The 72,089-nt window shown below is 41.5% G+C and overlaps 1 long non-coding RNA gene across 1 annotated transcript; it reads right to left on the reverse strand.

Moving 5' to 3' along the window:
* Nucleotides 1–48,518: 48,518 nt before the first annotated feature.
* Nucleotides 48,519–56,703, reverse strand: LOC147995480 (uncharacterized). The gene is made up of 4 exons (XR_015683521.1): nucleotides 56,573–56,703; nucleotides 55,066–55,312; nucleotides 50,307–50,400; nucleotides 48,519–49,265 (listed from the first exon to the last, which is right to left on the reverse strand). It is a non-coding gene; the product is annotated as an uncharacterized LOC147995480 (long non-coding RNA).
* Nucleotides 56,704–72,089: the final 15,386 nt, after the last annotated feature.

Here is a 72,089-nt window from a genome sequence, read left to right on the forward strand (position 1 = left end):
TTTCTCCTGATTCCCGGGCACCAGGCCCCTGTCACTAGCCTCAACCCTCCATAGATTTGTGACCATCAGTCACATAAGGGCAATGCCCCAAGGCCCTCCACAGGTAGAGACATGACCACAGGCCACGTAGACTCAAGACAGATCTCCATTATAATGAGGTACCTTAAGGCCTGGAGGCTTAGCCAATAAACTTTCTTTCCCAGACACTCATACCTGCAAAAGGGTATTTAATCTCAGGCCCACGCTGAGAAGTGGGGTATGGTTCTATACATACACTTTCTGCCATGACAATAAATGCCTTAAAGCCGTGGACTGCCTCTTTTCATCGGGATCCGCCATGGGAGCCATGGAGAAGGCCTTCCCCTACAGAGCCGCCATTTAATCTCCTGTAGAAAGCCTCTCTGTGCTCCCAGCCACGGTCACCACCACTACCAAGCCAAGCCTACTACCGCCATCAAGCCAAAGACTCTCCCCCGGGGAACCAGCCGGAGATTTCCTCTCCTTTCCCCGTCAGTCCCCAGCTAGATCCAGGCTGCGGCCCCATTCCATTCTCAGCTTTCCCACAGCATTTGGAGGCACTTGGTGTCTGAGAGCCTGAGAACCAGATGACCCTGACCTCCTTGAAGGCCTGGGGACTGCCAAGCCAGCTCCAGCTGTCCTGTGTCTCAGGTTGTGCTTCCCCACCCTGGGAGTGGTGTCCACACCTGCCCGGTGACAGCGTGGGGTAAGCGCAGTTAACTTCTCCGGTCCCTATGGCTGACCGGATGCAGGAGTTAACTTCCCGTCCCTATGGCTGACCGGATGCAGGATTCACAACCCTACATTGGAATATGTATGTCACTATGGGAGTGGGCTTTAAGACTCTCATCCTAGCTGCCTGAAAGTCAGTATTCTGCTAGCAGCCTCCAAATGAAGATGTAGAACTCTCAGCTCCTCCTGTGCCATGCTGGTCTGGATGCTGCCCTGCTCCCACCTTGATAATAATGGACCGAATCTCAGAACCTGTAAGCCAGCCCCAAATTAAATGTTGTCCTTTGTAAGAGTTGCCTTGGTCATGATGTCTGTTCACAGCAGTAAAACCCTAAACCAAAGACCGTGAGTAGTATGAGAGGGCAGAGGTGACAACGATCTCATATGAGCATTCCCAATCCATAAGGGAATGTTAACAACATGATGACCATTACTGTAGACCTAGCTGCCAGCTCTATTGCCCCGGTTTGTTGCTGTAACTGTGGGATGAGGTCTTCTGCAGATCATCATAGAACCCTGCTCATTATGTAGATTATCCTATAATGCTTCTCCCTTGGGATCTTATATCCTATCTAGACCAGATTTCCTTGATGTTCTCTGAGCCTTAAGGGAGTAATGTGAGTATATAATTATTTTCTTCCATTTATGATTAAGGATTGGACCATAATGCCACAGGAAGTGTAGACATGGCAACTGGCACACTTTCAACCATTTAACTGGCTCTTTGGCTAGTAGTAAACACTACCCACTGTACAAAGAGACTTCCCTTGACCAGGACAAAGAGCAACAGTAACCCTTGGGATAATACAAATGTTCCAAAGTCAGTTCTACAAGCATATCCCTTCCATGTAACAGAACAATATCTGTGGCCTCCCCATCACCTCTCCACCCACAGGCTTTTGTCCTTGGTTATAGTGCTTAAAACGAGTCTCTTCTGTAGAATGGGCCTTAAATAAAATCAGAAGGTTGTTGGCTGCGCACATAGCAATTATGCCACTTATTGCACCAGGGAACTCACCTTGCATGCAAGTAACGTCACGCGTAAAGTGCACAGGACCACTTACAGAAGTTCTCCACGAGCCTTAAGAACTTCAAATGCCAGCTAATGTGGAAGAAGCTTCCAGCTTGGTCCCAGACTGATTTCTTCAGTCTTACATCCAGAGGAAATGGTACCTTCAGCAAAAGCAGGACTCAGGTGGTTCCCTTCCAGGGAGAGTTCTTTCCTCGATGGCACACAATCATACGATGAGGATCACTTGAGGGACCTTGTTAATCAGCTCCTCGGTGAACTGGAGTTTAGGCTGTAATGTTTCAGAACTGAGTCAAGACTTTTGTCTCCCTCCCCACTTCCTATGGAACCCCAGCTTGGCACAAACCTTGGTTTATGAGTTACAGGACCGTATCCCTTTTCCTGCTTTCTCTTATCGTGCCCCTCCCTGCCAGCTAGTGTTTCCATCTCATTGTCTATCTTATTTAATTTTTCTTCCTAATTACGGGCAATATGGAGGCTGCTTCTCCCATGCCCTTTTCATAATGTAATTTCTCTCCTACACGGGTAAGTATCATTTTCGAGCAGTCATCACACAAAGCTGAGCTCACGCACTGCTTCCACAGCAAGGAGTCATTCCACCACATGGTGTGTGGAGAAAGGCCATCTCCCGTGCGGACGATCTACCCAAACAGCTCACACGCGGGTGCACATCTTACCCCCTCATAGCCAGGATCAAACAATTGCTCCATTCACGTTCATCTTGAATTCTGCAGGTTCTTGCTCAACCATTAAGTGTTACACTACTTTTCCACAGGAGGCATATACACATGCACATGCCTATTCAAAATAGGTACCAAGAGATGATCCAAAGAACTCTGTCCAACTCTAACTTGATGAACCAATGAGTTTGTTGGAGTCATTTCCATGGACAAAGGTGACTTAAAGGCACCACTGGGAAATCCCACCTCAGTGCAGCTGACTTACAAAGACCTGTGCCACCAGAGTTCCAAGTGGGATTAATTGCCCATTTCCTATACTCTAGCATTCCACAGGACCATGCATCCGGGACAGGATTAAATGCAGTTCGGGCCTGAGCATGGGATGATGGGAATCCCAGGCCCGTGATAACTCTCCTTTTTCCTTCATAGACTTTGCCTCTCAGCTCTGTTGTTTTGCTTATTTCATTGATCTCGGGCCAAGGTCTCCTGCAGGTTGTTACAGCAGCTATGATTCATTGTGGTGACAGGATGGTCCAGCACAGAGCAACTAACTACTCCGTATATGTCACTTGAGAAGAGAAGGATTTTGAGCTGGAGGCAGTGAACGACATTTAAACTACACTCGTTTTCTGCCTAAAGATTTGATATGAATTTCCCTTTATGAGAGTAGTTTTCTCTCTCTCCATGCAGTAAGAGGAAATGACTCATTGCTACAGATGGCACCTACTCGAGTCTGTGTAAACAAACATTACTGAAATAACTCATGCTCGACCAGGTTCTCTCCTCACACTCACCTTGCCACTGTTCCCTAACTGTAGAAGCCCCAGGCAAACCTGTTGCAACTGTCTTTTTGCCTCTCCACAAACCATTGCTCTTTGGTAAAATGGTATAGTTTCTCTGGCCTAATGGCTTCTTTGGGCTTTTACTTCCTTTCCTGTGAGACCACAGGAGGTATAAAATATTAATACTAACTAAAGCCTGCATGCTTTTTCACCTATTAGTCTGTCTTTAGCCGGTTCAATTTCTGCAGCCCAGTGGCTAAATTTAAAATAATGGAGGAAGAAAAAAAAAGTCTCACCTCTACCACCTGGCAGCATTTTTGATCGTTTCCCTCTAGTTTATTTTGCTTTCTGTTTCTACCTTCCTTCTCAGTTCTTGATATGCATCCAAATTCGTTTACCTTACATGTTTTCAAACGTGGTTGAAAAGTGGATGGATGACTAATTTGGTCCTTTGAGAGGTTCTCATAATATCTGTTCTAAGTCAATGTGATTTCGCCCTCCAATAAAGCCAAATACACTTCTAAGTGTCCTCCAAGCTCCTCACTGGTCCTTCATGCTATGAAATGTTTTGAACTTGCTTTGAAAAGTGTAATGGCTCTACATTCTGTTTTGTCATGTTTCATCTGTTATTTGGGGCTTATGTTCTTTTTAAAAAATGAATTAATACAGAAAGAGATCCTGAGGTAGGCCATTATGCTGTTGAACTTTTTAATTTGAAAAGATTATAGATTCAGGGTTAAGGGCGCTCTGCATTTTCCCGAATACTTTTTACTACCAACAAAAGTTTAAACTGACTAATAATTTTTCCTCTAGTAATCTCCTGCACACATCATACTATGCAACTTGCTTCTTCAGAAACCTGAATTAAGATTTAATATCATCCAACAGTGTCACAGCACAAAGTTCCATAAAGGGAACTAATAGACAGCAGTTATAATTGTATAATAATATGAATTTAGTTTATTACAATATATGTGTATCTTTTGCCATAGCAAATCTGCTTTATGACACTAAAAAAATCAAGAATAAAACGGGAATAAAGAACATCTAATAATCTGGCAAAATGTTTGAATAAAGAATTCTGAAACCTAGTTTTTAAAAAAGTACAATATTAAGACAAGGCTGAAGAATGCAACTGTGGTCACACAAAAGTGTTTTGGATAATTTTTTCAGGATACCTTATTCCTATGACCATCAGTGGCCATGAAGACAGCATTTGTTCCTGTGTCCCAGGGAAGCTTGGTAGTGAGAGAGGAGTAGCGTGGATATCTGCCATTGTGGAAGAATCTTGCCTGTCCATGTCCTGCCTTCCACTGCTTGCTGGAGGTAAAAGGGTTTGCTTCCTTTGCTTGACCCATGGCATTTCCAAGGCCTGGAAATCTTCCTGTATCAGCATTTGCCATACAGTATTTAAAGCAAAGCAGTAGCCATCAGACTAGCAAGAAGTCAAGGTAAGTTATAGACCAGCTAACAAGCCTGGGGAAAAGTAGAGATGCGCTGGGAGAAAAACAGTAGCCCACCAAAGTGGTCTTAAAATTCAAACTAATGCTCACCTAACCCTCAGCAGCCTTTTCCGTGGACATGAAAAGCCAGTGCTAGAATTCACATGGAGTTCCAATAGCCAGGATAATTTTGAATTAGAAAAAAAATGGTGACTCACAGTTCCCAATTTGAAAACCACAGGGTTCAGTATGGGTGTGGTACTGACATGAAAGTGGGCATCCCTGTCAACTGCACAGAATTAAGAAGGGAAAATGAATGCACACATGGGTTTCCAAATACCTTTTGGTAGGAGTGGCAGGGCCATTCACTGGGGATGGCCTGTCTCTTTAGTTTGTGATGTTGGATCTCCATAGGCAAAACCAGTAAGCTTTGACCCCTACTTCCTTCATATGCAAACATCAACTCAAATGGATAAAAGGAACTAATGTCAGAAATGAACCTATGAGATTGTGAGAGGAAAAAAATGGAATAAAAATTTTCATAAAGAACTCCAAAGATTATACCTGAATAGATATTCAATACATTCTTTATAAAGCAAAAAAGAAAACATAGCATTGGATATTAGAGCTTGGGATTGAGAACGGATTTTGAATATAACAGTGAAAGCACAACCAACCTAGAAATATATAAATTATATATTCTCAATGTCAAAAATATTGTAGACAACACAGAAAAGAATTCTCAGAATGGGATAAAATAATTGTACACTCGATAAGAATCTAGGATGCAGAGTTTATAGAGTTTCTACAATTCAGCAACAAAAATACAATCAGATTTAAGATTCAGTAATGGGCTTGAATAGATCCTAGTCCAGAAAAGACATATAAACATCTAATAAAGACATTGGCAATCATTTGGGGAGAGCAAATTAAATGACAACGAGTCTGGTATACAATACATATTTAATCAGCACTCAGCAGGCAGAGGCAGGTGGACCTCTGTGTACTCAAGCTTGGAATACAGCATCTTCCAGGCCTGCCAGGGCTACACAGGGAAACCTTGTTTCAAAACAAAACAAAATAAAAACCAAACCAAACCAAACAAAACCAACAACAAAAAATGTCATAGCCTCTCAGAATAAATGGAGAGTAAATGTCAGCAAGACTGAAGATAGAATAAAACACATATCACTGATATAAGTGCAAACTAATCCTGCTATTTGTGGAAAATAATAAGATATTGCCTTTGAAGGTTAGACACTGGCCCAGTGGAGGCATATGCCTTTAATCCTGGCTCTGGGGATTTGTGGATTTCTGTGAGTTCAAGGCCATCCTGGTCTACACAGTGAGTTCCAGGACATCCAGGGCTACACAGAGAAACCCTGTCTTAAAAAACAAAACAAGACAAAATGACCAAAAATGAAAGAAAGAAAAAGCTAAACACCTAATTACCATATAATCAAGCAATTCTGCTCCTGTTATTTATCCAGAGAATTGGAAGCAGATATTCAATCAAAATCATGTACATAAATCTTCATAACAACACTACTTGAGTTAGCCAAATGGTAGAAACAACCCAAACATCCACAGACTTCTGTCGTATATCCACACAATAGAATATTACTCAGCCGTGAGTAGCAGTAAAGCACTGAAGCACACTACAACAGATATATAGTCACATGTCGTATTCTAATTATCTGACATATCCTGGGAGCAAGAAGACGGATTTGCACCTGCTAGCAGTTAAAAGGAGAGCGAGGGGTGACTGTTTTCCCTTCAGGTGCTGAAACAGTTGGAGAACTGGACCAAAGTAATGTTTGCACATTATGCATATGTAAAATAGCCCTGTATTATGTGTACATTTTAGGTTCATTTTACAAGATGTCATTTTATTTTTATGGATTTTCACTTTATTATTAATGTTTTGGTTAACCTATAAAATAGTGGGGTTATTTTGGCCTCTTGGTACATTGCCAACCTCCTCATAACGACCTTCCTGCTCACACGGCAGAAACCATATTTGCCTTTCTTTTCCTCTATTACCCATCTCTCCGTAAGTTTCTGTCTCAGACCCTTTGGTGGATAAACCCAGGCCTAGTATAATAAGGCCATATGATAGACATTTTGGGTCTGTTCAAAAGGCGCCATGTTGGTTTCTTTATAGGCTGTGACCAGAAGTGCGCATTTCCTGTTTACACACAAACCCACCAGTCATTTGTTTCCTTGATGATAACCTGACTGGGGTGAGCTAGAATCCCCCGTGTAGTTTTAATATGCTTTTCCTTGATGGCTAAGGAAGTTAATCATTTTTTAAATGTATTTATTGACTCATTTTGACTCCATTTAAGAACTGTTCAATTCATTTACTGTCGAGGTAATTAATTTTTGAGGTTTTAAGGTTTGTAGATTTTAGGAATTTATCTGAATCAGATTCACAGTCGGCAAAAGTTTGCTCCTATGCTCCTACTCTTTTGGGCGTTTGTGTCACTAATGCAGAAGCCCTTTCGCTCCATGCTGCCTCTTTCGCCAGTTCTTGCCGTTACTTCCAGAGCTACTTGAGGTCCTTTCGAAAACTCCCGGCTTAATCTTGTATCTTTAAGTGTTTCCCTTGCATTTTCCTCTAACAGTTTCAAAGTTTGAGGCCTTATATTAGGGTCATTGATTCTTTTAGAATTGATCTTTGTACGGAGAAAGAGATGAGGATCCAGGTATATTCTGCATGTGTACCGCCATTACCCCAGCGCTGTCATTACCCCGGCGACATGACCTGAAGAAGCTGCATTTTCTGTAATGTATGGTATGTGCACCTTTATAAAAACGGAACCGAGCGGCTGCAGCTACAAGGTTTATGTCTGGGTCCTTGGTTCTGTTCTGTTGGCATTTGTGTCTGTTTCTGTGCCAGTGCAGTGCTGGTTTTGTTACTCTCGGTCTCCGGTGCAATTTGTAGTCAAGCATTGTGCTATCTCCAATGATTCTGTGCTCAGAAGAGCCTTGGATAGGCTCTATAAATTTTAGGATTGCTTTTCTACCACTATGTAAATTTTCATTGCATTATTAGTGGAAAATATATCACATCACTAGGTTAATTTTGGTAGGATGGACATTTCTACAGTTATCGACCTTGCCAGACCATTAGCGTAGGGAACTTTCTGTCCTCCAGATTCTTTCTTTGGTACGCTAAAGTTTTTATCGTACAGGTCTTTCATTGTTTAATTGTGTATGCTTACTCCTGGGCAATATTTTATTTACAGTAGTCCAAGTCTATTCGTTATCTTAATTTCTTTCTCAGAATGTTTGTTAGTTCTATATAATAAAGCTATTAGTTTTTTTCTATGTTGATTTTATAGCCTGCTACTTTGATGAAAGTGTCTCTCAGTCTGAGGTTTTTTTTTTTTTCTCGTAAATTCTTAGGTTCTTTCAATCAGACGATCATGTCATCTATAAAAAGGGACAGTTTGATCTCTGCCTTTTCTATTTATGTAGGTTGATGTCATTATGCAGGTGAAGGCAGATAGAGGATAGAACCAGGCCTGTCATTGGACGAGAAGGAAGGATGGGCGGGAGGGGCAGAGGAGACTGGAGCGAGGAGAGGGAGCAGCCTAAAGAACACGGCAGACGTTAAGATTTTATCTGCACATTTACAGGTTGTTATGACTATTCTTTTTTTTTTTTTTTGGTTCTTTTTTTCGGAGCTGGGAACCGAACCCAGGGCCTTGCGCTTCCTAGGCAAGCACTCTACCACTGAGCTAAATCCCCAGCCCCTATGACTATTCTTAAGGGATGGATGTGGACAGGATTTTTTGTGTCTAGCTGAGCCAAGTATATCTTATCTAAATGGGCAGTTTATATCCTTATCAATTGGTTGTAAGTTAATTGTGTGGATGTATTGTACATCGAGTAATTAACATATAAATCTGGTTGTTGGGTTACAGTTTGTTGAATCTTGATATTACCCAGTAGCTGGGACCAGAGTTCCCGGCTGCCCAGGGCTGGCCAGGCTGACTAGCAATGGGAGCGGAGAGACCGCTGGGGCCAGAAGATAGTTAGGTTAACCTGCCCCACTGAAGCCAGCCGCTGCTAAGATAAATTAAGCTTAGTTCTATATGGCCCTATGGTGCCAGAAATAACGCCAGGGAGTGACCGACCAGTCTGAGAGTACCAGGGGCCCAGCATGGAGCGGTGACGCTCTTTTCTAATAATACCACAACATATTTATATCTCTTTAATTTCCTTCTCTTGATATTTTGCTCTGAGACATCAAGCACTGTATTGAAGAAGAAAGAAACGCTTGACACTCTTTTCTTCTCCCTTATTTTAAAAGAAACAGTTTCAGGTTTACCCCCATTCAGTTTGTTGAATCTAGTCTTTATTATATTGAAGCCTGCACCTTTTATTTCTACTTTCTTCAGGGTCTCTACCAGGAAAGAATGTTGAACGTTGGCAAAGGCCTTTTCTGCAAATGTTGAAAGGGCCGTGAGATTATTTATTTATTTATTTATTTATTTATTTATTTATTTATTTATTTATTTATTTATTGGTTCTTTTTTTTCCGGAGCTGGGGACCGAACCCAGGGCCTTGCGCTTCCTAGGTAAGCGCTCTATCACTGAGCTAAATCCCCAGCCCCAGGCCGTGAGATTTTTATACCTAAGTCTGACTTTCACTGGCATGTTAAGTCGTCTTACCATCCTTGGAATAAAACCAACTTGGTTTTGATGTTTGATCCTTCTAATATATTGTTGAATTCAATGTGTAAGTTTTTGTTGTTTGGTTGGTTTGGTTTTTGTTGTTTGGTTTTGTTCTGTTTTGGGCTCTTTCAAGACAGGGTTTCTCTGTGTAGCCCTGTCTATTGTGGAACTCACTCTGTACGCCAGGCTGGCCTCAAACTCATGTAGTTTGTTTACCGTTTTCTGCTGCTTTCTCTTTTCTGGAGGTAATACTGCTTTTCTAGAATCAGTTTGCTTGGACTCCTTCCTTTTCTGTTTTATGGAACAACTTGGGGAGAAGTGATGTTATTTCTTTTTTAAAGACCTAATAGAATTTGACAGTACACCCGTCTGGCCAATAATTTCCTTTTTGGAAATTATTCTTTCAATATCGTTGCTATTTATGAGAGCTATTTGTATCTTCTTGACTTACTTTCGGTCATACATGTCTAGGAGTTATCCGTTGTCTTCAGTTATGATCTTTTTGGGATACAGATTTTCAAAGTTTTCCCTGTTGATGAAGCTCTGAATTCTACTGGTCTTGGTGACACGGTTCCCCATTCCCCATATCCACTTTTACTAATTAGTTCATTTCGCTCTTCTCTGGAGAGTTTGGTTTTGGTGAGTTTGGCTATGTATTTGTCTTCTTTTCAAAAGAATCAATGACATGTCTCATTAGTTTCTTGTACTGTTCTCCATCTCATTAATTTCTATCACAATCCTTACTCCTTTTTATCTTTTGGGATTGACTTTGGGATTGTCTTGCTCTTAGTTATTTAAGATATTACATTTTATTTGAAATATGTCTACATTTCTAATCCAAACATTCATAGATGTAAACTTTCTTTTTAGAACTCTCTTTGCTGTGTCCCCAAGAAAAGTTATTCTTTTGCTTTCATTTGATTTTTGGAAGTTTTTAATTTTCTCTGTGATTTCTTTGGTGACCCATTTATTGTTTGAAAATGTTTTGTCTATTTTTTCCTTTCTATTTACTTTTAGTTTTATTCTGCTCTAATCAGAATATGAGCAAGTGTTTCTGCTGCTTCTTCTTCTTCTTCTTCTTCTTCTTCTTCTTCTTCTTCTTCTTCTTCTTCTTCTTCTTCTTCTTCTTCTTCCTTCTTCTCCTCCTCTTCCTCCTCCTCCTCTTTTTTAAATCTTGCTTTCTGGCCTCTAATGTAACCTATTTTAAAGAGATTTCCATGAGCCTCTAAGAACAGTGTATACATAGCAAGTGTTAAGCAGATAATTCTGTGGATGCCTTTAAGTTTATTTGTTCTGTAATAAACTTTAACTCTAAAGTATATTTATTGATTGATACAGAATTAGATGATTTATTTACTTATAAAAGTAAGATTTTGAAGTCAACCACTATTATATCTATTCATGGGCCCATCTGTCCAATTATATGCAATAGTGATTGTTTTATGACATTAACTGCAGCATTTGGTAAATATGTTTATAATTGTTTCATGTTTTTTAAAAAAATATTTTTAGTACTTCCTTGAGAATTTTATACACTGCACTTTGGCCAAATTCATGCCTCCCCCAGTTCCTCCCAGATTCACACCCACTTCTTATCTACCCAAGTTTATGTCCCCCCCACTTTTCTTTTTCATTTTTTTATTGGATTTTTTTATTTACATTTCAAACATTATCCCCTTTCCTGGTTTCCCCTCCAGAAACCTGGAATCCCATCTCCCCTTCCCGCTACTTCTAAAAGGGTGCTCCCCCACCAACACACCCACTCCATCCCACCTCCCTGCCCTGACATTCCCCTTCACTGGGGCATCAGCCTTGACAAGACCAAGGGCCTTTCTTCCCACTGATGCTTAGCAAGGTCATCCTCTGCTACATATGTGACTGGAACCATAGATCCATACCAGTGTACTCTTGAGATTGTGGTTTAGTCCCTGGGAGGCCCCCCGCCAAGGGCTGTCTGGTTGGTTGATATTGTTGTTCTTATGGGGTGCAAACACCTTCAGCCCTTCAGTCCTTTCTTTAACTCCTCCATTAAGAGCCCCATTCTCAGTTCAATGGTTGGCTGCAGGCATCTGACTCTGTATTTGTCAGTCTCTGGCAGAGTCTCTCAGGAGACATTGATATCAAACTCCTGTCAGCAAGCACTTCTTGGCATCAGCAATAGTGACTGGGATTGGTGGCTGCATATGGAATGGATCCCAGGTGGGGCAGTTTCTGGATGACCTTTCCTTCAGTCCCTGCTCTATTTTTGTCCCTGTATTTCCTCCCTTAGTATTTTGTTCTCCCTTCTAAGGACTGAAGCATCCACATTTTGGTCTTCCTTGTTCTTGAGCTTCATATGGTCTGTGAATTGTTTCTTGGGTATTCCCAGGTTTTTGAGCTAATATCCACTTATCAGTGAGGGCAGACCATGTGTGTTCTTTTGTGACTGGTTTACCCACTCAGGATATTTTCTAGTTCCATCCATTTGCCTAACAATTTAATGTAGTCATTGTTTTTAATACCTGAGTAGTACTCAATTGTGTAAATATACCATATTTCTGTATCTATTCCTCTATTGAGGGACATCTGGGCTATTTCCAGTTTTGGCTATTATAAATAAGGCCGGCTGCCGCTGCAGAGAGCCCGTGGGCAGCACCCCACGAGCGAACTTGAGCCCCGGGACCACAGGTAAGACCAACTTTTCTGCTGCAAGAAAGCTGCCTGGTGAGCTTGGGACACACGGAAGCAGAATTCCTCTAGGACCGGGCACGTTCTGTGTTTACCGGAAGTCCCACACCCGCGGATCCCGGCCCGCAGCAGCTCTCTGCCCCCAGACCCTGTGAGAGAGAGACCCAACCCCCTGGTCAGGTGGGCACTCCAGAGGCTGCAGAGCGGAAGAGACCACCAACACTGCTCACCCCTGCCCACATCCCTGGCCCAAGAGGAAACTGTATAAGGCCTCTGGGCTCCCGTGGGGGAGGGCCCAGGAGCGGCAGGACCCCTGCCTGAGACACCACCTGAACGAGAGGGAAACAGACCGGATAAACAGTTCTCTGCACCCAAATCCCGTGGGAGGGAGAGCTAAACCTTCAGAGAGGCAGACAAGCCTGGGAAACCAGAAGAGACTGCTCTCTGCACACACATCTCGGACACCAGAGGAAAAAGCCAAAGACCATCTGGAACCCTGGTGCACTGAAGCTCCCAGAAATGGCGGCACAGGTCTTCCTGGTTGCTGCCGCTGCAGAGAACCCGTGGGCAGCACCCCACGAGCAAACTTGAGCCCCGGGACCACGGGTAAGACCAACTTTTCTGCTGCAAGAAAGCTGCCTGGTGAGCTTGGGACACAGGGAAGCAGAATTCCTCTAGGACCGGGCACGTTCTGTGTTTACCGGAAGTCCCACACCCGCGGATCCCGGCCCGCAGCAGCTCTCTGCCCCCAGACCCTGTGAGAGAGAGACCCAACCGCCTGGTCAGGTGGGCACTCCTGAGGCTGCAGAGCGGAAGAGACCACCAACACTGCTCACCCCTGCCCACATCCCTGGCCCAAGAGGAAACTGTATAAGGCCTCTGGGCTCCCGTGGGGGAGGGCCCAGGAGCGGCAGGACCCCTGCCTGAAACACCACATGAACGTGAGGGAAACAGACCGGATAAACAGTTCTCTGCACCCAAATCCCGGGGGAGGGAGAGCTGAACCTTCAGAGAGGCAGACAAGCCTGGGAAACCAGAAGAGACTGCTCTCTGCACACACATCTCGGACACCAGAGGAAAAAGCCAAAGACCATCTGGAACCCTGGTGCACTGAAGCTCCGGAAACGGCGGCACAAGTCTTCCTGGTTGCTGCCGCTGCAGAGAGCCCGTGAGCAGCACCCCACGAGCGAACTTGAGCCTCGGGACCACAGGTAAGACCAACTTTTCTGCTGCAAGAAAGCTGCCTGGTGAACTCAAGACACAGGCCCACAGGAACAGCTGAAGACCTGTAGAGAGGAAAAACTACACGCCCGAAAGCAGAACACTCTGTCCCCATAACTGACTGAAAGAGAGGAACACAGGTCTACAGCACTCCTGACACACAGGCTTATAGGACAGTCTAGCCACTGTCAGAAAGAGCAGAACAAAGTAACACTAGAGATAATCTGATGGCTTGAGGCAAGCGCAGGAACCCAAGCAACAGAAACCAAGACTACATGGCACCATCGGAGCCCAATTCTCCCATCAAAACAAACATGGAATATCCAAACACACCAGAAAAGCAAGATCTAGTTTCAAAATCATTTTTGATCATGATGCTGGAGGACTTCAAGAAAGACGTGAAGAACTCCCTTAGAGAACAAGTAGAAGCCTACAGAGAGGAATCGCAAAAATGTCTGAAAGAATTTCAGGAAAACATAAATAAACAAGTAGAAGCCCATAGAGAGGAGACACAAAAATCCCTGAAAGAATTCCAGGAAAACATAAATAAACAAGTAGAAGCCCACAGAGAGGAGACACAAAAATCCCTGAAAGAATTCCAGGAAAACACAATCAAACAGTTGAAGGAATTAAAAATGGAAATAGAAGCAATCAAGAAAGAACACATGGAAACAACCCTGGATATAGAAAACCAAAAGAAGAGACAAGGAGCTGTAGATACAAGCTTCACCAACAGAATACAAGAGATGGAAGAGAGAATCTCGGGAGCAGAAGATTCCATAGAAATCATTGACTCAACTGTCAAAGATAATGTAAAGCAGAAAAAGCTACTGGTCCAAAACATACAGGAAATTCAGGACTCAATGAGAAGATCAAACCTAAGGATAATAGGTATAGAAGAGAGTGAAGACTCCCAGCTCAAAGGACCAGTAAATATCTTCAACAAAATCATAGAAGAAAACTTCCCTAACCTAAAAAAAGACATACCCATAGACATACAGGAAGCCTACAGAACTCCAAATAGATTGGACCAGAAAAGAAACACCTCCCGTCACATAATTGTCAAAACACCAAACGCACAAAATAAAGAAAGAATATTAAAAGCAGTAAGGGAAAAAGGTCAAGTAACATATAAAGGCAGACCTATCAGAATCACACCAGACTTCTCGCCAGAAACTATGAAGGCCAGAAGATCCTGGACTGATGTCATACAGACCCTAAGAGAACACAAATGCCAGCCCAGGTTACTGTATCCAGCAAAACTCTCACTTAACATTGATGGAGAAACCAAGATATTCCATGACAAAACCAAATTTACACAATATCTTTCTACAAATCCATCACTACAAAGGATAATAAATGGTAAAGCCCAACATAAGGAGGCAAGCTATATCCTAGAAGAAGCAAGAAACTAATCGTCTTGGCAACAAAACAAAGAGAATGAAAGCACAGAAACATAACCTCACATCCAAATATGAATATAACGGGAAGCAATAATCACTATTCCTTAATATCTCTCAATATCAATGGCCTCAACTCCCCAATAAAAAGACATAGATTAACAAACTGGATATGCAACGAGGACCCTGCATTCAGCTGCCTACAGGAAACACACCTCAGAGACAAAGACAGACACTACCTCAGAGTGAAAGACTGGAAAACAATTTTCCAAGCAAATCGTCAGAAGAAGCAAGCTGGAGTAGCCATTCTAATATCAAATAAAATCAATTTCCAACTAAAAGTCATCAAAAAAGATAAGGAAGGACACTTCATATTCATCAAAGGAAAAATCCACCAAGATGAACTCTCAATCCTAAATATCTATGCCCCAAATACAAGGGCACCTACATACGTAAAAGAAACCTTACTAAAGCTCAAAACACACATTGCACCTCACACAATAATAGTGGGAGACTTCAACACCCCACTCTCATCAATGGACAGATCATGGAAACAGAAATTAAACAGTGATGTAGACAGACTAAGAGAAGTCATGAGCCAAATGGACTTAACGGATATTTATAGAACATTCTATCCTAAAGCAAAAGGATATACCTTCTTCTCAGCTCCTCATGGTACTTTCTCCAAAATTGACCATATAATTGGTCAAAAAACGGGCCTCAACAGGTACAGAAAGATAGAAATAATCCCATGGGTGCTATCAGTCCACCACGGCCTAAAACTGGTCTTCAATAACAATAAGGGAAGAATGCCCACATATACTTGGAAATTGAACAATGCTCTACTCAATGATAACCTGGTCAAGGAAGAAATAAAGAAAGAAATTAAAAACTTTTTAGAATTTAATGAAAATGAAGATACAACATACCCAAACTTATGGGACACAATGAAAGCTGTGCTAAGAGGAAAACTCATAGCGCTGAGTGCCTGCAGAAAGAAACAGGAAAGAGCATATGTCAGCAGCTTGACAGCACACCTAAAAGCTCTAGAACAAAAAGAAGCAAATACACCCAGGAGGAGTAGAAGGCAGGAAATAATCAAACTCAGAGCTGAAATCAACCAAGTAGAAACAAAAAGGACCATAGAAAGAATCAACAGAACCAAAAGTTGGTTCTTTGAGAAAATCAACAAGATAGATAAATCCTTAGCCAGACTAACGAGAGGACACAGAGAGTGCGTCCAAATTAACAAAATCAGAAATGAAAAGGGAGACATAACTACAGATTCAGAGGAAATTCAAAAAATCATCAGATCTTACTATAAAAACCTATATTCAACAAAACTTGAAAATCTTCAGGAAATGGACAATTTCCTAGACAGATACCAGGTATCGAAGTTAAATCAGGAACAGATAAACCAGTTAAACAACCCCAAAACTCCTAAGGAAATAGAAGCAGTCATTAAAGGTCTCCCAACCAAAAAGAGCCCAGGTCCAGACGGGTTTAGTGCAGAATTCTATCAAACCTTCATAGAAGAACTCATACCAATATTATCCAAACTATTCCACAAAATTGAAACAGATGGATCACTACCGAATTCCTTCTATGAAGCCACAATTACTCTTATACCTAAACCACACAAAGACACAACAAAGAAAGAGAACTTCAGACCAATTTCCCTTATGAATATCGACGCAAAAATACTCAATAAAATTCTGGCAAACCGAATCCAAGAGCACATCAAAACAATCATCCACCATGATCAAGTAGGCTTCATCCCAGGCATGCAGGGATGGTTTAATATAAGGAAAACCATCAACGTGATCCATTATATAAACAAACTGAAAGAACAGAACCACATGATCATTTCATTAGATGCTGAGAAAGCATTTGACAAAATTCAACACCCCTTCATGATAAAAGTCCTGGAAAGAATAGGAATTCAAGGCCCATACCTAAACATAGTAAAAGCCATATACAGCAAACCAGTTGCTAACATTAAACTAAATGGAGAGAAACTTGAAGCAATCCCACTAAAATCAGGGACTAGACAAGGCTGCCCACTCTCTCCCTACTTATTCAATATAGTTCTTGAAGTTCTAGCCAGAGCAATCAGACAACAAAAGGAGATCAAGGGGATACAGATCGGAAAAGAAGAAGTCAAAATATCACTATTTGCAGATGACATGATAGTATATTTAAGTGATCCCAAAAGTTCCACCAGAGAACTACTAAAGCTGATAAACAACTTCAGCAAAGGGGCTGGGTATAAAATTAACTCAAATAAATCAGTTGCCTTCCTCTATACAAAAGAGAAACAAGCCGAGAAAGAAATTAGAGAAACGACACCCTTCATAATAGACCCAAATAATATAAAGTACCTCGGTGTGACTTTAACCAAGCAAGTAAAGGATCTGTACAATAAGAACTACAAGACACTGAGGAAAGAAATTGAAGAAGACCTCAGAAGATGGAAAGATCTCCCATGCTCATGGATTGGCAGGATTAATATAGTAAAAATGGCCATTTTACCAAAAGCAATCTACAGATTCAATGCAATCCCCATCAAAATACCAATCCAATTCTTCAAAGAGTTAGACAGAACAATTTGCAAATTCATCTGGAATAACAAAAAACCCAGGATAGCTAAAGCTATCCTCAACAATAAAAGGACTTCAGGGGGAATCACTATCCCTGAACTCAAGCAGTATTACAGAGCAATAGTGATAAAAAACTGCATGGTATTGGTACAGAGACAGACAGATAGACCAATGGAATAGAATTGAAGACCCAGAAATGAACCCACACACCTATGGTCACTTGATTTTTGACAAAGGAGCCAAAACCATCCAATGGAAAAAAGATAGCATTTTCAGCAAATGGTGCTGGTTCAACTGGAGGGCAACATGTAGAAGAATGCAGATCGATCCATCCTTATCACCCTGTACAAAGCTTAAGTCCAAGTGGATCAAGGACCTCCACATCAAACCAGACACACTCAAACTAATAGAAGAAAAACTAGGGAAGCATCTGGAACACATGGGCACTGGAAAAAATTTCCTGAACAAAACACCAATGGCTTATGCTCTAAGATCAAGAATCGACAAATGGGATCTCATAAAACTGCAAAGCTTCTGTAAGGCAAAGGACATGGTGGTTAGGACAAAACGGCAACCAACAGATTGGGAAAAGATCTTTACCAATCCTACAACAGATAGAGGCCTTATATCCAACATATACAAAGAACTCAAGAAGTTAGACCGCAGGGAAACAAATAACCCTATTAAAAAATGGGGTTCAGAGCTAAACAAAGAATTCACAGCTGAGGAATGCCGAATGGCTGAGAAACACCTAAAGAAATGTTCAACATCTTTAGTCATAAGGGAAATGCAAATCAAAACAACCCTGAGATTTCACCTCACACCAGTGAGAATGGCTAAGATCAAAAACTCAGGGGACAACAGATGCTGGCGAGGATGTGGAGGAAGAGGAACACTCCTCCATTGTTGGTGGGATTGCAAACTGGTACAACCATTCTGGAAATCAGTCTGGAGAATCCTCAGAAAATTGGACATTGAACTGCCTGAGGATCCAGCTATACCTCTCTTGGGCATATACCCAAAAGATGCCCCAACATATAAAAAAGACACGTGCTCCACTATGTTCATTGCAGCCTTATTTATAATAGCCAGAAGCTGGAAAGAACCCAGATGCCCTTCAACAGAGGAATGGATACAGAAAATGTGGTACATCTACACAATGGAATATTACTCAGCTATCAAAAACAACGACTTTATGAAATTCGTAGGCAAATGGTTGGAACTGGAAAACATCATCCTGAGTGAGCTAACCCAATCACAGAAAGACATACATGGTATGCACTCATTGATAAGTGGCTATTAGCCCAAATGCTTGAATTACCCTAGATGCCTAGAGCAAATGAAACTCAAGACGGATGATCAAAATGTGAATGCTTCACTCCTTCTTTAAAAGGGGAACATGAATACCCTTGGCAGCGAAGAGAGAGGCAAAGATTAAAACAGAGACTGAAGGAACACCCATTCAGAGTCTGCCCCACATGTGGCCCATACATATATAGCCACCCAATTAGACAAGATGGATGAAGCAAAGAAGTGCAGACCGACAGGAGCCGGATGTAGATCACTCCTAAGAGACACAGCCAGAATACAGCAAATACAGAGGCGAATGCCAGCAGCAAACCACTGAACTGAGAATAGGACCCCCATTGAAGGAATCAGAGAAAGAACTGGAAGAGCTTGAAGGGGCTCGAGACTCCATATGTACAACAATGCCAAGCAACCAGAGCTTCCAGGGACGAAGCCCCTACCCAAAGACTATACATGGACTGACCCTGGACTCTGACCTCATAGGTAGCAATGCATATCCTAGTAAGAGCACCAGTGGAAGGGGAAGCCCTGGGTCCTGCTAAGACTGAACCCCCAGTGAACTAGACTGGTGGGGGGAGGGCGGCAATGGGGGGAGGGTTGGGAGGGGAACACCCATAAGGAAGGGGAGGGGGGAGGGGGATGTTTGCCCGGATACCGGGAAAGGGAATAACACTTGAAATGTATATAAGAAATACTCAAGTTAATAAAAAAAATATAGAAATAAACAAAAAAAAAATCTAATATCAGGGTTCTTGTCCAAAAAAGTGGGACCTATAGAGAAAAGAAAATATACTTGTGCTCCTTGATATCATAATAAGAGTTACCATGCTTTTGTGCCTTTGAATTAATAAATATTGAAGCCCTATGATACATTTTCCATCAACATAAAATATTTTGAGATAAAAAGTATTTTAGATGCTGAGGTTAAGAACACTTTTGAGATTCAATCAATTTTTATTATTCAACATATGTATGGGGGAATATTTCAATGAAGCTCAGTTTTTTTGAGGAATACATGATAGTACAGAAAGTCAGTATAAATGTATTCTTCTATTGTTGAAAATCGAGTTTTATTTAAATACTAAGTCAAACTATTTTTAATTTATTTATTTTTATTCTCTAATCTATTTTAGAGTCCAGACTTCATTCCTCTCCGTTTGCACCCTGACTGCTCCCTATTCCATAACTCCTTCCCCACCCCATCTCCAAGAGGGTGTTCCCACTTCCCACCCCACCCCCACCCCACCAGGCCTTCTCATTCCCTTTGGCCTCAAGTCTCTCAAGGGTTAGGTGTTTCTTTTCTCACTGAGGCCAGACCAGGCAGCCCTCTGCTGTACTGAGGTCCTCATATCAGCTGGTGTATGTTGCCTGGTTGGTGGCTCAGTGTCTGAAAGATATTGGGGGTCCAGGTCAGTTGAGGCTGCTGGTCTTCCCATGGGGCCACTCTCCTCCTCAACTTCTTTCAACTTTTCCTCAATATAACCACAGGTGTCCCAAGTTTCTGTCCATTGGTTGGGTATTAGTATCTGCATCTGTGTCAGTCAGTTGCTTGTTGGTCCTCTCAGAGGACAGTCATGCTAGGCTCCTGTCTGCACGTCCACCACAGCATCAGTAACAGTGTCAGGACTCTAGGCCTCCCCTTGATCTGTATCTCAATTTGGGCATGTCACTGGACTTTCTTTCTCTCATGCTTTTCTCCATTTTTGTCTGTGCAGTTCCTTCAGACAGGAACAATTCTGTGTCAGAGTTTTTGACTGTGGCATGGCAACCCCATCCCTCCACTTAATATCCTGTTCCTCCAGTGGAGGTGGACTCTACAAGTTCCCCCTCAGCACTGTAGAGCACTTCATCCAAGGTCACTCCCTTTGAGTCCTGAGAGTCTCTCCCCTCCCAGGTCTCCAGTACATTCTAAAGGGTCCCCCACATAAAAAAAAAAAAAAGAAATGTTCAACATCTTTAGTCATAAGGGAAATGCAAATCAAAACAACCCTGAGATTTCACCTCACACCAGTGAGAATGGCTAAGATCAAAAACTCAGGTGACAGCAGATGCTGGCGAGGATGTGGAGAAAGAGGAACACTCCTCCATTGTTGGTGGGATTGCAGACTGGTAAAACCATTCTGGAAATCAGTCTGGAGGTTCCTCAGAAAATTGGACATTGAACTGCCTGAGGATCCAGCTATACCTCTCTTGGGCATATACCCAAAAGATGCCCCAACATATAAAAAAGACACGTGCTCCACTATGTTCATTGCAGCCTTATTTATAATAGCCAGAAGCTGGAAAGAACCCAGATGCCCTTCAACAGAGGAATGGATACAGAAAATGTGGTACATCTACACAATGGAATATTACTCAGCTATCAAAAACAACGACTTTATGAAATTCGTAGGCAAATGGTTGGAACTGGAAAATATCATCCTGAGTGAGCTAACCCAATCACAGAAAGACATACATGGTATGCACTCATTGATAAGTGGCTATTAGCCCAAATGCTTGAATCACCCTAGATCCCTAGAACAAACGAAACTCAAGACGGATGATCAAAATGTGAATGCTTCACTCCTTCTTTAAATGAGGAAAAAGAATACCCTTGGCAGGGAAGGGAGAGGCAAAGATTAAAACAGAGACTGAAGGAACACCCATTCGGAGCCTGCCCCACATGTGGCCCATACATATACAGCCACCCAATTAGACAAGATGGATGAAGCAAAGAAGTGCAGACCGACAGGAGCCGGATGTAGATCGCTCCTGAGAGACACAGCCAGAATACAGCAAATACAGAGGCGAATGCCATCAGCAAACCACTGAACTGAGAATAGGTCCCCCGTTGAAGGAATCAGAGAAAGAACTGGAAGAGCTTGAAGGGGCTCGAGACCCCAAAAGTACAACAATGTCAAGCAACCAGGGCTTCCAGGGACTAAGCCACTACCTAAAGACTATACATGGACTGACCCTGGACTCTGACCTCATAGGTAGCAATGAATATCCTAGTAAGAGCACCAGTGGAAGGGGAAGCCCTGGGTCCTGCTAAGACTGAACCCCCAGTGAACTAGACTATGGGGGGAGGGCGGCAATGGGGGGAGGGTTGGGAGGGGAACACCCATAAGGAAGGGGAGGGGGGAGGGGGATGTTTGCCCGGATACCGGGAAAGGGAATAACACTTGAAATGTATATAAGAAATACTCAAGTTAATAAAAAATAAATAAATAAATAAATAAATAAGGCCAATATGAACATGTGTCTTTGTTATATGTTGGATCATCTTTTGGGTATATGCCCAGGAATGGGATAGCTGGGTCCTCAGGTAGTACTATGTCCAATTTTCTGAGGAACCTCCAGACTGATTTCCAGAATGGTTGTACCAGTTTTCAATCCCACCAACAATGGAGGAGTGTTCCTCTTTCTCCACATCCTCACCAGCATCTGCTGTCACCTGAGTTTTTTATCTTAGCCATTCTGTCTGGTGTGAGGTAGAATCTTGGGGTTGTTTTGATTTGCATTTCCCTGGTGACTAAGGATGTTGAACATTTCTTGAGGTGCTTCATGGCCATTCAATATTCCTTAGTTAAGAATTCTTGGGGTTGGGGATTTAGCTCAGTGGTAGAGCGCTTGCCTAGGAAGTGCAAGGCCCTGGGTTCGGTCCCCAGCTCCAAAAAAAAGAACCAAAAAAAAAAAAAAAAGAATTCTTTGTTCGCCTCTATAGCCCATTTTTTGATAGGGGTATTTGGCTCTCTGGAGTCTAACTTCTTGAGTTCTTTGTATATATTGGATACTAGCCCTCTGTAGGATGTAGGATTGGTAAAGGTCTTTTCCCAATCTGTTGGTTGCCGTTTGTCCTAATGACAGTGTCCTTTGCCTTACAGAGGCTTTGCAGGTTTATAAGGTCCCATTTGTTGAATCTTGATCTTTGAGCATAAGCTATTGGTATTCTGTTCAGGAAATTTCCCCCTGTGTTCATGTGTTCAAGACTCTTCCCCACCTTCTTTTCTATTAGTTGTCGAGTATCTGGTTTCGTGTGGAGGTCTTTGAACTACTTGGACTTGAGCTTTGTACAAGGTAGTAAGAATGGATAGATTTGCCAAAACTCCAGATCATATTCTAGGTTCCTGAATGGAGTTGCAGTTACATCCTCCTGGTAAAATTGCCCATCTCTTTCCATGAGGCCGTTAGCTCACCTCTGGGCTGAGACTCCTGCTTTCTTTTCCATTGCCAGGTAGCTACTGCTCCGTCTTCATGTTCCTTGGTCCTTTCTTTGAGTTGTCTTTCCACATCTGCATAATTTCCAGATGTTCTAACTCCCTGTTGTGACTCCCAGTGCCCTTCCAACCTCTCTGTCTTTGGGATAGAGTGTAGTCTTCGTTATCCTGCCTCTCATTTACTATGCCATGGAAGCCGGTTCTAATTTATTCTATTACTTACCTCAATAGTATGAAAAACAAAACAAAACAATAAAGAAGCTCTTTCTTATATGTACCTGGAATGCAAACACCTGACTTACTCGGGGACTCACTATGTTTTATTATCTGGCCCTGTCTCTTTCTGACCTCATCTCCTCCCACATCCTAAACTCATCAGGGGTGCACAATAATTGCTTTAGTCTTCTCTGCTTTCATTTTCTCCCAAGGTTCGTACTAAGTGCCTTTCCCTTTTAATTTCCTCCATTGCTAAGCTAATGACTACCTTTGCCTAAAATGACTACCTGTTCTGCTAAAATTTATCTTCCGTGGAAAATATTTCCTAGTTCTCATGCCCAACTCTACTCCCTATGGCTACCTGGAATACAGACTTCTAATCAGGACGATCCCATAACACCCTATGTATGGTACATTTGTCAAGCTGTCTTTTAACTATCTTCTCCTCTAGACTATGAATTTCTTCAGGACAGAAACTGTGTGTTTTGTCTCTGTTAATAGGCTCTGGCAGATACCACATCCTTATGAAGGCTTGAATTGTCAAACTAGATCCCAACTTTCTCCAGCTTGATTTTTGCTCATGTGCTTCCACCATTAGCCTTCCTAGTTCTTAACTTTCGACCACAGTCTGACATCTTTGGTCCCCATATCAATGTGGGCCATTGGTTACCAGGAGTCCCAGGAGGGTATATGACTACATCCTGACCAACATGTAATCTCTGCCCAGTCTAGTATCTGTTCATTTTCCTGGTGGATAAGGACTATCATTTTTGTCTCAGCTTGAACAAAGGGAGGAAAATGAGAGCAGAAATCAAAAGAACCACATCCGGGTTTCCATTATTCTACTCACTTCTGCAACCTTAGCCAAGCCACATTTGCACTACCGCATATATGTCCCTCATCTACAAAATAACTGCTTGGTCTTCTTATACAGATACTTTTGGATCAAAGTTAAATAAAGCAGGGGCTGGGGATTTAGCTCAGTGGTAGAGCGCTTACCTAGGAAGCGCAAGGCCCTGGGTTCAGTCCCCAGCTCCGAAAAAAAAGAACCAAAAAAAAAAAAAGTTAAATAAAGCAATGATAACAACTAGATTATAATTTTTGAATGTTTAAATGTTGTTGGTCAGTCACTGGGGGAGGGCTTTGAGTTTTCAGATGCTAGGAACATAGGTACACTCTTTCCAGTTCCTTCTCCAGCACCATGTCTGCCTGAAGGCTGCTGTGTTTTTCATCCTGATGAAATAGACTAAACTACTTCCAGTTTCCATTTGAACCTGGAGCTGACCGTGTGTCACAGTTCTCTGTACCCAAATCCTGCGGGGAGAAAGCTGGTCTCCCAGGAATGCTGACATACTTGAGAGCACAAGTTAGACCACCACTTCTGCTTAAATACCTAGACTAAGAGGGACCTGTCTGGAGCCCTCAGGACACAAGAACAAAGGATCAGCCCAGTACAGGATCCTTCTGGTTATCTTCTGCACCCTTGAACTGATCCTGTACCACAGTTCTCCATACCCAAATTCTGCCTGAAGAGACATGGTCCCCCAGGGGTACTGACACACGGGCTTATAGGAGGGACAAGCCACAGGCAGAGACAACAAGACCAATTAACACCAGAGATAACCAGAGAGTGAGAGGCAAGTGCAAGAACCTAAGCAACAGAAACCAAGTCACTTGGCAACATCGGAACTCAGTTCTCCAACTACAGCAAGTCCAGGATACCACAGCACACTGGAAAAGCAAGATTCTGATTTAAAATCACATCTCATGATGATGTTAGAGAACTTTAAGAAGGACATAAATTACTCCCTTAAAGAAATACAGGTAAACAGGTAGAAGCCCTTACAGTAGAAACACAAAAGTCCCTTAAAGGATTACAGGAAAACACAAGCAAACAGGTGAAGGAAAGGAATTGAAACAGAAACAACAAATAAATCACAAAGGGAGACAACCCTGGAAATAGAAAACCTGGGAAAGAGATCAGGAATCATACATGAAAGCATCACCAACAGAATAAAAGCAATAGAAAAGAGAATCTCAGGGGCAGAAGATACCATAGAAAACATCGACACAACAGTCAAAGGAAATGTAAAATGCAAAAAGCTCCTAACCCAAAACATCCAGGAAATCCAGGACACAATGAGAAAATCAAACCTAAAGATAATAGGTATAGAAGAGAGCAAAGATTCCCAACTTAAAGGACCAGCAAACATCTTCAACAAAATTATAGAAGAAAATTTTCCTAACCTAAAGAAAGAGATGCCCATGGACATACAAGAAGCCTACAGAGCTCCAAATAGATTGGACCAGAAAAGAAACTCCTCTCATCACATAATAGTCAAAATGCACAAAACAAAGAAAAATATTAAAAGCAGTAAGAGAAAAAGGTCAAGTAACATATAAAGGCAGACCTATCAGAATAACACCAGGCCTCTCACCAGAGACTATGAAAGCCAGAAGATCCTGTGCAGATGTCATACAGACCCTAAGAGAACACAAAGGCCAGCCCAGGTTACTGTATCCAGTAAAATTCTCAATTAACATAGATGGAGAAACCAAGATATTCCATGACAGAACCAAATTTACACAATATCTTTCTACAAATCCAGCTCTACAAAGGATAATAGAGGGAAAATTCCAACACAAGGAGGGAAACTACACCCTAGAAAAAGCAAGAAAGTAATCTTCTTTAAACTAACCCAAAAGAAGATAGCCAAACAAACATAATTCCATCTCTAACAACAAAAATAACAGGAAACAACAATCACTTTTCCTTAGTATCTCTTAACATCAATGGACTCAATTCCCCAATAAAAAGACATAGACAACAGACTGGATAAGTAAACAGGACCCAGTATTTTGATGCATACAGGAAACGTACCCCAGTGATGAAGAGAGACACTATCTGAGAATAAAAGACTGGAAAACAATTTTCCAAGCAAATGGTCCCAAGAAACAGGCTGGAGTAGCCATTATAATATTGAATAAAATCGACTTTCAACCAAAAGTTATAAAAAAAAAAACATAAGGAAGGACACTTCATACGTATTAAAGGAAAAATCTACCAAGATGAACTCTTAATTCTGAATATCTATGCTCCAAATGTGAGGGAACCCATATTCATAACAGAAACTTACAAAAGCTCAAAGCACACATTGCACCTCACCCAATAATAGTGGGAGACTTCAACACCCTACTCTCATCAAAGGACAGATCATGGAAACAGACGCTAAATAGAGACACAGAGAAAGTAACAGAAGTTATGAAGCAAATGGATTTAACATGTATCTATAGAACATTTCATCCTAAAACAAACAAACAAAAAATACCTTCTTCTTAGTCCCTCATGGTACCTTCTTCGAAACTGAAACAAAACAACAGAAAGTCCACATACACACGGAAGCTTAACAACACTGTACTCAATGATAACATGGTCAAGAAAGGAATAAAAGAAATTGAAGATTTTTTATAATTTAATGATTATGAAGGCACAACATATCCAAATTTAGGAGACACAATGAAAGTTGTGCTAAGAGGAAAACTCATAGCTCTGAGTGCCTCTAAAAAGAAACTAGAGAGAGCATACATTAGCATCTTGACAGCACACCTAAAAGCTCTAGAACAATAAGAAACAAATACAACCAAGAGGAGTAGAAGGCAGGAAATATCAAACTCAGGGCTGAAATCAACCAAGTAGAAACAAAAAGAACTATACAAAGAATCAACAAATCAAGGTGCTGGTTCTTTGAGAAAATCAACAAGATAGATAAACCCTTACCCAGACTAACTAAAGGGTCCAGAAATAGTATCCAAATTAACAAAATTAAAAATGAAAAGGGAGACATAGCAACAAAAACTGAGGAAATTCTAAAAAATCACCAGAACCTACTACAAAAGCTTATACAACAAAACTGGAAAATCTGGAGGAAATGGACAAATACCAGGTACCAAAGGTAAAGCAGGATCGGATAACCCATCTAAGCTGTCCCATAACCACTAAAGAAATAGAAGTAGTCATTAAAAGCCTCCCAACCAAAAAAAGAAAAAAAAGGCCAGGACCAGTTGGGTTTAGTGCAGAATTCTATCAGACTTTCATAGAAGACTTAATACCAATACTGTCCAAACTATTCCACAAAATGGAAATAGAAGGAACACTACCCAATTCCTTCTATGAAGCCATGATAATGCTGATACCAAAACCACACAAAGAAACCAACAAAGAAAGAGAACTTCAGAACAATTTCCCTCATGAATATCAATGCAAAACACTCAATAAAATTCTTGGAAACTGAATCCAAGAACACATCAGAATTATAATTCATTATGATAAAGTAGGCTTCATCCCAGCGATGCAGGGATAGTTCAATACTGGCAAATCCCTCAATATAATCCACCACATAAACAAACTCAAAGAAAACAACTGCATGATCATTGCATTAAAGGTTGAAGGAGCATTTGATGAAATTCAGCACCCATTCATTTTAAAAAGTCTTAGAAAGATGAAGAAATGAAAGCCCATACCTAAACATAGTAAAAGCAATATATAGCAAACCAGTAGCCGACATCAAGCTAAATGGAGAGAAATTTGAAGCAATCCTACTAAAATCAGGGACTAGACCCACTTTCCCCCTATCTATTCTATATAGTTCTTGAAGTCTGGCTAGAGCAATTAGACAACAAAAGAAGGTCAAAGGGATACAAATTTAAAAGGAAAAAGTCAAAATATCACTATTTGCAGATAATATAATAGAATACCTAAGTACCCCCAAGTTCCACCAGAGAACTATTAAGCCTTTATATTCAGCAAAGTGGATATAAAGTTAATGTAAACAAATCAATAGCCTTCCTCTCCTCAAAGGATAAACAGGCTAAGAAAGAAATTAGGAAATGACACCCTTCACAATAGTCACAAATAATGTAAAATACCTTGGTGTGACTTTATCCAAGCAAGTGAAAGATCTTTATGACAAGAACTTCAAGTCTCTGAAGAAAGGAATTGAAGAAGACCTCAGAAGATGGAAAGATCTCCCATGCTCATGGATTGGTGGGATTAATATAGTAAAAATGGCCACCTTGCTGAAAGCAATCTACAGATTCAAAGCAATCCCTATCAAAATTCCAACTCAATTCTTCATCAAGTTAGAAAGAGCAATTTGCAAATTCATTTGGAATAACAAAAAAAACAGAATATAGAAGGAAACTATTCTCAGCAATAAAATAACTTCTGGGGGAATCACCATCCCTGACCTCAAACTGTATTACAAAGCAATAGCAATAAAAACTACATGGTATTGGTACAGAGATAGATAGGTAGATCAATGAGAGAGAATTGAAGACCCAGAAATGAATCCACACACCTTTGACAAAGAATCTAAAACCATCCATTGGAAAAAAGACAGCATTTTCAACAAATGGTGCTGGTTCAACTGGAGGTCAGCATGTCGAAGGATGCAAATCAATCTATTCTCATCACCCTGTACAAAGCTCAAGTCCAAGTGCATCAAGGACCCCCACATAAAACCAGATACACTCAAACTAATAGAAAAAAGAGCTGGAAAGAGCTTCAACACATGGACACAGGGGAAAATTTCCTGAACAAAGCACCAATGACTTATTCTGTAAGATCAAGAATCAACAAATGGGACCTCATAAAATTGCAAAGCTTCTGTAATGCAAAGGACATTGTCAATAATACAAAACGGCAACCAACAGATTGGGGAAAGATCTTTACCAATCCTACATCTGATAGAGGGCTAATATCCAATATATCCAAAGAACTCAAGAAGTTAGACTCCAGAGAATCAAATAACCTTATCAAAAAATGAGGTACAGAGATAAACAAAGAACTCTTAATGAGGAATACCGAATGGCTGAGATGCACCTAAAGAAATGTTCAACATCCTTAGTCATCAGGGAAATGCAAATCAAAACAACCCTGAGATTTCACCTCACACCAGTCAGAATGGCTAAGTTCAAATACTCAGGTGACAGAAATGCTGTCAAGATTGTGGAGAAACAGGAACCATTGCTGGTGGGATTGCAAGCTGGTACAACCTCTCTGGAAATCAGTTTGGTGGTTCCTCAGAAAATTGGACATAGTAGAACCTGAGGTCCCAGCATATATCCAAAAGATATTCCAACATGTAATATGGACACATGCTCCACTTGCTCATAGCAGCCATATTTATAATAGCCAAAAACTGGAAAGAACCCAGATGTGCCTCAACAGAGGAATGGATACAGAAAATGGGGTACATCTACACAATGGAGTACTTCTCAGCTATTTAAAACAATGACATCAAGAAATTCTCAGGCAAATGGGTGGATCTAGAAAATATACTGAGTGAGGTAACTCAGTCACAAAAGAACACACATGGTATGTACTCACTAATTAGTGGATATTAGGAAAAGAGCTTGGAACACCCACAATATAACTCAGGGGCTACATGAAACTCAAGAGGAAGGAAGACCAAAGAGTGGATGCTTCAGTCCTACTTAGAAGGGGAAACAAAATAATCAAGGGAGGTAAAGGGTGGGAGGGACTTGGGAGGAAGAGAGCAGGAGGAAGGAGAAAATAGAAAAGAACGTAGACTAAACCTCTGAACCTGTAAGCTGTAAGCCATCAGCAATTAAATGTTTTCCTTTATAAAAGAAAAAGTTACTGGTCCTAAATCTTCTCAAGTGTGATTTCAAACAAGACTACCACCCTTCTAAATCATCACTGGTCATTTTTCACAAGGTACAAATAAAGATATAAGAACTTTAATGTTGTAAAGTCACTTGAGTGATAACTGCATTCACTTCCGGAAAGTGGCAACACTGAGATTTATTCTTAAGAATAGTTTTGTCTAAAGTCATCCTGTCCCCTGTGTGGGACAGAAACAGTGGCAACAAGTGAAACATCTGGTTGATCCTGTTGTCTGGGTACCTGATTATTGTAGGGAAATCGTATGGGGAGGTAGAGAAATGCCAGTGTGTCAGTGCTCAGTAAAAGTTTCATTAGCTCCTCCCAGACAAGATGGTGTATTTTTTTAAAGTCTCAAGTAGATACTCTTTAGCTTAAAATTGCAGGAGGTCTATAGATAATGGAATTGTTTTCATTTATATATTTACATATTAGGCGTAGGTTATTTTACACATTCCCAAAGAGTTATATATTTTTGAATGTATCTTTGCATTTAAATTCTTTATTATTTCCATCTTATGATTTGCTCTGTTAGGATGTTCTGACTATGTTCAGTGATCATAAAATATTAGAAACAACCACCATTCCCAGCTGTGGTCTATAATTCTTTCTTCTATTTTAATAGCTAGTAAAATGGGTATGTTAATACAGAAGAACAATAATTAAGAAATTGATGTAAATTCTTTTTGCATTTACCTGTTATGAAATAAAAATTTGTCCAAGTAAAGTGATTTCTGTCATTACTTATTATGAGATAATCTGAGGAAACTAAGAAACTAAGAAAAATCTCTAGGCCATGTGATATTAAGAGAACTTATAAAGCAAGCATTAATCCATGTCTGCAAAAAGCAGGAAAGTTACTAACAAAATGAAAACTGGGTTTTGTTTTGTTGTTTAACCCAAAGAATTGCTTACTTAAGTTCTACTTGCCTTTCTTCCCATGCCTAGGACGAGACAAAGCAAAGCATAACCAGAGAAAGGGAACTGGAAGAAGCAAAGAAAACTTCCCCAGTTTGTCCACAGCGGCTTCTAACCAGCAGAGAATGGTGCCCAGTAAGAAGGTTGAGGTCCAGTTTTGTCTGGGTCTGCACAATAGGAAAATCATGACGGCAATAGCTTGAGTGACAGAAATATGGCATCCCGAGATTAGACAAATCTTCGAACCTTAAATGGTTATCGACGCGGCAAAATTAATACTAAATCATTGCTCACATCTTTATACAATAGGACTATTGAAAACAATGAACTGGAATTGTCGATGAAGACGGAAGAGATTTAGTTCCTGAATGAACAGAGTGTCAGTAGCCATCAAAGCTATTATCACACGCTGTGTTTAAATGCAGTGTTAAACATCAAAGGGCTAGCATGATGGCTCAGTTGGTAAAGCGTGTGCCCCAGAAGCCGAAGGACCGGAGCTTAATTTCCAGAATCCACTTAGAAGCCATGTGTAGGGACATGCCTCTGTAACTCAGTGACAGGGAGAGCCTTACAGCCAGCCAACCTAGCCTAATCGGGGAACTCCATGTTCAGTGAGAGACGCTGTCTGAAAGCACTGGGTGTGAGGCAACCGAGGGCGACACCCAATCAACCTCTTGCCTCCACAGACACAGGCAGGCACACAGGTACGCTGTGACATGAATAAAACACACGTACGCACGCACTGAAGAACAGCAAAAGGGAAAGCCAACATTTATCAGGCAGGCAGGCTTTTGCCAACGGATCCCGACTAAATCGGGTCTGACTTCTTTACTATCATCCCACCCAGCTCAGTCCCACCTGCACAACTCTAGAGTAGGCCTTTCCTCAGGCCATATCCTTCTCTTATCCCTATCCTTTCGCCACACCCCAGTTCATTTCTCTTCCACTCTGCGAATCCTTTGACTCCCAAGGTGTTTCACTCCATGAAATCCCAGGGCTTGATTCGCCTCTCTGTTAAATTGCTCATCATATTAAGCGATTACCCTTTGGATTTCCTATCTGAGTCTTTGTCTTTTAGGTCTGCATGTTTCTTGTACTTAGTAAACTGTCCAATATCTGGGAAACAGTCCATCAACACTTGCTGATGCGTTCCTCTTCTGGCTATCCATAGACTTCGACAACAGTCTTGCCATTTTGTGTTTCTTACAGAGAGTTCAGACTGACTGTCTTCCTCATTGAGAAAGTAACAAAAGTAAATAAGCAGCTTGGGTTGAAGATCTTAAGAGCATCGTGAACTGAGGAGATGGAGAACATTCTGTATGTCTCATGAAGGCCAAGATATATGACTTTATCTTTATGACCAGTGCATTTACAGCAAAGGAGACTATACCATAGGGGAGTATGAAAACGTAACTGTGTATGTCTTGCTCTACTTACTTGAATAAAAGAAGTAAAGAAATTAACTACTACTCCGTATACTTGAATAGTCTTCAGCAGCACTTTTAATGATGGTCTACAGAAAAAGGTCTATAGAGAAAGGAGAAAAATATATGACTAGTTATGCATTGCTTTTGCGAAAAATAGCATATATACTCTAACATTAACCAGGTGTTCATCTCCAAGACAAAAATACTTGAGAATATGAGAGGGGAAGAACATATTTTCACTGATGGTCCCAGAAATGCCCAACCATTGTGGGCAGAGCTCGGCAGTTCACATGGAAACAGTGAGGAAACAGCAAGAGAACTCGTACATTAGCAGACTTTGTATGTTCTCCTTTTTTCTACCAGACTCCCAGCCGAGGGGATAAGACTGCCCACATTCAGGGGCACTCACTAGTGGACACGCCCAGAGGTGTACTTTACTAACCTCTTAGGTACTTCTCAGTGCAATCCAACTGACACTCAACGTTAACCACCATAGCTACGCTGTGTAGTCCTGATCCATAGTTTCTGAAGCGGGTTAGTCTGTGCTCACCACAACCGTTCATTTTCTGGCCTACCAGTTCTTGTTCCCTGCCTTAAGAACTGACTTGAATTTATTGCATTACCAGCTGTCTTGCCCTCTTTCCAGGTGGGTCAGACCAATGGAAGTCACCCAGTACGATCAGAGGACAAAGAAGAAGACTGTCATTTCTCTCCCCACACAGCTTCCAGTGACGGCTGAATTCCCCAGCTCCAGCTCTCTTTAGACTCAGAATCCTATTCCTGCCTAAGGATGCATCATCTGACATGGAAAGATATTTCCCAATACGTACACTTGCACACATCCATGAAAAGTGTGAACAAAGGAACTGCTGTCTGACTTCTTCCACTCTGAGCCACAATGCCTTGCCCTGAGCAGTCCCACTACTAAAGGATAATATTTAAAGAACTCTGTGGGTTAAGAAGAGCAATCGATAGCTAAAAACTTCAGTTGGAAGCCTATTGATTTTCCCCCATTTTAGAAAGATCACAAGCTTGGTAGAACAATAGACCATTTCTTCTGGTGACTATTCTGAACACCGACGGTTACCCTTCCCCAAGGGCACTTGTCTGAAGCTCACCTCTTGTCACTCCTATAGCCATGTGCCCCGTAAAGAGCAGAGCAAGTGCAGCTCCTGTCAGATGGATTTAGTAACGCATCTCCAACAGCCCATGTGAATGTCTAGGGGGGCTAGCATGGTCATGCGTTGCTCTCTGTGTCAGATTTCATGTGTGTTCTTCAGTTTAAAGACACTGAGAATCCCCTTAAAGTTACTATGGTTCGGAGCCATTTCTTCAGAAAGACCTTTTCATTCTCACCAGGAAAAATAACTCACTTGATTTCTGTTCCTTTTCCAAAATGGCTTGTTTCCTTCTCACTGGCAACACATCACCTCTTCTGTTTTAGCTGCTGTATCCTCAGAGGAGATTCACGCATGGGCACGAGGAGAGTGCTACCCGTCACTTAAAGAAAGACAGTCTTGTGGGAGTCTCAGACAATGAATCCCAGAAGATTTTTTCAGATGTTGGCGCTTTAACGAAACACAGACTATACATTGCTGCCAGGTAGCACCAGTGCTCATTGTTAAGCTTTCCTTACGTTACCATTTATTTGCCCAAAGCCCTGCCTTATGTTGCCCTGCCTTTCTATCTGCCTACATTTCTGTAGAACATTCCTAAGACTCCAGACTTTTTAAAGCCCATTTGAAAAATAGCCACTAACAAGAGAAAGATCTTTTAAAGCCCCCGGGCGACTGCATTCAGGTAAGAACAAAGAATTTAATTTGAGGCTCAGAAGTAATGAGACTTGTGGGGATTCCAAACACTGTTCAGCACTACACACTTGAGAATTCTTTCATATCAGTGGCTGCCTTGTATTAAAATGATAGTTTGAGATATAGGTGACATCTTTAATATCAATTGTTTCTAGAGCAATAACCCCTAGTATTATTCAGGCAAACGGCTGATCTCAGCACTGAGCCCCTGGATACCTAGTTTTCCCCAAAGACTGGTAGCTTTAAGACTTTCTGAATAGCCATAGCAACCTTGGAGACCGTTGTCCTCCTACCTGCCTCAGAGGATCAGAGAACACTATCTGCTCAGCTCCTGATCTATTTGAAGTTCGTCGGCAATGCCATCAATGCAAAAGAAATGCTTCCCTCCATCTTTAAAATGCCACCCTCCATCCTTGAAGTGGTACCTCCCATCCTTGAAATGTTAAAGAGATCAAAAATGCTCCCAAGTGAGTCTATGGGGTTCTGGATAGAGAATATCCTCAATGAATTTGGAATCTCCACGCAGGAATGCAACCTAGGCAGGTATGGTGGTTGCCTGCAACCCTCACGAGGCTGAGGCACTAATAAAGAGGATCTGGACAGCCTGTGTCACACAGAGTCTGAAGCCAGGCTCAACTACATACCAAGAGCCTATGTTTTAAAAGGTGAATGTAGCCTAAGGAAGCTAATTTTATCTTCTGTTTTGTGGGTTTCGGAGCGCACCTCTCATAAAGAACGCAGTCAGAACGGATCTACTGCAGTTGTGTTGGTTTGTGATCAGAGTCCACTGCTGTCCAGAATATTACCTTTCAGACACTTTCTGTTGTAATTAAATAAAGTCCTCGACTCTATAAAAGTAGTATTTATTGAACCCTAAGCCAGGGGTAGACGTAAAGATATAAGTAGCCAAATATGGTTCCTGATCTCAAGCTTGCTTCCTGCCTGAGAAAAGGAATCCTACCCAAAGAATAAGGGTCGGAAGAGTAAATAAACACATGGCCCAAGTTTGAAACTTCATGGTATATGTTTGTGGGAAGTGGAGGAACTGCTGAGTCAGTGTGTGTTGTTGATACGGGGACAGCCATGTCAAGGACCCCAATGCTTCAGACTCACGGGAGTGCAAAGCCTTTCCCTGGTGGGGTGTGGAGGCAGGGAAAAGTCTTTGTCTGGTCCAAGTGCTTACACATAATTGATCTCTCAGTCATAGCTTCCTCGCGCATGGCTGCAGCCTGAGCCTGCTTTCCTCCAGAGATTTCCTACCAGGATTAACTGAACCTGCATCCTTATTCAGTTGCTTACAATAAACCTACTTTCCTAATTCGGGTTGTGAAAACTTTCTGCATTCCCAGGTTGCTGCTGTTGGTGTATCCCAGTCAGAGTACCCATGGCTCACCCCACCCTAGTATTTCTGTGTGTCTGTCCTTTCTTCATTCTCTCATTAACCCAATTAGGTCAGTCTCTGAAGCTGTGTATAACAAGGTACTCCATTGGAACTAAAGAAGACAAACACATCACTACAAAGATCAAATTGTACCTTTCCATGGAAGCGTCTGTTAGTGCAGCTTGCATCTCTTAGGAAGATTTTTTCTGTGGGAATATTGTACCCTGTCTTGTTCTCGTGCTTTGAAGAATATCAGTTTAAATAAGAATTATACTGAGTTAAAAAAAAAGAATTATACTGAATTTAAAATAAACTAGTTCTCTCTCCCCCCATTCCCTTCCACTGCCCTTGCTCTGCTTAGAAACCAATTTCTTTAAAACAAAACAAAAAGACAAAATTGACTGGTCATATTCTAAAATTCAATTTTCTGGATTTCGTCACCTCCAAAGGCCCACTGTGGTGGTTACTTTTGGGAGCTGGCTTACCTTCAGAAATGCTGAAGCGCTCCTTCGGGGAGTCTGTGAGGGTGACCAGAGGAAGTGAGTGAGGGAGCCAATGAATTGACCAGGAGAGCAGACATACCAGTCAATCAGCTGGGGGCCCAGAGAGAACAGAAAGGCTAGAAAAAGGTGATTTCTTCACTCACAATTCCAGAAGCTGGGAAGTCTAATGTGAGACCATGAGACGCACTCCCCAGGCCATGGTGGAAGGTGAGAAGAGGTGAGTGAGGAGAAGGGAGGAGGCAAGGAGGAGGAGGGAGGAGGCAGGAGGAGAAGGGAGAGGCAAGGAGGAGAAGGGAGGAGGCAAGAAGGAGAGAGGAGGCAAGAAGGAGGGAGGAGGTGAAGAGAAGGGAGCAGGAGAAAACTAAATTCCTTCTCACAATATGCACATGCTCATAAACTCAGCATTAATCCTCTTGAGGGCAGAGCCTTCATCTCTTAAAGGTACCATTACTCAATACCAATACATTGGGGACTCCTCCCAGCATACAAACTTTGGGGAAGGGCACATACTGAAGCTGTCAAACTGACCAGTCTTAGGGCAGCTGCTGCAGGAACCTGAGAAGCTATGGGCTATCCCGGGTGATGGTTCTCTCACCACCAACAGTCTGGGGACCAAAGATACCGTGCCAATTTCAGAAACATCTTATTCCTGTTCGTGACACCTAATTCTGGGTTAAGACAATCTTCTCTACACTGCAGGGCTTCTTATTCCGGCCCTCATAGGTTTACAGAAATCCATAGCGGAATTCACGACACACAGAAAGTCTCCAGATTGTGTGTGAAAAAATGGCGGACGGGCGCACACTTTTTCTTAAGTTACTAGAAGCTCCAGAATACAGAGGAGGTGACCTACTGCTGAGGACTGCCTGAGTTCTCCAGGTGTCCACTGCAGAATTCGGGTTTCGTTCTAGGGTCAGGACATACATAGATACTGGGTGAAATAGGCAAGAGAATTCTCAAGCCAAGTACTAAAAAGAATCGGCATCGTTGGCAAAACACCCTGGATGATTACAATACGTTGAACCTATTCATTCCTTCTAGATGGCCCGGAACCCTCTAGAATGGACCGTATCATCTCCATTCCACTTTAGAGGAACATCAGAGATAATAGTTATAGGGCAATTACTAGTTATCAGATACCACTGTAAGCGCTTCACAGTATAATAGCTCAGTAATTCTTCCTACGAGTCCAGAAAGCAGATTCCCCATGTTATAAATGAAGAAACAGCCTCCCCATAAGTCCACTGTCACAAGTAGTAACAATCGTAGCCCTTCACACAGGAGCTATTCTAAGCATCCTTTTATTGAAGAGGAACCTACATCAGAAAAAAAGGTTAAATAACTTGCTCATTCTGTTAGCAAGAGGCGGAACTAGAATCCAAGAATATTCTCTGTCTCTGGTTCTAGTTTTGACCTTGCAGGATAAGTGTTTTTTTTTTTGTTTCTTTCTGGTCTTGTGCTTGTGTGGATGCAGTGTCTAATCTAGTGACTTCCTTTCCATTGTTATTTTAAAGCTCCAGGCACAAGGTAAGCAGAATTCTGGGCACAGCTGCCAAGTTCATGCACAGTTCCCCCTTACCACCTTGTGCAGCATGCAGGTCTCCGGTGACAGTATGCCAGGCCACCCTCAGTTGGTTCCCAGACCACACAAGGTCACACCAGTCACTCAGGGATGCCAGAGCTCACAGCTGCCTTTTACAATCACGGACACAAAGGGAGCAGACAGCCCGGCTGCTCGCACGGCTACGCGGTATCACGTTACTAATATTGCCTCTGTGCAGCGTTCTGAGACCATTCTGAGCCCGGTTACAAAAATAGTCATGACTCTCACCGGGGCTGAGACTGTTGGTTTTGTTAGGTGAGAACACTTGAGGAATATAAAATGCATGAGAAAGAGTGGCAAAGAGGAAAAACATTCGAAGGATGTATAGGGTCAAACAGAAGTCACCCAGCAGAGGAGAACTGCCTGACCATTGCGTTTGGCTCAGCTAAAACCAGAGTGAGGAATTAATCAGTTCCTCTTCCCTTTGGTTTCTTTCGAATTATGAAATGTTTAATTGGACCGTGTCCTTTAATTGTGTGTGTGCAATGTGTAAAATCTAAACTACGACTCTTTTTAATGTCCCCCTGGTCTGGACACAGGCACATCCACGTCAGATTTGTGCTCAAAGCACACCGCGTTTGTATGCCTAGCCATTGATTTCTGCAGGGCTCTTAATATTATGCAAGACTTTTTTCCTTCCTTTGCTCACCTCCTGTGATTGTGCTGATTCGGCATTTTATAGGCGCATCAATTTTCCTTTAGAAGCTGTGCCGAGAATGTGCGAGTCCCTGGGCCAGCTTCTTATTGAAATCAGATGCAGAATCAGCTCAGAGTCCGGTGATAGGCTGCCCCCTAGTGAAACTTTTCAGCTCCGCAGTCAAACTGCAAATTCCCTGCGAGGAGCTCTGCAGAGCCTTCTGGACAAAGGAGAAATGTCCTTCAGAGGAGGGTGGTGAAACCCCGTGTAATTCTCTCTTCGGCCTGTTTTCTGGGCATTTGAGGGTTCTGTGAAATTTTTCTTGATAATTCAAGATTGTCTTAAAAACATACCCTCAAAGTGCGTTCTTTTGTATACGGATAAAAATACCTCTGGGAGTGAAAGCTGCTAAGGCCCGCACTAGGGAGCCACATCTGCTTTTTCTTATCACACCTGCCTATTGTGTGATGGTTTTCCCTTCCGATGTGTCTGCACAAAACGAGCATGCTAAGTGCTTCAGGTCCCCTGGCCTCTATTTTTTATAGAAGCTTGAATATTTGTCTTTATAGAGGGTTAAATTTTGTAGAAGGCATTTTGAATGCTCCTTACGTGGGAATTCTCAAGTTTAGTCATTCCTGCTATTACTCTAGAATTACTTACTTTAGATGAGACTTTTAAATGTTCAGCTAAAAGTTACTTACAGGAGAGAGACCCAACCGCCTGGTCAGGTGGGCACTCCTGAGGCTGCAGAGCGGAAGAGACCACCAACACTGCTCACCCCTGCCCACATCCCTGGCCCAAGAGGAAACTGTATAAGGCCTCTGGGCTCCCGTGGGGGAGGGCCCAGGAGCGACAGGACCCCTGCCTGAGACACCGCCGGAACCTGAAGGAAACAGACCGGATAAACAGTTCTCTGCACCCAAATCCCGTGGGAGGGAGAGCTAAACCTTCAGAGAGGCGGACACGCCTGGGAAACCAGAAGAGACTTCTCTCTGCACACACATCTCGGATGCCAGAGGAAAAAGCCAAAGACCATCTGGAACCCTGGTGCACTGAAGCTCCCGGAAGGGGCGGCACAGGTCTTCTGGTTGTTGCCGCTGCAGAGAGCCCGTGGGCAGCACCCCACGAGCGAACTTGAGCCTCGGGACCACAGGTAAGACCAAATTTTCTGCTGCAAGTGACCTGCCTGGTGAACTCAAGACACAGGCCCACAGGAACAGCTGAAGACCTGTAGAGAGGAAAAACTACACGCCCGAAAGCAGAACACTCTGTCCCCATAACTGACTGAAAGAGAGGAAAACAGGTCTACAGCACTCCTGACACACAGGCTTATAGGACAGTCTAGCCACTGTCAGAAAGAGCAGAACAAAGTAACACTAGAGATAATCTGATGGTGAGAGGCAAGCGCAGGAACCCAAGCAACAGAAACCAAGACTACATGGCACCAACAGAGCCCAATTCTCCCATCAAAACAAACATGGAATATCCAAACACACCAGAAAAGCAAGATCTAGTTTCAAAATCATTTTTGATCATGATGCTGGAGGACTTCAAGAAAGACGTGAAGAACTCCCTTAGAGAACAAGTAGAAGCCTACAGAGAGGAATCGCAAAAATGCCTGAAAGAATTTCAGGAAAACATAAATAAACAAGTAGAAGCCCATAGAGAGGAGACACAAAAATCCCTGAAAGAATTCCAGGAAAACACAATCAAACAGTTGAAGGAATTAAAAATGGAAATAGAAGCAATCAAGAAAGAACACATGGAAACAACCCTAGATATAGAAAACCAAAAGAAGAGACAAGGAGCTGTAGATACAAGCTTCACCAACAGAATACAAGAGATGGAAGAGAGAATCTCAGGAGCAGAAGATTCCATAGAAATCATTGACTCAACTGTCAAAGATAATGTAAAGCAGAAAAAGCTACTGGTCCAAAACATACAGGAAATCCAGGATTCAATGAGAAGATCAAACCTAAGGATAATAGGTATAGAAGAGAGTGAAGACTCCCAGCTCAAAGGACCAGTAAATATCTTCAACAAAATCATAGAAGAAAACTTCCCTAACCTAAAAAAAGAGATACCCATAGACATACAAGAAGCCTACAGAACTCCAAATAGATTGGACCAGAAAAGAAACACCTCCCGTCACATAATTGTCAAAACACCAAACGCACAAAATAAAGAAAGAATATTAAAAGCAGTAAGGGAAAAAGGTCAAGTAACATATAAAGGCAGACCTATCAGAATCACACCAGACTTCTCGCCAGAAACTATGAAGGCCAGAAGATCCTGGACTGATGTCATACAGACCCTAAGAGAACACAAATGCCAGCCCAGGTTACTGTATCCAGCAAAACTCTCACTTAACATTGATGGAGAAACCAAGATATTCCATGACAAAACCAAATTTACACAATATCTTTCTACAAATCCAGCACTACAAAGGATAATAAATGGTAAAGCCTAACATAAGGAGGCAAGCTATACCCTAGAAGAAGCAAGAAACTAATCGTCTTGGCAACAAAACAAAGAGAATGAAAGCACAGAAACATAACCTCACATCCAAATATGAATATAACGGGAAGCAATAATCACTATTCCTTAATATCTCTCAATATCAATGGCCTCAACTCCCCAATAAAAAGACATAGATTAACAAACTGGATACGCAACGAGGACCCTGCATTCTGCTGCCTACAGGAAACACACCTCAGAGACAAAGACAGACACTACCTCAGAGTGAAAGGCTGGAAAACAACTTTCCAAGCAAATGGTCAGAAGAAGCAAGCTGGAGTAGCCATTCTAATATCAAATAAAAACAATTTCCAACTAAAAGTCATCAAAAAAGATAAGGAAGGACACATCATATTCATCAAAGGAAAAATCCACCAAGATGAACTCTCAATCCTAAATATCTATGCCCCAAATACAAGGGCACCTACATACGTAAAAGAAACCTTACTAAAGCTCAAAACACACATTGCACCTCACACAATAATAGTGGGAGATTTCAACACCCCACTCTCATCAATGGACAGATCATGGAAACAGAAATTGAACAGAGATGTAGACAGACTAAGAGAAGTCATGAGCCAAATGGACTTAACGGATATTTGTAGAACATTCTATCCTAAAGCAAAAGGATATACCTTCTTCTCAGCTCCTCATGGTACTTTCTCCAAAATTGACCATATAATTGGTCAAAAAACGGGCCTCAACAGGTACAGAAAGATAGAAATAATCCCATGCGTGCTATCGGACCACCACGGCCTAAAACTGGTCTTCAATAACAATAAGGGAAGAATGCCCACATATACGTGGAAATTGAACAATGCTCTACTCAATGATAACCTGGTCAAGGAAGAAATAAAGAAAGAAATTAAAAACTTTTTAGAATTTAATGAAAATGAAGATACAACATACTCAAACTTATGGGACACAATGAAAGCTGTGCTAAGAGGAAAACTCATAGCGCCGAGTGCCTGCAGAAAGAAACAGGAAAGAGCATATGTCAGCAGCTTGACAGCACACCTAAAAGCTCTAGAACAAAAAGAAGCAAATACACCCAGGAGGAGTAGAAGGCAGGAAATAATCAAACTCAGAGCTGAAATCAACCAAGTAGAAACAAAAAGGACCATAGAAAGAATCAACAGAACCAAAAGTTGGTTCTTTGAGAAAATCAACAAGATAGATAAATCCTTAGCCAGACTAACGAGAGGACACAGAGAGTGCGTCCAAATTAACAAAATCAGAAATGAAAAGGGAGACATAACTACAGATTCGGAGGAAATTCAAAAAATCATCAGATCTTACTATAAAAACCTATATTCAACAAAACTTGAAAATCTTCAGGAAATGGACAATTTCCTAGACAGATACCAAGTATCAAAGTTAAATCAGGAACAGATAAACCAGTTAAACAACCCCATAACTCCTAAGGAAATAGAAGCAGTCATTAAAGGTCTCCCAACCAAAAAGAGCCCAGGTCCAGACGGGTTTAGTGCAGAATTCTATCAAACCTTCATAGAAGACCTCATACCAATATTATCCAAACTATTCCACAAAATTGAAACAGATGGAGCCCTACCGAATTCCTTCTACGAAGCCACAATTACTCTTATACCTAAACCACACAAAGACACAACAAAGAAAGAGAACTTCAGACCAATTTCCCTTATGAATATCGACGCAAAAATACTCAATAAAATTCTGGCAAACCGAATTCAAGAGCACATCAAAACAATCATCCACCATGATCAAGTAGGCTTCATCCCAGGCATGCAGGGATGGTTTAATATAAGGAAAACCATCAACGTGATCCATTATATAAACAAACTGAAAGAACAAAACCACATGATCATTTCATTAGACACTGAGAAAGCATTTGACAAAATTCAACACCCCTTCATGATAAAAGTCCTGGAAAGAATAGGAATTTAAGGCCCATACCTGAACATAGTAAAAGCCATATACAGCAAACCAGTTGCTAACATTAAACTAAATGGAGAGAAACTTGAAGCAATCCCACTAAAATCAGGGACTAGACAAGGCTGCCCACTCTCTCCCTACTTATTCAATATAGTTCTTGAAGTTCTAGCCAGAGCAATCAGACAACAAAAGGAGGTCAAGGGGATACAGATCAGAAAAGAAGAAGTCAAAATATCACTATTTGCAGATGATATGATAGTATATTTAAGTGATCCCAAAAGTTCCACCAGAGAACTACTAAAGCTGATAAACAACTTCAGCAAAGGGGCTGGGTATAACATTAACTCAAATAAATCAGTTGCCTTCCTCTATACAAAAGAGAAACAAGCCGAGAAAGAAATTAGAGAAACGACACCCTTCATAATAGACCCAAATAATATAAAGTACCTTGGTGTGACTTTAACCAAGCAAGTAAAAGATCTGTACAATAAGAACTTCAAGACACTGAGGAAAGAAATTGAAGAAGACCTCAGAAGATGGAAAGATCTCCCATGCTCATGGATTGGCAGGATTAATATAGTAAAAATGGCCATTTTACCAAAAGCAATCTACAGATTCAATGCAATCCCCATCAAAATACCAATCCAATTCTTCAAAGAGTTAGACAGAACAATTTGCAAATTCATCTGGAATAACAAAAAACCCAGGATAGCTAAAGCTATCCTCAACAATAAAAGGACTTCAGGGGGAATCACTATCCCTGAACTCAAGCAGTATTACAGAGCAATAGTGATGTAAACTGCATGGTATTGGTACAGAGACAGACAGATAGACCAATGGAATAGAATTGAAGACCCAGAAATGAACCCACACACCTATGGTCACTTGATTTTTGACAAAGGAGCCAAAACCATCAAATGGAAAAAAGATAGCATTTTCAGCAAATGGTGCTGGTTCAACTGGAGGTCAACATGTAGAAGAATGCAGATCGATCCATGCTTATCACCCTGTACAAAGCTTAAGTCCAAGTGGATCAAGGACCTCCACATCAAACCAGACACACTCAAACTAATAGAAGAAAAACTAGGGAAGCATCTGGAACACATGGGCACTGGAAAAAATTTCCTGAACAAAACACCAATGGCTTATGCTCTAAGATCAAGAATCAACAAATGGGATCTCATAAAACTGCAAAGCTTCTGTAAGGCAAAGGACACTGTGGTTAGGACAAAACGGCAACCAACAGATTGGGAAAAGATCTTTACCAATCCTACAACAGATAGAGGCCTTATATCCAAAATATACAAAGAACTCAAGAAGTTAGACCGCAGGGAAACAAATAACCCTATTAAAAATGGGGTTCAGAGGGTTGGGGATTTAGCTCAGTGGTAGAGTGCTTGCCTAGGAAGCGCAAGGCCCTGGGTTCGGTCCCCAGCTCCGAAAAAAAGAACCAAAAAAAAAAAAAAAAAAAAGAAAATGTTTAAAAATGGGGTTCAGAGCTAAACAAAGAATTCACAGCTGAGGAATGCCGAATGGCTGAGAAACACCTAAAGAAATGTTCAACATTTTTAGTCATAAGGGAAATGCAAATCAAAACAACCCTGAGATTTCACCTCACACCAGTGAGAATGGCTAAGATCAAAAACTCAGGTGACAGCAGATGCTGGCGAGGATGTGGAGAAAGAGGAACACTCCTCCATTGTTGGTGGGATTGCAGACTGGTAAAACCATTCTGGAAATCAGTCTGGAGGTTCCTCAGAAAATTGGACATTGAACTGCCTGAGGATCCAGCTATACCTCTCTTGGGCATATACCCAAAAGATGCCTCAACATATAAAAGAGACACGTGCTCTACTATGTTCATCGCAGCCTTATTTATAATAGCCAGAAAATGGAAAGAACCCAGATGCCCTCCAACAGAGGAATGGATACAGAAAATGTGGTACATCTACACAATGGAATATTACTCAGCTATCAAAAACAACGACTTTATGAAATTCGTAGGCAAATGGTTGGAACTGGAAAATATCATCCTGAGTGAGCTAACCCAATCACAGAAAGACATACATGGTATGCACTCATTGATAAGTGGCTATTAGCCCAAATGCTTGAATTACCCTAGATCCCTAGAACAAACGAAACTCAAGACAGATGATCAAAATGTGAATGCTTCACTCCTTCTTTAAATGAGGAAAAAGAATACCCTTGGCAGGGAAGGGAGAGGCAAAGATTAAAACAGAGACTGAAGGAACACCCATTCGGAGCCTGCCCCACATGTGGCCCATACATATACAGCCACCCAATTAGACAAGATGGATGAAGCAAAGAAGTGCAGACCGACAGGAGCCGGATGTAGATCGCTCCTGAGAGACACAGCCAGAATACAGCAAATACAGAGGCGAATGCCAGCAGCAAACCACTGAACTGAGAATAGGTCCCCCGTTGAAGGAATCAGAGAAAGAACTGGAAGAGCTTGAAGGGGCTCGAGACCCCAAAAGTACAACAATGTCAAGCAACCAGGGCTTCCAGGGACTAAGCCACTACCTAAAGACTATACATGGACTGACCCTGGACTCTGACCTCATAGGTAGCAATGAATATCCTAGTAAGAGCACCAGTGGAAGGGGAAGCCCTGGGTCCTGCTAAGACTGAACCCCCAGTGAACTAGACTATGGGGGGAGGGCGGCAATGGGGGGAGGGTTGGGAGGGGAACACCCATAAGGAAGGGGAGGTGGGAGGGGGATGTTTGCCCGGATACCGGGAAAGGGAATAACACTTGAAATGTATATAAGAAATACTCAAGTTAATAAAAAAAAAAAGTTACAGGTTGTTTCTGTATTGTTGCAGATATCAAATTGCCCATAATTAATACAGCCCATAAATTATAATATTTAACAACTTGATAGCAGTAGCAGAGTCATCCATCCATCTTTGATGAGTCTGTCCATGACACGCCTTTCCTAGGCACACTTCAGCTGAAGGCATCCTCAGTCTGAATGATTGTCTGAACGTTCATTCCGAATATCAGAAGATGAGAAGGTTAAAACATCAATGACTGACAATCGCTGCATCTGCGTGCGGGGTGCTGGATACTCGTTCTCCTCACTTTCTGGTATTCTGTCTGTATAGATGCCATCCAAGATTAGAATCAAAGAGTGTTCTTCATTTTGTGCCATGGCTGTATTGTGGTTTCTGAAATTCTCTAAAAGAAAATGTCTCTTAGCTTCCAACTACTTACGTATTTTACTAAGAATCATCCACTTTATAGATACCTGAGGGCTGAGGGCTTTTTTTTATGAAACAAAACTTACATTGGGACACTTATTTCAGAAATGATGTGGTTCGGCTCAGAGAACACACGCCGCCATCCCTACAATCCATGGCTTGTTACCAGCCAGCAGTCTTCAAACCGGGGCCAGTTGAGACCAAGCCTAAAGCTCTTTCCCATCAAAGTTGTTCCAAATCTTGCCCTTGCAGTTCCTACGGACTCTGCGTTACTCCCACTTTAAGAGAGAATATTTCACGCAGAAAGGTCAGCATCTTGCTCTCTTCGAGGCTTCTAAACTAAAGGAATCTGTTGCATCGATCCCAGACAAGAGTGAATGAGGTCTATCCCTAGGGAGGGGAAGACAGGCCAGGTCTCTCCCCAGAGAGTCTCCCCAAGGTTGTTCCTTCTTTCCAACCATGAATAAGTTATGAAGGTGAAATTTCTCTACTTACACAGAGGTATTGATGGATCGGGAGGAGGAGGGGACTCCAGACAAGAGTTGCAGAGAACAGGTTAGAAACCACAAGCCAGCAAGCGCCCCCTGCCGGTGCACTGACTATGCTGAGGAGCTCACGAAAGCTGCTCCATGACTTTACCCACAAAGTTTCATTCAGGAGTGGGCTGGCAATTTTGTGGCTGAGAAAATATTGGCAATACTTTTCTCCTTCAGTCATTAAGCTGGGGAAACTGTTTTAGTTTGGATTTGATTTGCCTTGGGTTTTAGTCCATTGCAGACACCAGATGAATAGCCACTACAAAGAATCCTTGCTTCCAGGGTGTGAAGACCTTACTAGAATACATAATCTGCCTTCTTTTTCCTTAAAACTACCTGCAAGCGCATATTAATATTTTTCTATTTTTAGGACGCCTATAAGGAGTGGTATATGGAAATAGTTAAATGATGACTCAGCAATACAGACTCGCTCTTGGAGGAAGTAACTCCCTTCCCTGCCCTGTTGTTGGGCTTGCCCATGTACTTTCCTGAGACCAATGGAAGTAAGTACTTTTCCATTCCTCATCTAGGCCTTAGGAGACACCATGAGTCTCTGATCACCTCTTGACCTCCCCTACCTTTGCCTCCATAACGAATGACCTCAGAATACAAAGTTAGGAAGTCCTGCCTCCAATCCACACCTGTGAAGCACATCTAGCCTAGACTTTGTTCCTTAAAACATTTTTTTCTCATTAATTTCCTAGCCTCAGAGGCACCTTAGGAGGAAAGAAAAATGATCCCCTCTTTGTAGATGACAAGCTCGAAGTGGGTGAAATGAAGTATCTTGGCTAAAGATGAATTTTGTAAGTGACCACCAAGACTTCAGCCTGAGTCTGCCTCCCCTCCTTTTGTTTTGCTGTTTTGTGAACAGAGGTGCCAGGGATGTTTGACTGACTGCTTGGGATAGGTAAATAAGGAGACCAAGTGACACAGTCAGCAGGTGGCACTTAAAGGAAAAGAGGGTTTTGTTTTGTTTGTTTGTTTTTTGAAGATTATTGTTTAAAAAGTATTAGAGCTGTTCTTTGTGAATCCAAAAGATAGACTTTACGCTGCAGTGCATCATGGTAGGGAGTGGGTGGGTTTGATTTCGGACCTGTAATGTTGATGAACGATGAAGTCCCCGAGTAGGGCAATTATGTAGTTAAGGAAAACAAGCCCTCCCATCTGCGCAGCTGCTGATCTGAGTGTCGAAACGGCTCTCTCGTGATCACCACCTTCTCCATGGCCAGAGCCCTCTCCCAACTAAGGGAAAGCAGAGACTGAACCAGTTTCAGGGAAACTGAAAAGACCATGAGACCCCACAGTTAGGCTGGAGGTCCCTTGATGTAGCTAGCAATCATCAGTGTGACTTCCAGGCCTCCTGGGAAGAATAGCCATGACCTTTGTAGAACTTCCACAAGGCTTAAACATTTTTATTTTGTTGCTGCCAAACTAAGATTTTGCTTGCATTTTTCATGATGTTTACCCTGATGGTAAATGCTGGTGCCTGAACAAATCAAGGTTGGGGCGCCAAACTGTGCAAGTTGACATTGTATCTTTCAGTGCCTGATATATATATATATATATATATATATATATATATATATATATATATATATATATTATATATATATTCTATTGCACTTGACATATTTGATGATACAACTCAAGTTGATAATTGTATTAATGCTAATCTTTTGGGTGTACCCATTTTAACATTCCGGGGCATAAGGTGGAAGCTGTGTGCCAGCACTTCTGCAGTGTCTCCAGTGCCAAAGCTGTGTCAAGGAGAGGCAAGAGCACAAGTGAGTTGTAAACTAAACTATCTGCCTTTCTCTCAAAACATCATTTTTATCCCCACAGAAGAAGGGAGGACAAATCATGGTTATTCAAGTATTTTCTCAGATATGAACCAATTGAACCTGGCATGTCAAAGGATACAGCTGACAGAATTATTGCCCATGAGTCAATGTGAACTTTCTTGACAAAAGCAGAATCATGAAAGCCTTGCCTTGACCACTGTGAAGCCAACAGCACCCTACTATGTACAGCTACAGAACTGAGCAAAGCAATTTTCCGAAGGGCCAGTGATTGAAGGCACTCACAAGTAAATAATCTCACCAAAGCATTTATGCATTTTAGCATGAGGGAAGTTCTTGCTTGATTTCAATACTGCTTTGCAGCCAATCTCTATGAAACCAATGCTTGTTGAGTTTTGGTAAATTTAGAGAAGAAAGGGATAGTTATGTGAAATGGCTATGAAGTGGTACTCTTATTTCTTTTTGAACTGTATGTCAAAGCGAGGCCAGATTGTTTTCATATCCTTCAATAAGAGCACAATATAGCAATAGATTAAATACAGAAACAGATGTAAAAGCCCAGCCACTTTTACTAAGCCAACTTTAGAGACTTGAAGAATTCCTTTTTTAATGAAAGCTACTTTTACCATTACATTTGTTTTTTACTTTCCAAAATAATTATTTCCAAAAGAAACACACAACTAATATAACAGTTTTACAGTGAAGTAGTAAGTGTTTCAACATTCCTTTCTAACTTGCAACATGATTAACATTGATAGATAAGACCCACAAAGGAACTGAGGGGTTGGGGTGGCTGGAGAGATGGCTCAGCAGGTGCTGGGTTCAATTCCCAGCACCCATATGGTAGCTCATGACTGTCTATAACTCCAGTTACAGGGCTTCTGACACCTCACAGACATACATGCGGGCAAAATATTAATGAACATAAAATGAAAATAAATTATAAAAAGAAACCAGCCTGGCCTAAATAAGTGGGTTTTAGGCCAGTGAACCTACACAGAAAGACTTTGTCCCAAATCTAAGCTGGGACCAAATGTCAATGTCCGTGATCAGTGCTGCCACCAGAGCCCATGTTGATGTCCATGATCAGGGCTACCACAGGAGATCATGTTGACATCCACAGTCCATGTCGTCACTAGAAGCCATGTTAAGGTCTGTGATCTGTGCTGTCACTGGGGGCCATGTTTGAGGTCTGTGTTCCAAACTGCCACTGGAGTCCGTGTGGCTATGTGGTCCATGCTGCTACCGGAAACCATGTGGAAGTTCATGATCTGAGCTGCCCCTGGCCGTTATGGACTTGAAAGCTTCTTTTGCAGTGGAATTGATGCCTGTGGACTCAAATTTGAGAATGAGAGACATTAAAGAATTCTGTGACAACCTCCTCCCCATTGGGCTTTTAAAAAACAGTCTAGACAGGAAGCCATTGAAGAGAGCCCTTAAAATTTTTGATAGATACTGAAGTGCAGCTTTTCACAGTTGATGGCTTCTGGCAGGAGGTGGGGAGTCAGGGGTAGGGAGTAGGGTGGGAAAGGACTCAGTTATGTTTAAGGGATTGCCTACTGGGAGGTTAGCTATACTCCAACGAGTATATGGGTACCACAGATTGGAGTTGGTGGGGGGTTTTCTTCCTTTTAGGGGGAGGGGACGGACAATGGTGTGAGGGTGGACCTGGGAGGAATGAGAAGTAAGAGTGATTGGATGCATTGAATGAAATTCCCAAATCATCAATGAAAGATATTATGATGCAAAAAAATTGAGGTTTTTAAATAACTTAAAAATATAAATAGCTTTTAAAACCAAAAATAAAATATGGAGACTTGCTGATCTATACTGATAAGCTGAGATAACCTGGTATTACACAATGTAAAGGGGACTGTATCCTGAAGTCAGACAGGAACAGGAGTCACAGTGGGTACCAGAAAGACTGTCACCAGGAAGACGGATTTTCATAAAAGGGATGAATTAAAAACTCAAAAACTGGGAAACCTAAACTTTTACTTGACCCTTTTAGGTGAGGGGATTTAAAAGAGATATTTACAGTCAATCACTGAGAAGCAAAGAGATTTCACTTTCTGGGTCTAGCACACTGTGCCCAGAATCACTAGCAGGCCCTCAAGTAGCAGCTAAATAAAGACCATAAAGATGTAAGATGTGGCTTCGAGCCCAGAGAAACTTAGGGTTCTGAGCACTAAAGCCCTCCCCTAAACCTTCAGAAGTCTATGTGTTCTCAAAACCAATTTGAAGTTGGTCCTACAAGTATAGTTCCTCCTGGAGACTGACAGAAAAGGAATGAGAGGGGAAGCAGGTCACAGAAGGCAGAAGGGCAGTGGAGAGAATCGCTGTGGCAGGAGATGCAACGACGCCCTCACCAATTAAACAGGAAATGTGTGATCGGCTGGGGAGTTCGGTCTGAAATAAACTTCATCCCCTCACACTTCAGCTGAACAAATGTTCACTCCAAGCCTGTGGAGAACAGAGAGAAAATGACAATGAGTTGTGGGAAGTCCCAGCTCAAGTTCAATGAGGGGTGTGTGTGCTCTGCTAAAAGTACAGCAGTGGACTACAGAGGTGGCTCAGTGGGTTAAGAGCGTGCACTGCTCTTGCAAAAGGCCCCAGTGCAGTACCCAGCACCCACATCCGGCAATTCACAATATCCTGTAACTCCCATGTGGGGGTTCCAACACCCTAACCTAGGCTCCTCGGGTACCTACCTTAACATATGCATACGCGTGTACGCATGCGCATGCGTGTGCACGCGCGGACACACACACACACACACACACACACAGTTTTTAAAATATAAACATATATTGGGGGAGGGAATTGGAATCACACATTGTAGGGACTTAAGGCAAAGAAGAATTCATTCTGACTTCACTGGTTCCACTGAAACGCTCCTCAGTTCTGGCTTCCAACCCTCAGCTCTGGGCCAAGTAGGAGCCCAGGCTCACTGCTCAGCAATCATCTTCCCAGTGGCTGGCCTCTCGGTTGGCTTTAAGCCTCACACCAATTTTAGCAGAATTAGCAGGATACAGATCTTCTACTCTGTGCCCTTGAGGGGTCCTCCACAGAACTTCCCCGCACCCCTCCATTCGCAGCCCACGAGGACCTTGGTCCAAAGTAATTGGTTACGTAGTTAATTTTCTTTATATCCTCATGAGGACAGGCGGGTGATGTGTTTTGCACAGGGAAGTAACTGCTAAACCAAATTGCCCCAGCAGAGAGCCTGGTTTTCAGGCCCTCGGGCTTCTTGTCCTTGGCTGCTTTTCTTTTCCTAGGATGAGTTACAACTTCTCAAGTCCGTCTCCCTGCACTTAACAGAGATGAGCAGCTGCTTTGTGTGCTGACAGCGGAACTCTTGGTTGTTTGTCCCTCTGAAGGCTGCTACCCAGCTTTACCAAGTGCACTTAATATTAACGCTGTAGTGTCACAGATGGCTGACTGCATAGGTTTCATGATCGGGTCTTGGACACAGGAAGTAAATCACAAATTTCCCTTTTGTTCGCTGAGATATTGATGTGAGTAACTTCAGGCATATATATATATATATATATATATATATATATATATATATATATTCTTAACCGCTGTTATGTTTAATGTCATATTTAACATTCATATTACCTAAAATCTGATGGATTTAGGCTAGAGATACAGATTAGTGAGTTGTGCCCGTGGTGGGGAATAACTGAAGTCCAGGCAGCAGATGAGGTCTTGTGGGAAAAGACATTAGAATATGATGGGGAAGGCTAAGGCTGAACCTTCGGAGAAGACCTACACAGTGGGGAAACAGAGAAGCATGCCTCTGGAAAAGAGTACTTGGAAAGATGTGAGTGAAGGTGGGTGGGCTCACAGCAGGCAGGAGAAGAAAGCATTAGACAGTGGCCAGTGCTCAGCAGGGTGAAGTTGGTGAGAACCCAAGTCAAACGAGAGATGAACCATGTCCCTAGGCTTGGTGACTCTTAGGTACTGCTAACCTTGCCAATAGCTGATTCTGGCCACAGGCAATAGAATAGGTTGAGAAGTGAGTGGAAGGTACGTCTAGGAAGACTGCAGGAATTTCAGCAGCGTCTTCCTGACTCACCACCCCAGCCGGTTGGGGTTTGTTCTGAGACTTGTAACTCACTGTAAGTCCAACCCATTCTAGGCTGTCTGGAAGACCGATAGCTAATTCCACACAGAGACTCATCTCCTGGAATGGAATACCATCCACGTCCTGTCCCTGGGAGCAGGTAATTTTATTTTATCAGAATATGAAGTAAATATAGGCCATCATTTCATCCGAGTGGACGCTGCCTCAAAAGAGCATAAGAGTTATCTAGACCGGAGAAAGCGTTGGGTGAATGCGAGTTGCCTCTGTTTGCCCAGCAAGAGCATTTACCGAACCTTGGAGAATTATCTCTAAAGAGATAAGGATGCACATTTAAAAAGACCTTGACATTTTCCTTGAAGACCGATTATCCAGAGTGGAAGAAGGAGGCATAGACTGGTGGTTACTGCATAGAATGTGATCCTTGGACATAGGTAACTAAGTTAGGCTGGAGCTCTTGGGAGCCTGCTAAGAAGACTTTAAATACTGAGTTTACTTTAAATAGTGAGTAGAATGAGGTGGGAGGACCATGACAGGGAGAAAGAATGCACACTAGGAGGTAAGGCCTGTTCAGGGCTCACAGGCACAAGGCGTCGTGGAGCACTAGGCGACAGGACGAGCCACAGATGCAAACCCAGCCCAGCATGGCACACCAGTGTGGTAGACAAAGGTCCCCCTCAAGTCACTGAAAAGTTATACAGCTGACTCGATCTTAACCACGTATCTGTGGGCACCCAGTACAGCTCAGCCACACGTGCAGACCTCTGGCTCACCTACCAGAGGACTGTTGACATGGAAGGTGATGTTTCTGCACACACCTGAAGTGTTCTCTTCTCAGTTGATCACATGAAACTAAAAATGGGAGCAACTGACAGTCGTCGTCCACCGCCAGACTGGCCCCTAGTCAGATGCCTTAAGATGTAGAACTACCTGCATGTAATGGTCTTAAATCTGTTCACCATTCTTTGACATATGAAAGTACTTTCTGGGCTGGGGATATAGCCTTGTGGTAGAGCACACATCCCCTAAAATGTTTAGGAACCCTAGCACATGCAACCCCTACAGGGGAAGAGGGAGACACAATATACTGTTGTATATACAGTCATTGAATTCTGCCAGCTTCTCTATGAGATAGTTGTCCCATTTTATTGCTAAAGAATTAGAAGCTTAGGAGAAGGTTCTTATCCAAGCCTACACACAGGGAGTGACTCGGGAAAGGCGGGGAGGTTTGAGGCATATGTAACCTTACCTCTTGAATGAAGCCTTCTGTTTATTTATTTGCTTATTTAATTTTGGTAAAACTTTTTATCTAGTATTTAGTTGTTTGGCATCATCTTAAATGGTATTGTTGAGGGAAAGGAAAGGGTAAGTTTTTCTAGATAACAAAAAATTGTCAGAAAAAAAAATCTACTGTCAACATTATACATTCGCTTTCTCAAAGTTCTGCATTAACAGCACCTTCCTACCTCTGCAATCTTGGATTTTTCACTCTGGGAACATTGAGATTTCAGCCAGAAGACACCCTTAATTCCAAAGAGCAGCATATCCTGGCCACTCTAAGTAGCTGACTTGCCTGTTCGGGCAAAATGATTCATCTCTCAATGGAGACCAAAGAATGTTTAGATGATCGGATGTCTGTGGAGGCCCCTAGAATTGCTTGCCTAGTATATTAGAAAAATAAGATAGAAGGTAACATTGAAGTCTATTTTTGAGTAATAGTTTCAGCAAAGACTCTAGAGTCAGATTTTTAAATTTAACATCTCTGCCTGCTAGTGCTTAGCTGAATATTCAAAGTAGATTACTTGACATCTCTGGCCTTTAGTTTCATCAAACTGTAGGAAAAAGTGTATAAAATATTCTATTTCAACTCCACCCAACAATTGATCTCAAGTGGCCCTAAGACTGAGCTTCAAATGTCACCCATCTGATCTAAAACTGTCCGAGTCAGGTAAACAATGAAGAGCATGGGGTGGGGGTGGGGCAGAAACTCATCACAAATGCCACAAGGGTTTGGAGCAATGTTTTCCTGTCCTGGAAGATGCCAATCCAGACCAGGATAAACCAGGAAACCTAGTTGTCAAAAATGGAAAAAGAAAGAGGTTTCTACGAAACAAAACAAAATGAAACCCACAAAACCAAACAAACATCCCAAAAGAAAGTATGGCCACCAAGCCAGCCCTTAGAGGATACTGGAAGGAATACTAAAGATTAAAAAGAAGAATCAACACTCTCAAAGAACTCCTCATTATTTGCTTTTAAAGTTCCCATTATACAACTTAGCCATTAGTGTGTGGAGCCTGCTTCTGTGTGTGACCTATTTCTTTCTTCTTGTGGCTTTCATTGTGTTTTCATTGTTCCATATATTTAGTATTAACCACAACAAGACATGGGGTTTTTGTGCACTGGTCCTGACCATTTAGTGTTCTAAATGCCTCTAGTATACAAATGGGCATCTCTTATCCTAGAGTTGGGGAAATTTTCCTCCATGATTTTATTAAAAACATTTTCTAGACCTTTGACATATAATTATTTTCTATCATCTATGCCCACAATTCGGAGGTTTGATTTTTAAAGGACATTATATATTTTATAATTTTCTTTTATTATTTAACTAAATAATCTAATTCTTCTACCTTGTCTTTAAGCTATGATGATAGTTTATCTTCCACCCAATCCATTTTATTGATTAGAATTTCTGAGGATTATTTTACTTTATTTAACTTATTTAGATTTTTATATCCAGCTTTATTTCAGTTTGAGATTTCTCCCATGTTTCCACTTTTCCACTGGTGTCTATTGTGGTTGTCCAAATTGTCTTCCTTATTAATTCAGGGGTTAGAATTCATTGAAGATTTTATTCATTTTTCTTTAAATTCATAGATGTATTTATTTGTAACCTTTTAAAATTTTGAACATACTTTTAATCTTTAGAATTTGTCTATAATTTTGTCTAACTTGTTCTCATGGGGACCATCACTATGGATTGGTAACCTGGGACACTGTCTTGGGTTTCCATGTTGCCTGACTTTGGGACTTACCCATCTCTCATTGCTTGTGCCTTTGAGTATGAGTGTCTGGTCTACCTACTGAGTGAACGTTCCGGTCTCTGTTCGCTGTCAACCTAGCTTGACCAGTTTGGGATGCACTGTGTGATGCCTGAAGTCCAGTGTTGGGTCCACTCAAGAACGATTCTTAGGTAGAGTGGCTGAGGTGGTTCCAGATCATTTAGGGCAGCATTCTCAACCTGTATGTTGCCACCCCTTTGGCAGGGGTCACCGAAGACCACTGGAAAACACAAATATTTACATTACAAAGTTATAAAAAGTAGCAAAATTACAGTTATAATGTAGTAACGAAAATGGTTGAGGGGCTCCAAACATAAAGAATTGCATTAGAGTTACACAGCTTTAGGGAGGTTGAGAACTACTGAGCTGAGGAAGCAGTGACCTCTGACCTCTGTGACCTGTGAACGTTGGCAAAGAGAGTCATGGATATTCAGGGTTGACAAAGCTGTGGCATCTGACTGAGAAGTAGGCAGGTATTCTAAGTGGTTACACTAGAGAAACTAGGAGTTGGAATGCAAATGGATATTGCCATCTGACTTGAGGAAGATGCAGAACTCTATGTAGGAATCTAAGCTAGTGGAGTGCCAGGAGGATTGGAGAGTGCAGCCTCTGACCTGGGGAGCGCTGTGTAAATGAGCTCTAGGTAGGTCCTATGGTGCTTGGAGATTAGGGTGGTGGAGAGCCAGAGATGTCATTTCTGACCTAAGAACAAACTCCACTTAGGCCCTAAGATAGTGAGGCTAAACTGCAGAGAATGGGAGATGTGGTCTCTAATCTAGAGAGGAAGCCCGAAAATAACACATTTTCAGTAATGAAAAGCAAGATGCATACTATTTTCTGCATATTTAATAACAATTTTAAGGTACCTTCATGGGTCTATGAAATGATTATTTTCAAAAATTATTTTATAAATATATGTTAGTACACATTAAAGACTAAAGGTTTTTTTTTAACTTCTTTATTTCCTTAGCATTGAAGTAAAAATTATTATAAGCAGATTAATCGTTTAGGGACATGTTTATATAATTTAGTCATTTTCTTAGCTATAATTAGTTCAGTGCCTTTGCAGGTTGTGTCTTGCAGATCTTGGCACATCTGGCTGATCCAAGTTATCAGCGGGGATAACAGCATGGGAAACTGTTTCTGGAGTCATTCAATCGTCAGGAAAGGAGTTAGGTCAGGTTGCATTTTGTTCCTGCCTAGAAATACTTCATTTTTAACTCAAGAGCATCCTAAATAATAACATAAAAACTGAGTCTCGTATGTTGTACCTGGAAAAAGTTAGGGGAAAGAGACAGGTTGTCGCTGATGAATCTGTTCAAAGATGGACAAAGCAATGAGAGACACACTATGACTTATTTTGACACAACTGTTAATAAAATTACTAGTTACATCCTTATATACATCTTCACACACACAAAGACACATATGTACATATGTATATATACATATAAATGTGTATATATGAATGACCAACTACCTTTATTGGCTTGATCTCCATCTGATTTGACAACTGCAGAAAATAAGAAGGCAGCTATTAGCTTTGGAGGAGCTTCTTCCATTCATGTCTCTTTGGAAGAAAATGTTCAAAAGTAGAGTTTTACTGATAAGCTGAAACCAGAAGGAGATGACTATCATTGCTATGCATTAGCTTGTTCTCCTGATCTTAAGGCAAACTGAAAACAAAGCAGTTAAGAGGAGAAGAACGGAGTCACTGTAGGTACCAATCCACTTCCTGCTTCCCAGTGGCTCACTTGGAGCAATAGCAGTCAGCGTTCCATTCAATATCCCATCCCTTCTTCCAGATCCTACTGCACACTCAGAACAACCAAAGCTGTGTGTTGTCTTTCACACCATAATGATGAACTAAACAACAAAAACATGCCAAGAAAAATGATAACCACAAACAAAAATTCCAGGAGCCATAAAAGGGAGGAGACCAAAGAGGGTGATAAAATATAACTATTTTATTTTATTTTATTTTATTTTTTTTATCAACTGAGCAACTTGAAATGAAAGTTATTGACGCTACTCACCAAACCAGATGCAATGGTCATACTGACTGAAACATGAGAACTTTTCTACAAGGTGAGAATGGTTCCCAGATAGCATGTGCCACGAGACAGAGACATATGCCTTATGAAGTGTGTGTGATGGACACTTGAGATTCCGACTCCCAAGCACTTATGAGCCAGACACCTTACTTGATACTTTTATACCAAAACACAGTGAATAAAATGCCCATCCTGATGCCTCCAAAATGTGCAATTTAAAGGAAGTGATAGAGGAGTTGAGAATCTAAATGGGCAAAAGGTAGTCCATGATAAACATCCTGAGCTCCGTACAAGGTATCAATGGTACCAGTGGAGGAGAAGAGACATTGAGGTAAGCAAAAGGCAGAAAGAAGAGGTCACAATGCTTACAGCCTCCTTCCCAGTTGCAAGCTGCTTCCAAACTATTACAAGGGAAGGGCCAGGCCAGGCCCCCTGAAAACCAATTACAACCCTGCCCTTTACATCTAAAGAGAAGAAGGCTTTGTAGTAAGAGAATGCCAGAGTCAGAATTAGAACCCCAGTTTCCTGGTTCCAAAACCTAGGAAATTCCCCTACAGTCATGAGACTCAAGGAAAAGACAAATTTTCAGTCTTTTCTTAAGCCCTAAACATTGTAAGTCTTTAGAACCCAGTCTTGTCTGTTGGGTGTGAGGCAGGAAAGTTTGTGTATTGGAGAGGAAGGTGATCAAAAGGACACATTGACTCTAGAAACTGTCCTGATATCCTTAGTGGTAACTGACAGTGTAGTTGACATGCTGACCAGGCTCACTCTTCTAAGAAAGGCCCTCAGAATATGGGTGGATGCTCCCCTCTGTACCTTGGGTTCACCATAGATCACATCCAAACAGCTGAACTCACAAACTGAATGCTTCTAGATCCTTTATTAAGAAAGACAAAGATACAAGATAGTTGGATCTGAATTGGGCAGAAACAACAGTAAAAAGTTTTCCAAGTGTTAATTTTAAGAGGGAAAAGAGAGAGAGAGATCTTTGCTAGAATGAGCTAGGATTCGTTGGTAAGTTCTGATTGGGTATTTTAATTAGGATGGTCAAAATCAGGAATTTTCATTGATGAACTTCTATATTTTGATACTTGGACCTTGCTGATCAGTCTCAATGATCAGTGGCTGGATGAGGGAACAGACCTTAGTAGCTAGTTTTAGGAATGCAATCTACGTATGTTTAGGAGTGCTAGCATGTATAGTCAGCAAGGGACAGAAGGGTAAAGGGCAAAGGCTCAGGCCTGCTCGGTCCTTTCAACAGGTACCAAAGAAACCTAAGAAGAGAAAAGGTGGTTGGTATCTGATCCAGGAGAAAGCTGTAGATTCGAGAATTGAAAAATCGGTCTAATATTAAGTTGGTTTAGCTGACCAGCCTAGGAGTCTACAGTGCAGGATGTCATCAGTTGACATCTAAGGACACAGGGCAGGATAAACTTGACAGCAGCATGAAAATCCACGAGCCACACTATGTCAACAAACCAGGGAATCAAAGCTTGGGTACCTAACCAGGCTTTGAAATTAGCACTTCATGAGGGAAGTCCTCTGTTCTGGACTCCTATCCTGGCAGCAGACTTCCTGTTATAATTGGTTGGTAATAGTCCATATCATGTCCTTCCTAGGAGGCTCCGAAGTCTTCTCAAGTCCTAATACAATCAAACCCATCTTCCTTTTTCTCAGTTATCTGGGCAAGGTATCTTTATTCTGTTTTGTTTGGCTTTGTTTGTTATTGGTCTCAAAGGGTATTCATGAACCCAATTAAGTATCTTGATGGCTAAGGCTCTTAATTTTCAGATAATTTCTACTAATGTTAAGACTAAGAAGTGGCTGTCCTAAGGACAGAGTCTCAGTCTTCATGCTATCAGTAAGCTACATGTTAGAAGGTAGATGGCCCTGAATGGCTGTCAACCTATGTCTTCAAGGTTGTGTGTGTGGGGGGCAGACAGACAGACAGAGACAAGGAGACAGGAAGACAGGGAGAGAGGGAAGAAGGAGGGAAGGAGAGAGAGAGAGAGAGAGAGAGAGAGAGAGAGAGAACTGTTTTTGTCAGTAACAGACCAAAGGAAGTTGGTCTAGTTTAGTTTAGCTAACATGTTTACTGTCACCCAAGCCAGACATGATCCTCAATATATCATGACCTGTATCCATAGCATCCCACTAGCAGAGTCCCAATCTTCACTATTGTAGACCTTATGAACAGAACCGCAATCATCATCTCTATCATATGACGTCTGCTCAGCTGGTCTGTCCACGGAAGACTTCTGCAAATAGGCATTTGACCTTGTCGAGTTCAAGGCAGAAAAGAAAGCAGTTCTTTCTCAACCCCTACGATCTGGCTAACGTGACATAAGCAGGTTTTGAGACAACAGTCAGACACTGTAGCACTTTCTAGACACCACTATGTGCTGAATACCTTAGGAGCACCACAAGCAGGGAAGATCAGCCTTCTGTGCTTGTACCTTGGTTGCAGTAAGGCAACAAACAGTTGGCATAGTTTGGAATCAGGAGGCTTTGTCGACTTTTAGTTCCGCATCAGCTGCAATTACTTCTTCAGTCTCTCAGGGTGGAAGAAAGTTGAAGAGATCTGACCTCGGGAAGCTAGAGCATCTGTAAGTATAAGAATCTTCCCCGCAGAATGTTGATCTTCAGTACATGGCCACAAATGCATATGCTCCTCTCTGCTAGAGAGTATCGGCTAGATTCAGAACAAGATGAGGATATTCCAGGGTGCTCCATCTTCCTCCTGAAGTCTGCAGGCAAACACAGTTTAGCTTGTAGGCAAAAGAATTACACCAACCTGCCCACACTCTCTGTCACAAGTTTCCACACTGACACTTTAAGGAAAGCCCATGCCCAAGGACAAGAACGTTTTACCAAGGACCACTTTACCATGTCTTACAGGATAACTTAAAGCATGAGAGAGGGGTTGGGGATTTAGCTCAGTGGTAGAGCGCTTGCCTAGGAAGCACAAGGCCCTGGGTTCAGTCCCCAGCTCCGGAAAAAAAGAACCAAAAAAAAAAAAAAAAAAAAAAAAAAAAAAAAAAAAAGCATGAGAGATTTGGAGTCAATAACAAGTTACTATAAAGAAACAGTCTTTCTTTCTTTCTTTCTTTCTTTCTTTCTTTCTTTATTTATTTATTTATTTATTTCTGGTTTTGGTTTTGGTTTTTCGAGATAGTCTCTCTGTGTAGTCTTGGCTATCCTAGAACTCACTCTGTAGACCAGGATGGCCTCAAACTCACAAAGATCTGCCTCCCTCTGCACTACCACTGCCTGGCTGAAGAAGAGTCTAATGGAGAACTCAAGCACTAAATTATCGCTACCATGTTCCTTTGAACTTTAAAATTAAGGTTGAAAACTTATTGGGTGCAATGAAAACAAATGGTAGAAGGAAGGCAGGTTTCCCTTTTTTTTGCATGTGGATGCTATAAATATAAGTATGGACTGTGAGGGAAAGAATTCTTATACCCATTTAATAAGTGAAAAACATTGTGGGGGCTGGGGTAGGAAAGTAAAACCACGAGGACTTTGGTGCTTTTCCTGGCTAGTTGGACAAAATTTTTGAGGTTCAAATTCAATAAGAGATTGTGTCTCAAAAAATAAAGGTAGATAGTGATTGAGGAAGACAATGGATGTTGACTTTGGACCTCTGAAAAGCAGATCTACACACACACACACACACACACACACACACATACATGCATGCATATATACTACACACACACACACACAAATAACATCCTCTAACTTGCACATTTTAAAAGAATCGAAATTCTACAAACACTAGACTAATAAAGTATTCTTTCCCTCTGAGGTCAGTTATTTGCAGCTGCAGCAACAGATGACCACGAGCCATCATTCGAAGTCAGGCTTCCAAAGGAAATTCAAGTTACCAATTTGCCTGCTGGGCGTTAGCTTTCCTTCTCAACATTTCTGTGCCCATTCTCCCAGAATTCTGTTTCCTATTCAGATAAACACCCAGACACCAAATGCAAGCATTGCTTGTCACTACATGATAAAAAGAGATGAAGGGACAAAGCTCTGGGTCTTTCCCCCATTGTATGTATTCATTGTGTAGTTTTACAGTAAGTCATTGTCATATTACTGTATTGTGCATCCTCTTCCCCATCCCCTCCTTCCTCCCCTCACTCCTCCTGCTGTTCCCCTAGATAGCTCCACTTCTGTTTTGATGTTATATATACATGCTGATTCTACATATCTATATAAAATCTAGGAATCACCTATGGGGGTAAAAACACATGAAATTTGTCCTTCTGAGACTGGCTTAACTCATTTAACATGGTATCTCCAGTTGTATCTGTGGCATAACTTTATTGTTTTTTAAGGCTGAAGAAAAAAGATTCATACATAAGTAAGTCTTTTACTTATCCAGCCCTCCATTGTTGGGAACCTAGATCGCCATTACTCAAGTATTGTGACTAGTGCTGTAGCAAACATTAATATACAAGTACTTTGCTTTCACATGTTTGCAGGCCCGAGAATGGAACTTCAAGGCCATATACCTTCTACCTGAGAGCTATACACACAGCCCAAAGTCCAGCCTTTGAAATTCATGTAAATCACTTGGGGATTCCTTAGCACAAATTTTAATTTACTGGTCCTGGAGTTTATTCCTTGTCTCTTAACTTTTTCATTAGTTTTTTTTTTCTTTGTATATATTTTGGGGAATTTGAACAGTGGGCATTTCAGTACAAGGGTTCTCTTGTGACTTCAAGCAGCTGTGACTTTTCCTTTTTTTGCCATAAAAATTAAGATAAAAGGGCTGCAGAGATGGCTCAGCAGTTAAGAGCACTGACTGCTCTTCCAGAGGTCCTGAGTTCAAATCCTAGCAACCACATGGTGGCTCACAACCATCTGTAATGGGATCTGATGCCCTCTTCTGGTGTCTGAAGACAGCTATAGTGTCTTATATAATCTTAAAAAAGAGAAAAAATTAAGATAAAAATTATAGATTTAGACAATTTTTGCAATGTTTAAATAGCATAATATATATTAAATCCTTGGAATTTGGGTAGATAGTGAAATAAATACATGCCATTGGTTTTGATGTTGACAACAGAAGGAAATATTTAAGTTGGACACAGAATCTGTGTAATTAAAAGAGCAAAAAAGAACCAAAGTCTGGAGTGCAAAACCTTCGCAGAGCCTGCAAACCCAAACACAGAGTAGGTAAAAATTTTTGCACGTTTATAGATGCCACTGTAGTTAACATGCAAATTTAGATAAGGACATCGTTTTGATGTTGACCTGAAAAATGTTGTAAAAACATTGTCTTATACTAAAATAGGTGTAAAAGACTTTTTAAAAAAAAGTCCTGAATCTCTAGATGGCGAGGAAAAAAAGAGGAAAGAAAGAAGGAAAGAGAAAGAGGAAATCCCTAAATAATGCCTATTCTATAGTAAGAACTCAATAAATATTAGATATATCAACTTTCTGGCTTACTTTTATATCACACACTACATTCCACATAGTCCACAGAGTTTTCAACAGGGTTTTTGTTTCTGCCTTTTAAAATTGACTCTTTTCCATATTATGCCACCCTTGATTCATTAAATGATATTTTAAAGTATCTTTTAAGTTCTCTCTCTCTCTCTCTCTCTCTCTCTCTCTATATATATATATATATATATATATATATGTATGTATGTATGTATGTATGTATGTATGTATGTATGTATATTTGCCACCAAGCCTGAGAACCTCAGTTGGGTCTCTGAGAGTCAACATACTAGAAGGAGAGACCCCCCATTCACATGTTATGCTACCTCTTTCTCTCTCTTTTTCCTCTTTCTCTGTCTCTCTGTCTCTCTCTCCCTCTCTGTCCCTCTCTGTCCCCCCCTACACACACACACACACACACACACACACACACACACACACACACACTTACATACACATACTAAATAAACAATAAACACATACTTAAATAAAATACTTAATACAAAAAAACCTCTTCTTTTTTTGCCCTCAGATGCAAGTCCTCTCTTTGCTGGGCTTGTTTGTGACCTCTTTGCATATTTGCAGGACTAGCTACAACCTATGAACTATGAACTATGAACTATGAACTATGAACTATGAACAACGAACAACTATGAACTATGAACTATGGCCAGGAGACTTTCACAGCTCTCTGCTGGATCATGGTTTCATGTATCAACTCTGAGTATGCCTAATACAGGCCTACTGCAGCTGTGAGAGAATACGTGGCTGCTTTGGGCAATGCCACATTGCTTGAGCATTTGGGCTTGTCATAGATGTTGTTCCTCTGGCTCAGGGTCTCATGCTAGCTACTTAACACACACTCTCTCTCTCTCTCTCTCTCTCTCTCTCTCTCTCTCTCTCTCTCTCTCTCTCTCCTCTCTCTCTCTCTCTCTCTCTCTCTCTCTCTCTCTCTCTCTCTCTCTCTCTCTCTCGTTCCATCTGCCAACAGTAAGCAGGCAACTGCAGTCCTGAACATCTGCCCTTCTGTTAGACTCACCTTCTCAGAGCTTTTCCCATACTTTCTATGGATGAAAATATGAGATGCCATTTCTTTTTCAACTGCTGTGGGCTTTTTTTTTTCTTCCCCCTCTGTATATACACTCTCCTTTCAGAGTGATTTATCTCTTCCTGTACTCGCTGTTTCCACATACTTAACTGTCCCCAACATTGCAATTCACTTAAGGACACAGACATTCTGTACTAGAGACATTTAGGACCCAGATAATCTTCTCCTCTGTGCTGACCAGTTTTATGTCAACTTTATACAAGCTGGAGTCATCTGAGATGATGGAACCTTAATTGAGAAAATGCCTCCATAAGATTAGGCTGTAAACAAATCTGTAGGGCATTGTCTTAATTGGTGATTGATGAGGAAGGGCTCAGTCCTTTGCGGGTGCTGCCATCCCTGGGCTGGTAAGCCTGGGTTCTATAAGAAAGCAGGCTGAGCAAGCCATGAGGAGCAAGCCAGTAAGCAGCACAACCTCATGGCCTCTGCATCAGCTTCTGCCTCTAGACTCTAGCTTGAGTTTCTGTCCTGTCCTGTTCTGTTCTGTTTTGTCCTGTCCTGTCCTGTCCTGTCCTGTCCTGTCCTGTCCTTGACTTCCTTTGGTGATAGACTGATGTGAAAGAAAAAGCAAGATAAACCCTTTCCTCCCCAAGTTGCTTTGGTCATGGTAGCAATAGTCACTCTGACTAAGACACCTCCCTACCTGTACAATCCCTCACTGTAGAAGCAGCTTTCAACCCTATCCTGTCACAGTCTTTCCAAAGCTCACTGTCTGTCCAAGCCACACACTTCCTCCATGATTTTTCCTGCAACAGACACAGTACCTGATACCTGGTCTTTGGCACGATAGTGAGTCTTGAATCCAGAAAGGGGAAAGGTCAATCCAAGTGCCAGAAAGCAAAAGAAATTATCATATTCCCACAGATCTCTCCTCTGGATCCATGGCTTCCTTCTTAGAATTGCTCCCTAATTAATACCTTACAGAATATAGTTTAGATACAGCACTGCAGAATACATTAGCCATCATGATACTCAAACGGTAGCTCTGTTTCCTTCTTATATACTGTGGACTGAATTTAGTAACTTCTCCTTCTTCCATATATATATATATATATATATATATATATATATATATATATAATATATATACATATATATAATGTTCTCATACACACACACACACACACACACCTCAAGATGAAATGATTCATATAGTTAGACTCCTTGCCTTCTCCCGTGATTCATTTCCCCTTTTCCATATGCTCTCTGCCTACATAAATACCTTTAGCCTGTTCATTAATTCCTTGGTAAATATATTCAACTTTTCCCTCTGTTCCTTTTTCCAACACTCCAGTTGCTTCTCAGAAGTTTTAGCTCTAACCTCATGCTCTCTGCCTCTCTAGCCCTGCAGTGATTGTCACTATCTTTCTGTGTTTCTCTTTCCCCAAAGTCTTGTAAAATATAACATACTGCAAAGCAGTGGTGTTCCTGAGATCTAGCATTTGGAATGGCAGATGGGATGGTAACAAATCTGCTAATGGGGGCTGGCTTCCTCCCCCAGCACTCCCAACCCATTGCATATATTTTGAATTAAAAATATTAATAATGGAATTTAAAAACTTATCATCTATTTTGTCTGTTTAAGAGCAACTAGAAATAAAAACCAAACTCTTTACTAAGACTTAGTCTAAGACAGCTCACGGAGTGGAACATAATCCACTAGATTAACAAATCGGCAAGCATTAGCTTTTGTGGACTCACTACAACTCAGCCATCAGCAGAAGGGGTAGCTCCAATACGTGAAGCTTCGGTTAGTTGCTACCATGTTTCATTTACGTTCTTTTCTTAGACTGCTTACCACTTACTCCTTTTACCCAAACTATGCACAGACCATTTTTAAATAAGACTATGACAACTGTTGCCTAATAGTGCTGTCAAGGCCACTGCCTTTGCACGACTGTCCACTTTCTTGAGGATACCAGCTGTGCTAATCGTTCAATGGGATGCCAGAGTGCGTGGTAAAAAGGGAGTACTATATATTAATAGATTCTTCTACCTCAAAGCAAAGCATATTTCTCTTACGATTATTATGAGATCATCAAAGCAGCCTGTGTCCATAGATGTCAATGCAGAAACTCACAAAGGTGGATTTTTGCCACGGAGCTCACCAAGCCGGTAAGGCAACCAGCACGCAAACGCAGCCAGTCTTCCTGACTGTAAAGCTTGTGTTTCATCCTATGCTTCTCATACCACAGTGAACAAAGAATGACCAGTTCAACGTGAACCAAGACTTGCAAAATAAACAGCAGTTACTTAAGAGGGGATGCAAGAGAATCAGGACGGTCAGGAAAAAGAACAACACTGAACTCTAAATTTAAATTTCCCACAATAAGATTTGTTTTAAATTAAAGAGAAAGTCAACAGTGGTGGGGCCTCATGAGAGTCAAAGCCACATTTGATTAAACAGAAACAGAGGCCCAGGTCAATGTCAAACAGACCATTGCTGTCAATGTAGAATTTGAATCAAGAGCCTCTGAAAACTGCACTTCTGGTCAATAATCCAATCCTTTGCTCCAGGTACTGGTGGAAGCCAGAAGTAAACTTCACTGTTGATTAAGCAATATCAAATGCTTCCTAAGGTTAACCATGGCATGGGATAAAAATCAGACTCCAGCTCCAGCTTTCTTTGTGATGTAATCTGAGTGCAGCTAGAGAATTACAGCAAGCGCAGCAGATGCACAGAATATCCTAATTACAATTCCAAATTGCACTAGATGCTCTTCTAAATAGGAAAAATTCCCAAGTAAATTAATTTAAAAGGACATAAAAAATTGCAGTCATGGGGAGATAAATCTTTCATTAGCAAATTATTCCATTTTGCTTGGCCACTTATAAGTAGCTTTTAGATCACCGAGGACACACACGAGTACACACACACACACACACACACACGCACACACGCACACATTTTCTATGACTCATGAAACAAGGAAAAGTAATTCCATTATAATCTGTTTCTTTTGAAGAATCCCCTGAGGAACCCTCCTAAAGTTGAGGCAAATCAGCAGACACAAATATGTCCATTCACAGTCTCCTTAGAAACTAGAACTGCTGGCAAATTCAGGCAGCCAGCAACGAAATGTTTTTTCCAGGTTCACTTAAAAGGAGAAAAATATTGTGAAAATTCAAAGGCAGGTAGGTTTGTATGAGTAGTGGAATTTGATGTGCTATCCTCTAGGGTCCTGAGTTTCTACGCACCAGAGAGACAACTGCTTTGCCAAGTACACACGCTGTGCCATCCATATGAAATAAGCCAATGGAAACTGATAATAAAAATAAAAATGGCTGCCCCTGAGCACATGCTTGGCTGGGAGAGATGCCATGGAGCTTTTTGATTTGTCTTGTTATGTGTTAATTCTCACAACCACTACCCTGTTTTCTTAATTCTTAAAAAAAAAAAAAAAACAAAGAAAGAAAGAAAGAAAAGAAAAGAAAAAGAAATGGAGATTTGAAATCGAGGCTTAGAAAAATTAGAGGTCTCTCCTAAGGTCACACAACTGGTAAGTGACAAGGCTTGGTGGGGTGCAGTGTGTGTGCTATGACACAGTCCTATGGGTTCAATGGTGTGGTCAACATGCCATCTTGGCGTTCTCTTCAGTTCAGTGTCCCAGTGAGTGCCAAGCTTCTGAAAATGTTGGAAGGAACCACAGGTTCCTGCCACAACAGAAAATGACTGAAATCCCCTAAAACAGAGATAAGGGCATTTGTTCCCATAGGTTACAAGGCTATTCCTGGGTCTACCCATGAGTCCCTTCTGCACATACCCACAGCACAAGGGGAAAAAAATCTGCAAGGAAGGAAGTTATTTGTGCTCTCCCACTAGACGGACAGAGAGTTGAAGAGGCGTACTGACACACTCATGCACACACAAATGGAAAACACAGATTTGTTTTGACAACCTATTATACTACAAAAATATTTATGAATGCAGCTCCAGCGAAGTTGCAGCCATCTTCCAAAAGCATACACACCCTGCCAAAGGCTGCTAGATCTGGGGCAGGTGAGAACAACCCCCCCACCCCAAAATGAACGGCCCTCAGGCTAAACAGGAGGGGAGCCTCCGGTTTTCTGTTATCAGGATGGTCACGATGGTCTTTGCACAGAGCACCCTGATTTTTCCCATCGTCGTTAAGTGACCACCATTTATTTTGCAATCAGAGTGTGGAGCTGGCAGAACCGAAGTGTCTTGGCAGCTGCAGAGACAAAACTCAACTGAACAAACAGATTCTTAAGTGATGCTTAGTTGGAACAACTTGGACAGGGTTCAGATTCCTTTAATTCATTTAAATGTGTGATTGAATCCTGCTCATTACCCTCTCGGCAGTATATTATATATTCAGCTCTTTATTGTATAATAATATTGAGGGTGGAAAAATAAGAAAGGTACAATATTACCAGCTCTTCTTATTATAGAAAGAAGAGCAGCTTTGTTTAGTTATAAACAATAGTCAATAAACGCATATAACAAGCTAATTTTTCACAGCAATCTATAGCCAGAACTTGAAATATGCTATTTTGTTCTTTGGTCCAAATTTCTTAAGATAAATAATTCCTTCTGTACAGTAGTCAGACTACAGTCTTGGAGTGCACAGTGTGAAGGGGCATGTGTGGGGGGGTTGTCTCAGGATCTGCTTAATGCAAACTCATGGCAGATGACTTGCAAGCCTCTGATGTCATTTCCAAGCATCCCCTTTCTTCGCTCTAGTCCTGTCTGTCTTAGTCCATTTTCTGGGACTGTAACTAAATGCTACTAACTCAGTAGAAATGTATAAAGAAAAGAGGTTTGGCTCCCAATTGCAAAAGTCCAAGAACATGGTCCTGGAATCTGTTGAAGGCCATCCTGCTGGGTCATGAGATAGTAGGGTGGAGTCACAGATCCCATGAGTATCTTGCCTTAGAAGTCACCAGGAATTTTGCCAATAGAAATAAAGTTTGTGACTTCCAATATCAGATATTAGGGAACTAATTCTAATGATCAAATTAGGACCGCATCATCATGTGAAGTCTTAGATCTAAAGCAAAAGGCCTTGGAGCTACAAACAGTATTACATACAACTCAAACCACCGTTGTTAGCTTTAAAGACGCTGAAGAAGAAATTACAAGTCAACGAGGCAAGTGGCCTCTAGAATCGCAGTGTTTTAACAGCCATCAAGAAAAACAGGGATGGCGGCATTTTAAATGCAGAGGAATCAGCTCTACCCAAAAATCATAACCGGGCCTGGAAGTCAGTTCTCCATCACAGCCAAGCTGTACTAAAGCCTTGACCTTGGTCTTACAAGCTTAAGGCACAGAAACCTACTGAGCCTATAGAACTCCTGACACACAGAAGCACAAGGCCATAAATCTGTGTTGTTCAGTGGCTACCCTTGTGGTAATTTGTCATGCCACCAAAAGGAAACTATCTAAGAATCTAGGACCAATTCATGTATCCAAAATATCCAGCATGAATTCAGAAACGTGGTCCAGGGTACCATCATCCAATTTCATTGCTATCTATAACCCTGCCTGTTTGTTAGTAGGTCCCCATCGTCCTATCTACTCAAATTAGTTTTCCTGCCACACCAAGGCTGAGTCATGCCCAGTTCCCAACTCTTTCCCCATTCAGCATTGCTTAAGAGGATATTTCACTTGGGGACTTCCAACTGTCAAACCACTCTTCATGCAACTATACATAGTTGTCAGTGCCATTATCATTTCCTCTCCTGTCGTTGTTGTTGTTGTTATTATTATTATTGTTGTTGTTGTTGTTATTTCCATTTTCATGAACTGAAACTATGTCTCTTTTGTGTCTGTCAAAGCATGGAACAATGGATACACTAACTTTCCTAAGATTTTACTTATTTCACTCTAAAATGCCCAAATGGAGATTTTTTTATATGCGTTTTCTAAATCTCTAAAATGAGAGCATTAACATTTTGTTTTGTAGCATGGTCAATTTCAGCTTGTATTACAGATTAAATGTACAGAATACCAACCGATGTCACCTGGTGGCAGGAACTGCTTTATTTATATCTGCCAATTGCATGGGAGACACGGGGAAGTTCTTATCAAATGCTTACTTTTCCATTTCATCCTGTGTAGAAGAATTTTAATTCAGCAATGTGGCAGCTCTGGCTATGATACACAGACACACCCTTGGTTCACACCTTTAAGGTAAAAATTAGTTTGTAAAATGAAGCAGCAGTGTTTGAAAGTGACATCTAGTTGAGGGGCAGACAAAGTGATGAACCAGAGGAAGATTTGATAGAATGAGTCAGAGATATGATATGCCCAACTCTCAGGAGAACAGCACAGGAAAGAGAGGCTATTTAAGAGCAGCACAAGGAGAGAGTCAGTCATCTGGGAGTCAGTGCAATGGGTACAGTGCAGTGGAGTGAGTCAGTTCAGTTGAGTTCAGTTGTGTTTATACAGTTGAGTTCTGTTCAATTTATGCAGTTTTGTATTTTGTTGTTTGTTGTTTGTTTGTTTGTTTGTTTGTTTTGTTATGGTGGTGGTGGTTGTTGAAGAAGAAGCTTGGTGTGCCTCAGCAGTTAAGAGCCCTAGCTGACTTTCCAGAGGGTCTGGGTTCAATTTCCAGCACCCACATGACAATTCACAACCATTTATAACTCCAGTTCTAGGTGATCCAACGCCCTTTTCTGGCCTCCACAGGAACTGGGCACACAGGTGGTGTGTAAATAAAACACTCATACATCTAAAACAAAAGATTAAACAAACAAAAAAAGACTAAATTCCTTGAAAAATATAAGACAATGTTTGTTTCAAGAATATGCAAATGTCATTTGAAAGTCTTTCCTTTGAGAAAGATTGCATTGAAATGGGGTGTCTCTAGTGTGCCTTATACACAGAAAGATACCTATGAGCATGTTGCCCTACACTTTTTTCAACATGTTCAGTTACCCACGTACTAAGAGGCCATTGCAGCTGCAGTCTGTGATAAATAGGCTACCACTTGAATTGACTAAAGATTTTGATATCCATAGTTTTGAAGACATGCAGAATGCAGGTTACAGGGTCATGGGAACTCTCTCCTAGAAAACCAGTCAGCTGGAAGTAGATCCCTATAGTGTCAGGAGGCTCTGAGATAGCAACACATGAGGTTATGAGGACAAAGTCAAAGCTCCAATGGAGACCCTGGGGATGTGGGGATGTTTGCTGAGGAAATCCACAGATAATGACCAGAATCCATCCAATATAGAAGCCCCTTAGGCTGACAATGTAAACACTCTGGGAGTAAGGCTGCCTAGGCCCCTGGATATCCCATCACACCACCAAATTCCCAGGATGATGATGGATGCAGAGCTCAGGCATTCAGTGTTTCTCATGCTGGGTTTCAGTTTGTTTCAGCCCCATTCCCTTCTCTGTTCCCATTACTCCTTTGGGGATAGGACTGTTGACTTTGCACCACCATACCTTAGAAGTACTTAAAATGTTCTTGAATTTATATGGACTCATAGCTAAAAGTTTGCTTGAGTCTCAGAAGTGACTTTGGATCTTTTAAAATATTGAAACTGTTGAGACTATGGGGATTAAATGCATTTTATATTATGAAATGGCCATGGGCTTTTGGTAGCCATGGGCTGCATGCTATGATTTGAATATGAAATACTCTCTTACAGTCTCATTGCCCTTCAGGAGTTATACTGTGCTAGTTGTTGTTGAGTGAGATGTCTAGGAATACAGCAACTACCTGTGAACAATCACCCAATCTGGTTTATTTGCTCACAGGAACCCACGACCATGCTTCTGGGATAATTCCATTGGTCCACAGCTAGTGATGCTATTTTTGATATGGTGGGAAGTTTAAGTTGTAGAGCCTAACTGGAGAAAAATAAATCACTGGGGGTATGCCCTTGAAGGCTATATCTGGTCCCTTGCCTCTTCTAGGCTTCCTATCTCTCTCTTTCCAATCCACTATGAAGTTGGTAGCCACTTCCACATGTTTCCCACTGCTATGATGTTCTGACCCCAAACCAGAGCAGCCAAAGCCTATGAATTTGAGACTTCTGAAACCATAAGCCAAAATATACCCATTCCTTCTTTAAGCTGCTTCTGTCAGGTGTTTGGTCAGGGTGATGAAACTGCTGACTAATACGCTGAATGACAGCAACGCATCTAATTGCCTAAGTAATGCAGCAACCTTCTGTTCACACACACACACACACACACACACACACACACACACACACACACACACACACACATGGCCTCAACTCAGAGTATCTGTAAATTAAGTTGCCATTAGTTAATATCAGAGGGTCTCCAAGTACTCTCACATGTTATAGCCTGCGTTTTAGAGGTTTGATTATTTTATCCCCCCCCCTCAGGGTATAAAGAATGCTGTCATGTGTTTATTAATGGAGTTGAAAAGATAGAT

Source organism: Rattus norvegicus, chromosome 3 (assembly GCF_021556685.1).
Source record: "Rattus norvegicus strain SHRSP/BbbUtx chromosome 3, alternate assembly SHRSP_T2T, whole genome shotgun sequence".
Lineage (NCBI taxonomy): Eukaryota > Metazoa > Chordata > Mammalia > Rodentia > Muridae > Rattus > Rattus norvegicus.